Here is a 70495-nt window from a genome sequence, read left to right on the forward strand (position 1 = left end):
TAGGTTTAGCTCGAGAGTGTGTTTTTTTGATGTTTTGTTCGAGTGTTAGGTTTAGCTTGAGAGTTTTCTTCTAAGAGTTAAGCGGTTAAGTGAAATAATTGGGCTCAGGGTTGGCGGACTAAGAGTTTTAACATTCCCGCTTAAGAATTTTATATCATAACGTTTATATTGAACTATTACAAAGTGACCAAAAAAAATAATCATCTTTTATAGCAGTTCATGAAAATGTGCTATCCTCTACTGCTATCAATGTACATATTTGTTGTAGTGGACTATAAGCAAATACAAAACCGCAAAAACTCTCTCTTTTAGAGCTTCTCACAAATGGCGACTACATTATGTTGGATTAAGCTTGAAATAAGCTTAAGGCCCAAGAAAAGTATATTTAGGAGGATAATTTAAATATACATATTTGTTCTAGGATAATCTAAATATGTTATCTTTCCTATTCTAGATTAGGAAATTGGTGTTGAGAGTTTTTATATTTAAGGTGATGCAAGAGAGTTGTAAAACCTTGTGAGAGAGATTTGAGATTTGAGAGCTTTAGGTTTTTGAGTTATTTTTCCTAAAGTAATAAAAGAGAGTTATTCTTATTTTTGATTCAAAGTTCTTAGATCTATACAGTGCTTCACTCAACCTTCGGTCTATGTGCCGTCTCATCTTCATCAAACATACGGCACCGGACCTCAACCGCGAAGCATCGACTCAGTTCGGTCAATTCCGTAACCTACACGACTCCTCCTTGTAGGGGTGTTCGAGGGAGAGGGAAGAATAATGATAAAGACGGAGCCACGGTGGCGAAGGTGGAGGAGAATCCGTATTCCAAACTGGAGGCGGCGCGTCCTGATCTGAGGAAGACCTTGTCTGACTTTTTGGTGGAAGCGAGAGAATTCGGAGGTGGAGGAGGTCCACCTCGTTGGTTCTCTCCGTCGGAGTGTGGCGCTCAAGCTTCAGGCTCTCCTCTTCTCCTTTTTATACCTGGTTTGTCCTCTCTTTCCCCTTCTGATTTATCGAGGTGGACATTTCGGTTTACTTTTGGGTTTGGTTTAGTTCGATTAATCTGGTTTTATGAAAACTTTTGCCAATCTAAAACCAAATTTAATGTGGTCCGGTTTGGTGTAATTGGTTTTTGGGTTTAATTAGGTTTGGGTTGGTTCAGTTTGGTTTCACTTTGGATTGGTTATATTTAATTTCTCTAGAGCTAGAAAGTGTAATTTTGTTATTTAATTTTTATATTAAAGACGTTATATTGATGGCAATAGAAAATTGGTGAAAATGAGATAGTTGTAGAAATTACCTTAGGAAATACTTGAATATATGAAAATAGGGGAAGAGAAATAAGATATGATTTAATTTTTTCTTTGTTTTTTTTAGGATTAGGAATTAATTTTAGGATTGAGACTTGAGCCTACCTTAGTAAAAATTTATATTAGACAATAATTATATTGGAAATAAAATCAAATACAGTATGAGTTTTAGACTTAGAGTTCCATATCATTTATTTAACTAAATTAAGAAATAATTTTTTTTTTAAAAAAAACAGTTTCTTTTCCTTTTCTGTTAAAAACTTTGATATCATTTTCATGAATCTCTGAACGTCACTTTTTTGTTTTTGTGTGTGTGTCAAGCAACGTTAAGCTTATTCAAGTTAACAAAACTGAGGAAACTAAAAACTTGCAGGGTTCGATGGGACTGGACTAGGGCTCATTCGCCATCATAAGAAACTCGGGGAGTGCGTAATTTCAAATTATTTAGCTGTTTGTCCAAGAACTTTGGTTTACGTAGATTTTTTTGAAGTATTGACATGTTTCATTTTCTGATGTTGTTGTCTTTGATTAGGGTTTTTGACATATGGTGCCTTCACATACCAGTCAGCGACCGTACTCCTGCTAAAGGTACGTACCTTTTTGTTTCCCCTTCGAATCACTACACAAATGGTTAACTGACGGAGAAGATATATAGTAACAGCAAATGAAAGCCTTTTATTTGTTTGTGTTCTGTTGTATTCAGAATTGGTGAAGCTTATTGAGAATGATGTTAAGGCGGAGTACTATCGGTTGCCAAACAGACCTATATATCTAGTTGGAGAATCTATTGGAGCATGTCTTGCTTTAGATGTTGCAGCCAGGAATCCCAATATTGATCTTTCTCTGATCTTGGTTAATCCAGGTACAAGTCTCTTGGCCTGTAAGATTCTTAGTCGGTGAAATTACAAATCTTTTCGCATCATAGACATTGTTTGTTGCAGCCACACATATCAACAACGTCATTTCACAACCTCTATCATGAATGCTGAATGTTTTACCATATGGTATTCCAACAGTATTGGAAGATATCTTCGGTGTTAAGCAAGGTACACTTTCGTTACGTTCTCTTCTCATATTATATAACTAAGTTAACAAAACTAATTGAGTTTCAAGTTGGATCTGTAAGACGTTATGTTCAGTTTTAACATCTTGTTGATTCTACTTAGAAAGCAGTGACAGGGGTACGATGTTGTTATGCAACATTAGTTCCTTGTAGATCAAGAACTTATTCAAACATGACACAGATGTGTTTCTTTGTCACGGTAGGAAATCCGCTGACTGGAATGTTACAAGCTATGTCAAATGAATTTTCTTTCCAAGGAATGGGTGGAGGGATGTTAAGAGACCTCCTTGCTATAACAACTAATCTTCCCGTAAGTATTCCTTCTTAAGTTCTTAGAAACTCATGATCTATGGGTTTTCATTATCAACTACCCATTTACAATTTCAGTTCTAGTGTTTATCTAGTAAAATGAATAAAATATAGGGACAAAAACTAGATTGACCCAAGTTAGAAGGTTAATTACTAAAGTAATTCATAAAATGTAAGGGTTAGATAAGTTATTTTTTTGCCTAAAATACACTTTTTTACTTTGTTAGGAAAGAAATAAAGTCAAATTTACCATCTCAGAATATTTTTTTAAAAATCAAAATATTTTCAAATGTTTGCCGGACTAGTTGTGACAGATTAATTTGTGTATGACATATTTGTTTTTGCACAACCGGTTTATTTTTGTATGACAGATTTATTTTGGACGACAGATTTTTTAATTACAGTTATGACAGATTTATAATTGATGACAGGTTTATTTTTTACGACAGACTTATTTATAAAGACACCACAAACTTTCACAATATATGATAGATTTGATATAATGTCTGGCAGATTTATTTTCCACAGTTATTTCAGATTTATTTTCTTGATTAAAAATCTGTCGTAACATGACAGATTTTTTCATAGAGAAATAATTACTAGGTTGACCTCTAGTGATAACAGATTTGTTTTAAGTTATGACAGATTTTTAAATTTAAACAAAAATCTGTTGTTTGATAACACATTTATAATATTTTTAAAAATTTGCTAAAATGACCTATGTGAATACCATATGTTATGGCAGATTTGTTTAAGTTATGACAGTTTTTTTGTTTCCTTCCAAAAATCTAGTGTTTGATAACATATTTATTAGATGTAAAATGTAAATATAGTGACAACAGATTTGTTTTAAGTTATATTTTTTCAGTCATATTTTTATTAATTATATTTTTATAAATCATATTATGAATGATATTTTTAAACTCATATATTAAAGCATATTTTATACATTTTTTATTTTCCTAAATCATATTAAAAAATTAACATCATATTTTAAAATCCTATTTTTATATATTTTGTATTATATTTTCATAATATTATTTTAATATTTTTTATAAAACTTATTTAAACTATATCATCTTAAACTTCATATTTTTAAATCATATCGTTATACATAATATTTTTATAAACAAAATTTTGAATATTGTTTTAAAAATTATATTTTAAATCATATTTTATTTTTATAAATTATATTAAAAATATAAACATCATATTTTTAAATCAAAATATCAAATACTATTATTTTTTTGATTTTTCGTTTTTTCCAAAAAAAAAAATTTAAAAGAAAATTCTGGGTTTTTAGTCTTTTTACCTAAAATTTGTGTCATTCTAGTTATTGGATATGATGAAGTGTTAATCTACCAATTAATTACCAAATTTGTGTCAAACTGGTATATTTTCACTAAAATATATTTGCAGACTCTCAGTAGAATGTTCCCTAAGGACACACTGCTCTGGAAGCTGGAAATGCTTAAGTCTGTTATTACTTCTGTGAATTCTCATATATATTCAATCAGAGCGGAAACATTGATACTTCTGAGGTTCGATGAGTCAATGAATATCTGTTACTTGTAAAGAGGTACTTTACCTCAAACCATACGTGTTATAGTTATTTGGTTATGACTATTGCAGTGGACGCCATCAGTGGCTGCTGAATGAGAAAGACATTGACAGATACTCGCGCACGTTGCCAAAATGTATCGTCCGTAAGCTTGATGACAGTGGACAATTTCCCCTTTTGGTTAGTGATCTCTCTCTCTCTCTTCATCATCCAATAAAGAAGAAATAGGATACTTAGGCCCTGTTCGTTTGTTCACTTAGATGGACCATCTGAATGGTCCATCCAAATGTTGTTCGTTTTTGTCAAGAAAATAACATTATCCAAAATCATTCACATGGATCATCTGAATGAGTTTTAAAATTTTAGGCAAAAATTTAAAACTCATTTGAATGATTCTAGTTGAACCATTTGGATGGAGATGCTTCATCCAAAAATAACAAATTACAAATATATCCTTATTATATAAAAAATCTATTTACCTACAAAATTATAAATAATATTTTTACAATTCTTATAAAATGTCAAAAACAAATGATAAATTTCCCGCCGAAACTAAAATCACGTTTTTCCACCAAAATCATAAAATCAAAAAAAATTGACAACAAAAAAAAATTTCTTTTTTCCGCAAAAAAAACACAAAATCACATTTTCTCGCCAAAAACATAAAATCACATTTTCCCGCCAAAAACATAAAAATCATATTTTCCCGCCAAAAAAACTTAAATCACATTTTCCCGCCAAAAAAGCATAAACTAATTTTTCCACTAAACCTACAATATCACATTTTCCCGCCAAAAACGTAAAATCACATTTTTTGGCCAAAAAACGTAAAATCTCATTTTCCCGCCAAAAACGTAAAATCACATTTTCCGGCCAAAAAATGTAAAATCTCATTTTCCCGCCAAAAACGTAAATTCACAATTTCCCGCCAGAAACGCAAAATTATATTTTCCCGCCAAAAACGTAAATTCACAATTTCTCGCCAAAAACGCAAAATCATATTTTTCCCGCCAAAAACGTAAATTCACTTTTCCCGCCAAAAACGTAAAATCACAATTTCCCGCCAAAAACACAAATCACATTTTTCCGCCAAAAACGTAAATTCACTTTTTCCGCAAAAAAAACAACACACAAAATCACTTTTTCCCGCCAAAAACGTAAAATCACATTTTTGTTTAGTTTTGAATAAAAATATATGAATATATACTTTAGATCAATATTTAAAATTAATATGGTTAAAATTAAGATTAAAAAATTGTTAGATCAAAACATGAGTATTTTAGTCATTATTCTAATCAAATCCATTTAGATGAGAATGTAAATAAAGCAAATAAACACATCTCCATTAAGATGCATCATTCAAATGAACATTTTTTATTTTTGTTTGACATTCAAATGACTCATTTAGATGAAGATTAGATGAAGCTTTTGAATGGATCATTTGAATGAATACACTAATGGTCAAACGAACAGGACCTTATAACCTACACTTCAACTATCTCTTTTACGTGTCTCACGTTAGGAGGACAACGTAGATCTGGCTAAAATCATCAAGTGTACTTGTTTTTATCGCCGTGGGAAGTCTCATGATCACATTACGGATTACATTATGCCTACTACATATGAGTTAAAACAACAAATAGACGATGACCGGTAAAAAATGTCTCAGTAATTGCTCTGAGAGACATATCTTTAGTTTTTTCTCTATGCTTAGCAAAACAAATCAGACTACTACGTAAAAAATTTAAAGTGAATACGGAATGATAAATTCTGTAGTGCAGATTGATAATGGATGGTATTTCCCCTGTAATGCTGTCAACTCTAGAAGACGGAACACTTGTAAGGAGCCTCGAAGGATTACCTTTAGAGGGACCTGTTCTGTACGTTGGCTATCACATGCTAATGGGATTTGACTTGATTCCAATGGTAACTCAAATCATGAAAGAGAGGAACATTCACCTGCGGTGTTTGATACATCCGATGGTTTTCAAGAATCTCCAAGACTCATTAGTCGACACGAAGATGTTTGACAAATATAAGATAATGGGTGGAGTTCCAGTCTCTAGTTTCAGTATCTACAAACTACTGCGTGAAAAGGCTCATGTGCTTTTGTATCCTGGAGGTGCCCGTGAAGCGTTGCATAGAAAGGTTATGTATATAGTTTTCACACGGTTTCTGCTTTCTTGGAAAGTTTGATTTATTTTAGAGGCTTTAATTTATAGAGTGACTTTGCAGGGTGAAGAATACAAGCTATTTTGGCCAGAACGATCCGAGTTTGTGAGAGTTGCATCTAAATTTGGAGCCAGAATCGTTCCTTTTGGTGTTGTTGGAGTAGACGACATTTGCCAAGTAAGCTTTCTCTACTCTCTATTATGCCTCTTATATGTTTACACGTTAGCAAGAGGCAGAAGAATTGTCTCTGTATTCAAAATGACGATAACTCTATAACTTTGAATGACACTCAGCTTGTCCTGGATTCCAATGATCAAAGGAAAATCCCTATCTTGAAGGATTTAGTGGAAAAGGCAACAAAGGACACTGGCAACATAAGGTTTTTCCCTTGGTTCACCCATCCGCCAGAAGCTGCGGTTGCGGCGGAAGTCGGAGGAGGGCAGGAGGGTATTGTTGCATTGTTGCGGTGGTTAACCTAGATGTTTGACATCCTTAGGGGCTATCATGGGATCCGGTTTATGGAAGATGGATTGAGCCATCATCCTCTGTAAATCGCCATGACTTTGTGTCCACCAGATCGGATTGAAGCAAACCTACCTGGAGGTTGCGGTGGTTGCCGGAGCTGGAAGAGGCGTGTTAGATCTGAGTGAGCGGGTTGCTAGGCACGGGACCTGTCTTCGCGGAGCCTGTCATTGGTGGTTTGAACTTGTTGGAGGATCTGTAGCGGGTCAAGCAGTACACCGGAGAAGAACCTGAGACAGAGTTTGGTTGCGGATGTCAAGGGTTTCGATTTGGTGTATCCGCCGCAAAGCCGTGGATCCTGCAACCACCGGCGTTCCTGTTCAAGCTTCTGTTTCAGGTCATTCAGCAGGATCCGATCGTTTTTCCGGCGAAGGCATCGACCGCCGTTTTTCTCCTTTTTGTAACTGCTGGACCTTTGTAATTAGTTCCAAGGCCGAGCCCATTAGTGGTAGGCCCATTATCATTATCATTACTAATATTAATAGAAAAGTTTTTTTAAAAAAAAAAAAAAAAAAAAAAAAAAAAAAAAAAACATAAGGTTTTTCATATTACACGCTATTTTAATATAGATTGTTCTCGTAATCTTTCAAGTTATATGATCACTGATTTTGAATGTCAGGGAAGGAGACGAGAGCGAATTGGGAAACCAAGATCTCTGCATCCCAAGAGTGGTACGGACCTAAGATTCCAGGGAGGTTCTACTATTACTTTGGCAAACCAATAGAAACAGCAGGTATATATGTATGTAATCTAAATGTATCCTCTCTAGTCTCTACAACAAATCACTGACCTCAATGATGGCGGGTTTTCTTATTTCATGGCAGGTAAGGAGAAAGAGTTGAAAGACAAAGACAAGGCACAAGAGCTTTACTTGCAAGTAAAGTATGAGGTTGAACAATGTCTTGCCTATTTAAAAGTAAAAAGAGAGAGTGATCCTTACAGATACTTGTTACCAAGGATGTTGTATCAAGCTTCACATGGTTGGTCTTCTGAAATTCCAACGTTTGATCTCTAAAATCTCTCTTTGAATTATATATATACTGTATTGTGTCTATATATGTTGTACACATCTAATCATATAATATTTAGAGGTTCTAAGTTTCTTTAGAGATGTAAGATCTTTTATTTGGTTAGTGGAAAAATAAGACAATCAACTGAATGTACAAGACATGAATCTATTACTTAGTAAGATGTCAAGTTTTAACTACTCTGTTTAAAACGTGGGTTCTTCATTTACATGTTATCAAGTTATAGATAAATTGATGACGCTTGTTAATACAAGGCTAGCTAGTTGTATTTGTGCTTGCTCTATTGTTGTGATTGTTATCCTTTAATAAATTTCCAGTCTTTTGTGTTACTAGTATAATTTTGTAATTTATGTTAAAAGTTTGAAATTGTATAAAATACTTAACATTAATACCAAAAATTATAGAGATAAATTCTTTAAACAAATTCGTAGCTGATCCAAATGCTCCATCCATATAGATGTTTGCTTTAGTGCAATTAAATAAATCATCCAAATGAATTTCTAGAAGTATCTGTGAAACTCATCTTAATTATAACAATAATAATATAAAAAAAAAATGGGTGAGTTTAAATGGTGCATTTAGATCGGTTTTATTCTTTCAAAAGTTGTAAATATCTAAAATAACCTTATTTACAATCCTTTCCTCTTATCTTTAGGGCTATGATTATCGTTGTATCTTCAATGTGTAACGTGTATATGACATGAGCAGGTAATATGTGTCAGTGTTATCAAAGGTATTTTTAGATGTACATTATCTTCACCATCATCAACGGTATTTCAATTTACTCAAAGTACCTATAGCTTCTTAAGGTATAGAGAGCTTTTTACAGTTTGTGATGTTAACGACGCTCTTCAATGAAACCACTTCAGAGACCCAATACGGTAACTGATAAAAATCATAATAATAGCCTAGTAAAGATGTAAAGATGCTTTAAAGAAATCTCTAACTTGTGTGTGAAGCGGATGTTTTTCATGTGTAAGTGAATATTGTGGAGAGTGGAGACAGTCACCAAGTATTCGCCAGAATGTTAAAACTTTTATTCTTGATCTGACTAACGACATCTGGTGGTAAGAATACTTGGTGACAAGACATGAACATGTTACATGTACTATAGTTTTAGAAGTTTTTAGAAATTAACTATCGATTACAAGTTAAGCAAAACGTAAGAGTATGAGTAAAAAATAACAATTTGATGTAAAAAATATACATGTTCATTTCTATTTTTTTGGTCATTACTATTCTTAGTTATCATCATTTTACTTAATTACTTTTGCTTTTTAATTAACTTTTAAGTTCAATTATTGGTAGGTGCTAATAAAAAACGAAAATACATTAAAACCTCAATCACCCTTGCAAGATCCCTCTAGCAACCTGACGATTCCTCAAGAAATCAAGATTTCTTCTTTCTAGCATCAGCTTTCCAATCTCTATGATGCCTCCTTATCTTCCGTATAACCAACTCACATTGAGCCTTGTTCACAATCAAATGAGCTCTTCTAGCTTCTTTTTTCCAATCTCTATCGCAGTAAACACGCCGCACAAAGTTGTCAACATAACCACCACCACTAAGTCCATTAAACTCTAGCTCTTCCTCCTCTTCTTCTTCTTCTTCTTCTTCTTCTTCTTCTTCCAGTTGTCCCATGGTCTCAAACGAGAGACTCCCATCTATACCCGCTTCTTCCCTCATCCGCTTCCTGGCTCTGTACCTACGTTGTCTTTCTCGGTTCTTCATCCGACGAATCATGACTTCATCTTTGTCTATCAACCCTTCTTTCTCATCAATGCTCAATTACTCATCTCTCCTACAATTCCCATTTTTACTCAAAACCTTGACAAAAAAAAAACTGATTTCTATAAGCAATCTTAAAAGGTAATGCATTTAAAGGAAGAATCTTTAACTCTATAAAACTAACCCTAGGATATTAATTCCAGAAGCTAAAGGCACAAAACACACACAAAAATGTAAACTAAATTCGTTAAAATAGCAATCAACCAAAATTAGCAAATCTATACAGTAAAGAAAAAGAAAAATTGTGTGTTTTTTTTTTTTTTTTTGTCTTTTATTTGCTTTTCAAGTTGAGAAAACAGAGAAGTTCGATACTCAATCAAAGACACTCCTATCGATTGATTAGGGCTAAAACCCATAAATTACCAATCTCAGTGATTGATCTACAATAAGAGAAGAATCATAAAAACGAAAACCAAAATCAATAAAGGCCATACCTTTCAACTGTTATGTGTGCCTCTCGGTGAACAAAAGATACTAAAGTAGCGATTCGGTTCCTCTGCTTTGAAGCTTATGAACGAGAAAATGAGAAAGAGAAAGAGATTGTTGTTTATGAGAGAGAGAGTTCTCTCTGTCTAAAAAAGAGGCATCTTGACGAAGACCTTGTAAGATCATTTTTGTATGAATAGAATAGATTATGTGTGAACTCAACTAACAAAATGGGGTGGTGGCGCAGTTGGCTAGCGCGTAGGTCTCATAGCTACTGAGTGATCCTGAGGTCGAGAGTTCGAGCCTCTCTCACCCCATTTCTTTTACCTTTTTTTAATGAACCAAACTCCATTTGATCAAAAAAAAAAAAAACAAGCTTTTTCTTCTTCAATTCGTTTCTCTCTACACTGAGCGATTTGACCTAAAATCAGATCTTTATCATTCGATTTTTCCTCAGGTGAAAAATAGCGTGAATTTTTTATTGTTAGCGCGTTCGATTATAGATGTTTATGAGTTGGGAACACTTGCTGATTCGGTTTTAGATGCATATTTGGATAAAGGGTGACCGCTAGATTCACTCATTTAGGTTCAAAGCTGTGAAAGAGTGAGTCTTTAGCTGATTTAGGATGATCTTCGGATCCTGTTTGTGTTGCCTAGTCTGTTCCTCAGCTTAAGTTTCAGTCTTTCAGACATTGTGGTTTTAGATCAGAATTTTGTGAGATGGATAGGTCTTGGTATAGTGATCAGTTAGGTGTGAATAAGTTTGGGAAGAACATAAAGAAGAAGAGTCCTTTACACCAACCCGACTTCTCATATGGTATTGGTATCGCTTCGGCAAGGCCTCAACAACCGCAACCACAAGTTTATAACATAGTAGGTGAGAATGACTTCACAAGTTTACCTCAGCCTCCTCAGAATCCACTAAAGCCTCAGCACAAGATTAGACCAGCGGCTCTAACACAGACACATTGGCCCCGTGATCCACCACCTCGTGTTGTGGCACAACCAACTCATGAGTTAGTTGCAGTGAGACCACTACCAATGCAACCTTATATGCATCAGGGTTCACAACCAATGACGGGTCATGGAGAACAATTGTTGTCCAATACAGCTGAGTCCTCTGTCTCAGTGTATATGCGTTGTCTTCAAAGCTCACTAGCAGATTCAGGACCTAATGGAAACCAATTGCAGTCATCTAATGAGTATCAACCGCACGAACCACCACAAACGCATAATCATCATTGGCCACGGTTCAGTGGTGCTGCACGCGACAAGCCCATTTTGCCTACTCCTCCTAGGTTCAACAGTCCGCCACAACAGATTTATAATAATAGTCTTCACACTCCAAGTCCAAGATTCAACGGTCGAGGGATATTACCCACTCCTACTAGAGGCTCAACATTCTCATCCATGGCTCAACCTGGAATTCTTGGTCCGGGCTGTATTTCTCAGCATCCTACATCTTCTGGTCTTGTGTTCCCATCATCACCGTATGGGCTTTTCCCGAACTCTACTCCAAGATATAGGTAACTCTTTTTTCACTCTACTCTTTAGGTTAGTAGTGTCTTTGTACTAGGAAAGGGGTTGAAATGACTAGAAAATGAAACTTCAATCAACTCGTTTTCTTCCTTATTGTACACCAAAAAAAAATTATCATCTTCTGCTTCACTACGACATTGTACCACTACGTAGATTAAAATGCACGAGACCCTAATATCAACAACGGGTTATATTCATAATTCATCCTTTCTTGCTATATTGATCCACGGAGTCCCTATTTCATCTTATGGTCTTCTTGCCTCTTCTAATTTCTCGGGCGACGTACACATAAATCGTCATCTAGACTTCGGTTGTGATTGGAGAGATAACGCATAGTTCTCTCCTAGAAACACCTAAACCAAAAATATAGCATGCCCACACTTTTCATTAACACCGTTAACTACTTTGTCGAAACGTTATAATTCATATCACCTAGCTAAGATACTTCCGATATTAGTATTATTACTATTATTAATACTCATTTATATATAAATTTTCAAAAAAAAAAAAATAAGATTTTCGATGGTTAATATTTTGAGTGTCAAATGGAAACAAATTCTTGTATTAAAAATGATATCATATGCAAAAAAAAAATGTATTAAATGCATAAAATCCTAGAAAATAAGAGTTTAGGGGTTAAATGAATCTACAAATATTTTACATGATATCAATGGAAACAAACTCATACAAAAAAAAAGAATTAAAATATATATTAAAAAAGGAGTTCATGTAAAAATATATAAATACCTTTCACTCAAATTGAAATAAAAATAGAAAAAAGGTAGAGAGATACACACACATTTTGTCCAGAACAAAAAAAAAGAAGGAAAACATCCATGTATTAAATTTGAATGCGTTTTATTATTGAAATAAATCAAGAACTAAAAGTGCAAAAAATCAGGAATTTAAAATCAATCATGATGTATATGACAAGGAAATATTGTATATATATAATGTAAATGTGTGTAAAATTCTTAGTGACAGTTTCTTCTTTGCTAGAAAAAGTTATGTATCAGCAGCGACCACGAAATGATTACTCGAGAGTGAACAACATGCGGAAGAGTAACTTCGACCTACTACACGCTGTTCATCAGCCACCGTTCATCATGCGGAAGAGTAACGCCGTTCATCAGCCACCGCAACCACAACCTCAGACACAAGTGTACATCATAGACAAGAACGACTTCAAGAGCCTTGTTCAGAAACTAACGAGTTCAGAATCATGTGAGCGTTTACCTCAACACCATCAGAAGATTATACCAGAGCCGATAAACCGGACCTCATCGGCTCCTCCAAGTGCAATGTCGGCGGCTCAAGAGGATCCTGATGTCTCATTGTATATGCGTTATCTTCAAAGCTGCTTACTCGAAGAATCATCAGGATCTAATAATATTGGAGACCAATTCCAACAACCATTTGATGATGATAAGTATGAATCTCACATGCTGGTTCAATCTCCTACGCAATCAATGCCACAGTGCAATGGTTTTGAACCGGTCATCATACCTAATAGTAGTAATACTTTCCCCTCTTCCTGGTTCAGTGGCTCGCCCCAACATATGCAGCATGATGCTTCCTTACTACAATCAACAGGAGTTGATTATCCACAACCACTAAACTTCACATTTTCGTCTATGACTCAACCTGGAGGCTTTGGTCCGGACCTAGACTGCATTAGTCTTGATGAGATTTTTGATGTCCCATACGAAATAAATTCATAATTTATTTTCCCAATCGTGAATAATAAATTTAAAATATTACTCTAATGTTTTCCTTATTTTCAATATCATAGAAATGTTAATAAGTGGGGGTTATTGGTTTAAGATTTGAAAAGAGTTTTAAAGACTTTAAATGTTACGTAGAATCTGTTGTTATTAGATCAAGATTTTGTTAAACTCTGTTAAAATTTAGTGTTATTAGTTTGTGATTTGTAAAAAGTCATTTAAAATCTTAACAAATCTGAGTTATTGGATTCAGACTTTTATAAAATCATTAAAAATTTTGTGTTATTCAATTAAAACAAAAGAATCTAGAATTGTTAATGAGTTCAATTATTATGTTATTGGTTCATGATTTTAGACACTTTCTTTACAAAATAAAGTCATGGAAAGTATAATAAAAATATAGGGATTGTTTGGAGGACTTTACAAGATTTTAGAAAACTAATCAACAAAACTCTTTAGCAATCTTTAACAATCTTTCACTTATTCATTTTTAATGATTTTGTTGAACTCTTCAAAAATCTTCATAAATCTCTGAACTCTTCAAAAATCTTCATAAATCTCAAACCAATACCAACCCCTAAGTATTAATTAGAACCGGATCCTTCTCTTTTCATGTATCTCTGTCTGGTTGTAAACAAAACCGGACACAGGTTGGCTTACAAAGAGTTATAAAGACACAAATTCAATCCCAAGATTCTTGGTTTAATGAAATTGAAACACAGTTCGAAACAAATATATCATTAGCTGAGTCTTGCTTGCATACAAACAAACTAGTGGAAACTACCAAACTTGGTATTTATCTAGAATCAGAAGCAAGAGACTGAAGAAACAGAGAGAGGGTAAGAGAAGCTGTTAGCATACTGAAATGAGAGTGTCTGTCCAGGACCAAGAGGTTGACCGTCGTTAACCAGACAATCATCATAGCAGAGTCTCCTGAAAACTCTAGGGTTAACCAGTCTAACCGAGCTGAACCAGCCACAACTGACGTGGATCTCCGCGATATTGCAATCCGAGACACAGGCGTTGAAGATCTCAACTGTGTATGCAGGAACTCCACTTGGAAGTGGGTTTGTTGTGCCTTGAAAGACAACAATATCATCTTTTGAGCAATCTTGTCCGATCCTGTTGGTCCCGTCGCCAATGTCTGAAAATGTATACGAAGATGTGTCTTTTTAGGTTCTTTATACATAAAACAGTAAGATTGATCTTTTAGTTCATATGTGAAGCCAACAAGATGTCTATGAGAACATATTCTCTTTTTTTGGTTCCTAAAACATAAAAACAGAGACTAAACTTAATGGATAGGTGAAGCCAAACAGTGTCTATGTAAGTTACCAGGAGAGAGCAAAAGCTTTCTAGAAAGGGCGGTGCGGTTTCTGGAAATGGAAATGATGCTTTTTGTACTGAGAGCAATGCCTCTTTCATCACTGGAACCTTCCAATTCAGTGGCCTTCACAGCTGCAACATTGACAAAACTCGAAAACAGAATTGGTGTATGGTAAGAAGAAGAAAAGAGAGAAAGATGGATATTATAGATAAGAAAGAACTTACACAGAGCAAGAGACAGAAACATTCCAAGAACTACGAAGAAGAGCCAGTGTTGGAATTGGTAGATGTGTTCCATTCTCTAGCACTGGCCAAAAGATGTGAAGGGCTTCTTCTCTGTTCTAGTTAGATGGAGACGTTTTTTTATACAAGGGTATAATACACATGCATGGTAGAGAGAGTTGAGAGAAAGAAACTTAAGAAATGGAAATTTGTGATTGCATGCATGTCTGCTGCTTCTTCCATAAGGGTATGGACCAATACCCTGTTTCATCTCAAAATCTATCTGCCTCGAGATTCAGAAGAAACATAACTATTACCAAAATTATGTTAAAAGTTTTGAAAAAAGGGCTGACAAAAAGTAGTTGAAGTCATTAATTAAACAGAACCGTAATGAAATACCTATCAGAAAATGAGAGTTATCACAATTTGGAAACCAAACCAACCTTGTTTACAAGAAGTAGAGAATTATAACAAGTCAACCAAGTTTCAACATTTTCCAAAAATCTTTTAATAGTTACAGAGAGCAAAAGCAGGAAAAATATAGCAGGTATAGACTATAGAGAAGTGGTCTTCCCTAGGCCTAGTCCAAAGAAAAGAAATAACTGTAGAGTAAGAACAGAGCTTGTTAGAACAAGAGAGGTTTAAAGAGAGATTACAAGCTTTGGTTTGTTTGAGTTATCATAAAGTTTCTCTTGTTTTCCAAGAGTTATCATCAAATACATTAGAGAATATATAAAATTTCGAACTCAACAACAAGAAGATAAGGTCTCAAACAATGTTTTGACTTTTATGTTTGGAGAAGTTTCAAGATAAGGTCAGATACCCCCAGACTTTAGTCTTTAACAAGGTTGTTCCACATGAAGTGGGAGTAAAGAAGACTCGCTTATAGCATGTGACAAACAGTTACAAGTTCTTTAGAAAAAAAAATAAAGTTGTTGACATAGAAACCGATAGCGAATCATTGTTCTAAAGAATATGTTTCCTACGGAGACCTGGTGTATATTATATTGTAACATTTAGACAACACTATGTAGAAAGGAGTGACTACAAAATAAATCCCAAGCATCTTCCATTTTACTAGTCTTGCGAGGTTACAAGGCTGGTAAGGTGGAAGATGCGTGGGATTTATTTAGTTTGTTACCCCCTTCACTTGAGGAAAGGGTCTCACTTTCTTATAATCCCTTACCCAAGAAAAGACAGTGTACCACCATAAGGTAACACAATAACTAACTGTATACTAAAAGCCAAGAATCAACTTCACTGCTCTTATTTATGCATTGACCACCATTCTCTACTCTCTCTTTAAAGAGTAGCAAAATCAATTCATGAGAATATTATAAGTCACTTCGTCTAGGAAGCAAACTCCATGCTGCTTACCAAAATGCAGTGACTTATAATACTCTCATAAACAAATCTACCCAAGACATTTTAAAAGATTACGCAAGAGAATATTTGAGTTTCTCATCATTTACAGATCCTGCTGATTCGTATGTCCTGAAATCCATATAGATCAAAACACCAAAACTTGTCCATAACTGAAATAAGAGCATCGCAAAACTCAAATACAGTTTAAAATAAACACGATTATCAAAATCTCTTAAGGAGGTAATTTGCTGGCACCAAGAACAGTTACAGGATTTACCTTTTCCGATGAAGAAGGCTCTTCTTCGTCGACGAACTTGTCATCGGCATGGATGAAATCGAAATCCGTATCTCTCTGTTTCGTGAGTAACTCTGTAAACGGCGTACGGCCATCCCTAAAACAGTTTGTTGAGTGGAAGAGAGTTTATAGGATAGAACCGCTAAACCGGTTTAAATGACGGTTTGGACTTCTCAGTCCGGTTTAGTAATAAAACTGAAAAGAACCGGTGTTCCCTAATTACAAAGGAGTTAGGTTAACCATTTTTCATTTTTTTCTCTTTAATTTAGATGTTTCCCTTTCGGTTTCAATTAAGCCAGATCATTTGGGACATTAATTAATGGGTAAGATTACTTAACTAATTATTTTCATGAAACAGAGACATCGTTCATGAGGCAAAAACTATATATAATGTATATGCCAATGAAAGTTCCAATCCAAATTCTAATAAACTCAAAGCTACAAAGATGAGGAAAGCTAGAAAACAGAAACAAGCTCTGTTTGCTTGCAGACACCAACATTGGACAACAAGTTCTACAGTCCGATATCAGATTCAACGCGCATGTTCTCTTGATTCTGACTTCAACGCATGTTCTCTCTCCTTCGGGCGTATCTGGTCCTGTCGTGGTACTTTGGTTTATCAGAGCTTCTCTGGGTCGTTAGCTCTGTGATCTTTCTCTGTCTCTCTGGAGGACGTTGGACTATTTCTCCATTTTCAAACAGCTCAGCTGCAATACATACATGGAGATTTTGGATTACAAAGTGAGCTTAGTACAAGTTAACCTCTGTCAACAACAACAACAACAACAACAACAACATAGAATATAATCAAACAGAGACGGTAGTTTCAAGATTTAACCCTCAAGCTTCACAAACAGCTTCTTCGATCAAACAAACACTTACTCTATCAAACAAACAGACTTAAGCTCGTTGTGCTGGAAATCAAAATGTTTTGGCTTCCCTATTAGAACAGCTCATGGAATGGAACACACAAAGGTGGCTTTTTATATGTTAACATCTAAAGCGAGAGCCTAGTTTAAAGATTCAACCCTCAAGCTTCATAAACAGCTACTCTATCAAACAAACAGACTGAAGCTTAAGGCTGGAACCTGGAATCAAATTGTTTTGGCTACCCTATAAGAACAGCTCATAACACACAAAGGTGGTACAAAAAAAAGATCTGATGTCTTAGTTGAGTGCAGGAATTTTTGACAAAATCAGATTTTCAATGCTTAAACTAAAGAGTAGAAATTTGGAAAATCTCCTAGTTCTAAGCTAAAGTCTTAATGGATTATGAAACAGGACAGAACAAAACAGAGAACTTGGAATTCAAAACATGGTTTTGTATTAAATCAAACACTAACAAAGTAACAACAGAGTTAACATTTCATTTAACTCACCTCCGTAATCTTTGTTTTCTTGATCAACATAAGAGTCTGGTAGAATGAAGAGAACACCAGGAAGTCCTGAATCACACACACACACAAGAATCAAGAACCATTCATTACATCGCTCGTGTCCTCCTCAACACAAAACACAAGATCCAGAGATGAAAATGTGTGTTTTCAAATAACATTACCTTCGAGTTTGTTCGATGTCTCCTCATCGATCTCACAGCCAAATCCAAAATACCTTTCACACGACACATTGTATATCTTCTTCTTAGCTTCTTCCTCACTGATCATCATCAACAACAAAGTTAACTAGTTAAAAAATGCCTTCTTCTTCACTAAATAATAACTAATCATGAAATTTCAAAGAAATTAGAAAAGAAACCCTAACCTTCCGAGAATTTTAGCTAGGGTTTGAACATAGCAATCAATCATTTGCTGCTTCGTGGCGTTTTCGCCTCCAGGTTTGTCCATTACAATCAGCCAATGCTCATAATCGCATCCAGGAAACAACGGCGCCATCTCAGTGGGAGGTCTATCGCTGAAATTGGAGCCGGATTTGAGCGGAGAGTACGATCCACCGGACCTGTCCATGCGAGTTCGAACCGTTGTGAAACGATTCAAGGAAGAGACGAATCCGACGGCATGGGAGATCGCTGCGGTGGAACGACGGGAGAGGAGATAAGAAGGAGAAGGAGCGGTGGCTCCGGAGGTGGTGAAGAAGCGTTTGGCGATGCGTGACGCGGTGGAGCGAGCTAGGGTTTTCGCCATTGAAGAAGCTCTCAGTGTGTGTGGTCAAGGGTCTCAGAAATGAATGGACTAGAATAGGGTTTAAGCGGAAAGCCACCGAATTGTTAAATCAGATGGTTCTTTCATTAATGGGCCAATGGGCCGAACTTTTTACCACACAATGAAATTAACCAAAATAACATTTATCTTCATCTTCTTATCTCTTTTTTTGTTTTTGTTTTCTATGTACAATTGCTTTTACCATAACCACCATACATATGCTGATATGCATCATCAAATCTGTTTGTCCTAAGATGTTTTTTTTTTACATCATTTTCTAGCTTATGATTTGCTATTTCTTAAGTTCACGGTGGATTTATGATTTAAGATTTTACTAATCCATTTATCCGGGAAGAATACCTGGTAGAAGATATCAATGAGATAAAAAAGAAAAAAAAAAAAGAAAAAAGAAAAAAAGCACCAGTTAAAAAATTGATATATTATTTTCTTTTATTTTGAAAAAAAAAGTTAGATTCCGAAAAATAATTGAAGTAACGAAACAAATCAATTAGAAACTAGAAATTGAGAAATTGAAAGAAGAGTATAGAGAATTCAAAAAAAAAAAAAAAAAAAAAATCAAGCATTACAATTTGAAGATAGATGATTAGATAAGAAAACTTACCCAATATCTTTTTAGGTTTAAAAATATAGAAATTTTAGAAAATTTTGAATATGGTTGTGGGATCAACCGGTAAAGACATGATTAAAATCCATTACAGATCCGAGTCTGAGTCTGAGTCTGTTGGACTCGAATCTCACACTAGCCGGTCTGAACTCTCTCGGTCAAAACCAATTATCAAAAGGAAAAGGACACGTGTCACCCAAAATACAAGAAGACGAGAAGAACACAACAATATAAGATTCAATTCAATACAAAGATTTTGGAAAAGCCATGTGAAAGAACCTATTTGGAAGAACAAAAACAGAACACAAACAATATAAGATTGAATTCCAATCCGACCATCCAATTCCATTGTCTATCTACGATTCAATTCAACCCCAACTTGGACCCCCAAGATCAGGCTGCTCGCAGCTTCACCATATATAGCGCGTGACATCCACGCTCCAATATTTTTTTTTATTAAATGCAAAAAAAAAAAAAATCATCTCTACTTCTTTTGGAAGTTTCAAACTAGATGATAGGTTACAACTTACACGTAAAGAAACGAATTGTGCATAACTTTGTTAAAATTTGATATTTGATTCTCTTCTAGAAAGAAGACTAGAACCTACTCATCTTCCGGTGAAGTAATTTGTAGCATTTCTACGTCACCGTTAAATTCAGGAAAAACAAGAAAAGTAAACTCTTATACAATCATGTCACATGTTCCTTTTTTTTTTGTCGGATGTCACATGTTCTACCTCATAAGTAAGTTTTTGCAACTTGTCATGATTTTCACGAAGAAAAAAAAAAAAACATAAAAAACCCATAAAAAAATAAAAAAAAAATAAAGCGCGTGAAATCGAAAGCGTTATCCCTAACGTAGCAACTTGGAAAATTAGAAAAAGTCACACACAAAGTCAAATTCCTCACGCATTCCTTTTCTGTTCAACACGGTCTCGTTTGTAATATATATTATAAACAGAACTCTTTCTTCTCGTCATTGTAAACTTAAAACAAACTCACCACCAAGAGCAAGATCTATTCTAAACTATCTCTACAAATTTCAAAAAAAAGTCTCTTCTCTTATTGTTATAGTTCTGATCATGAATTCGATGTTCAGTGCCTTCGACGCTCTTTTCGCAGAGCTCATGGGTAAGAACCTCATGGGTTCTTCGTTTAATGCTACTACTACTACGGCCACCGCCGCCGCACCACAAACGCAAACGCAAAAGCAAAAGGAGGACAACGCAAGTAGCAAAAACATTGGTTTGGTGAAGAAGACTCCTAGGTACGCTGTGGAGTTCGATGGTCTTCACTGCTTCGAAACAATAGTCCGTTCTTGATTTGATTTGTTTCTTGGTGCGCTAGCTTGGCTTCAAGATCAGAAACTTTGTTCTGATTTTTCTTGTTTTTTTTTTTCTTTAATTTAATTTTATTCTATTAATTCATTATAACATGTTGCTGTCAAAGTGTCAATACGTTTTTGAAATATTCATCGATTTGATCCGGTTACATACTTTCTTGATTCTTCGATTTGTCTTCATATTTCTCCGGTTCCGGCTAGATGATGAAGGGGTGCGAATTCGGTTTGATTAAACTCGAACCAGAAATAACAAAATTCAAGTTTTGGTTCTTTCTTTTTTTGGATTATTCAAACTTCGGATTCTTGGAAATACATCAAATCAGATCACTTCTGTATTATGAAAATCGAATGCAAACTAAAACAATTTAAGAACCCCTGAATAGAATTAAAAGTTAAAACCAAAACAAAAGAGAGATAAGATTAGGTAGGGTACCTTACTAGTTACTTGATGAACTTAGTTCCATGGTTACACACAAGATGTTACATCTATATTTTATTTTATTTATCAATCCCAGAATCAAAGCTAGCAAAGTAGAGAGAACTTGCATCAAGGGTTACAAGATTATATTATCTATTATGCTTATTTATGTAAGCCTGTTGGTAAATTTGCTAAACCGCTAGGTCAGATTATATGGTGTTATTTGTGTCCCTCTTTTTTTAGCTAGACAATGAAATTAATCAACCAAAATAACAATAGTTATTATCTCTTTTCTCTGTGTACAATAGCTTTCATCATAATCACCATACATTCATCATCAAATTTGTTTGTCCTAATTAAAATGATCATTTTATCTTTTTAGATAATCTTTTTGGCTTGTGATTTGCCCATTTCCTGAGTCCATGGTAGATTTATGATTTAAGACTTTACTAATCCATTCATCTGATTTATCATTTCTTTCTTTCTTTAATGACCTTACTCTGTACTTCTTAAGGCTCCAAATAAAATTTGTTAATTTTTTAATTTAATTTTTGTTATTGAATAGTATATAAATATTTATACATATATTATTTTTTTATAACAATATAGAGATATATGGTAGGTTAGTATATTTTTTTTGTTTGGTGCATATACAAATTAAAGTTTTTTTTTTAAGTAAGGTGTTAATAAATATTTATTCTCTATACATATTTATTCTCTCAAGGTAAAATTTTTTTAAAGTTGACCTTGAGAGAATCTTAAAACAAAATAAAAAACACACACACATATAAACTAATTAGTAATTACATTCCTCTTCTATTAAAAGAATAAAAGGTTACCAATTTACCATTAATTAATTGGATTATAAATTAAGTCCAATCTAAAAACATGTAAGGTCGTCTTTGTCAAGTGGCCACATCTCACGCTAAACCAATTGAGAAAATTAGGTCAAACTCGCCGAAAAAAAAAAAGTGGAAAATTTCTAACTTTGAACTAACTAGGATCCAACTAGGATTCTTCTCTTTCCTTATCCAACACAACACGGTCTTGTTTCGTCGCGTCTTTATTAAAAAAAAAAAGACTTTCTATATAAACACTTTATATTGTTTTTGTTCCTTTCACATAAACCCATTCAAAGATCTTTTCCTGTTTTTTAACAACTCGTTGTGATAATGAATTCGATGTTTAGTGCCTTTGACGCCATGTGTGTTGAGATTATGGGGAAGAAAGTCACCGCTGATCCTTGTGTCCACCGCTCTGAACGCAACGCTGCTTCTTCTTGCGGCCGTGGCGGCGGTCAAAACGCGTCTTTGGCAGTCAAGAAAGATGAAAAAGCTTCCAAGAACATGGATTTGGCGACCAAGACACCGAGGTTTGCTGTTGAGCTCGATGGCCTTCATTGCTTCGAGACCATAGTTCGTTCTTGATCACAAAAATCAAGATTTTACGATTTCTTTTCTTTTTTGCTTTGGTTTTGTTTCGATAATTCTCATATGTAAATAACAATTTTGGAATTATTCAATTTCTTGATTAGAATCATCCTTCATAGTGATTGATTCATTGGTTTGATTTCAAGTTTCTCTGGTTTCGTTCTATTAATTCATGAATTTGTTAATATATATTAAAAGAAAAGAATGAGTTTATTTTTCCCTGTTCTTCAAGAATCGAAATCCTCCAAAAGGATCAAACTTTTGCAAGAACTTTTTAGGGTTTAGGAGGCAAAAATTGAGGCTTAGATGATGCATGTGATGTTTGAACATGAACATCAATCATAATCAGAGAACCTCTATATATACCGAATTGATCCATAAGAAGAAGAGGCTGAAACTATACATTGAAGAAAAATTTAGAAACTTGTGTGCCAAATAGCTCCATCGCCTTCTCCACAACGTTGGTGTACTTGAAGCATTCTATCAACAGATTTGCAGATTCCGCTACAGCTCCAGTCGAAGGATGCTGCGCAAGGGTTTCCTGCTTGACCCTTCCATTCACAATCTGCACACACAGTAGTCATTAATAAACCCTTTTTTTTTTTTACTAACTCTTGATTCATTTGCTTGTTACTAGCTAGCCAGATTTTTATCTTTTTACCCAAGGGTGTTCCGCAGCAGAGGCTTCTATCATCGATATGTTCAACATCGAGACCAATGAACCAAGAACCTAAAGAGACATCTTCATTTGCATACTTGTGAAGTAGTCGCCTGAAAACAGACCGTGAGTCAATTTGGGATTCGAGGATGATTGTAAAGAAGAGTCTGTGAGCTGAGAGAGAGAGAGAGCTCACCGGTTCACTGAGATATAAGTTGCTAAATCTTTGGAGATGGCATAGATTTGTCCAGTTGCGTGTCTGAAGTACTTGTTTCCTTCTTCACCAAACTTCCAATTTTCTGGCTCATGGTATTTGACCCCTCTGCAGCACAATAAATATATATCATCCGAAGAAAGAAAGAAAAAGAGTCAACTCCTGATCTGTGTAGAAACATGAGAGCTTGTGACTGCTTACTTTTGAGCAAGGACAGGTCCAGACTTCATGCAACCAATGTACACTCGCGGTTTCCATCTATGGTGAGCCAATGTAGAACCAAGCATTCCTGAATAATTATAACTTTAGTTAAGCTTTTTTCTTGGAACAGTAAGTATTTTAATATGCATTTTATGTAATGTAATGTAACTAACCGAGATTTACGTGAACATCATCATCCACTTTGACGTAGAAGTCTGCATCCCATTTTGCAACAGCAGATGAGAAGTACATTTGGGTTTTAGTTGATAATTCATGATAACCTTCTATGTGGTTCTGCAAGATATTTCACTATTAATTAGATATTATTAACTAACGGAAAAAGGACTTGACAGAGCTAGCGCTACAAATCAAAGCTACCAGGCGAAAGAAGTCCTTATGTTGTTCTTCTTCAGCTTCAATGGTATGGTCCAAGACTCCTCCAGGAGAAGAACTAAATTTAGAGAATAGTTACGTTGTCCATATCAAAATATAACAGCCAATATTATATTTACTATTTAGTAAATGCTTTGGAAACCAAATTAAGAAAACTCTACCTGTGACCTATGACAAATCGCATAATGATTCCCTTCTCTGTCTCTAATCTTTTCAATTCCTCCCCTGCAAAGTAAGTGAAGCAACAATCAATCTTTTTGTCACATCATCTGCTTGCTATATATGGGAGCTTTAGAAGAGCTGGTTCGTTCTAGTTGAACCTTTAGGAAGCCAGGTTCCTCTTATCGAGTCTCTTCGTTTTCTGCTACTGAAAGCAGTCATGATTCCCACCACAAAGAACATCCGAGGCCGAATCTTGTTCGATTTGTCTGCCTCTGATTTTGCAACAGCTGGGGATCCATCTCCACCACCAGATCTTGCTGCTCGAGCTGTAGCTAGCTCTACCTCAAGTGAAGAAATTGTCTTGTCTAATGTCCTGGTACATGAAATAGCAGAATCTATTTAAAAATGTAATACAAAGCCTAATCTCTAATATAATATCATAACATCATGTTTCAGTGAGACAAAAGAAAAAGGCACTTTACTTGATAACATCATGAGTATGTGATACTCGAGATAGAATGTCACCTTCCTGGTAAAAAGAAGAAGAACAATGCCCAAGTCAAGATTTAATTTTGCAGTAAACTGGAACAGATCATCAGGTGATGTAAACACACACAATATGTCATCATCTACTTGCCTTGCTCTCACAATCAATAAGAGGATGAAGTGACCTGGCTTGATCATTTTGCACAGGCGAAGCTCTCTCAATGCCATCTACTACTATCTCAGATGTCGCCAAAAGCCTAAAAGAAAGAAACAGATATGTAAGTAAGATCAGAGGAAGCTAGGACATTAAATTGTTATTATAATCAACCAAAATGGGATTACAAGTTTGATATATAGAACCAGTTGAATCACTAGCTAAATAACAATTGCCTAACTTGACATAAAGCTACTTGCACAAAAGACAGAACCACAACAAAGAAAAAAGAAACAAAAACATAATCTATTCACTAGAGTAAACATAATTCAGCATCAGAATGTTCCAGATTCACCAATGTGAAGACAGGAGATACAGTAGAAAGTGACAAAGTTGCAGACTTTTGAAGCTACATCTACATAAAAAACCCCTTTTGAAGCATTAGCATTAGTTACCCATACAAACAAGACCAAGAATCCGCAGCATTAGCATTGAAAAATCAGAGAGAGGGACAGAGAGAGAGAGAGAGAGAGAGAGAGAGAGAGAGAATGAAAGAACCTGTTAACGACAAGAACACCAAGAACGAAGCTGGAAACGCAGAGAACAAAAACCCATCTCGCTGAAACACCAGAAGAAGAAGAAGAAGAAGTTGTAGATTTCTGATACCTTCCCATTCCCATTTTTATTCTTCTTCTTTATTTCTATAAAAGAAAAAAAAACTCTTAGTGAGAAGAAAAAGAAGAAGGAGAAGAAGAGGAAAGCTTGTTTTCTTTCTTTTTAAGGTTGTCTAGCGAAAACAACATGTGAACAGTGAACTCATCAAAACGACATCATCGTCTTCTCGGATGAGCAAAAAAGGAAAAAAAAACACTCAATAATGTCTGTAATTGATTCCTCCTTTTTCTTTTTAATATTTTTTCACCACTCTCTTTTAATTTTGCAGTGGACTACTAAACTTTTTATTTTAAAAAAAAAACATAAAACCAGAAAATTAGTGTAAAATGATTTGTGTTTTTGTTAAAAATTCAAATGTGTGCTTTTTTGGTTGCTCAATCAGAAAAGGAAAAGGAAAAAAAAAAAACTCATTATTGGTGGCTTAAATGAGTCGCGTGAATCTCTCAGCTTCACTGTTGTTGTGTTATGTTCTGTCCGTCCCAAGACAATATGCTAACTTCCAAATTTGCCCCTTTATTCTGCACACATTTGTTTTCTTTCTGATTTTTAGATACTCTTCAGCGGTTATACTACTCCCTCTGTTTTAAAAGTGTCATTCTAGCCTGATTTTTTTTGTTTCAAAATAAATGTCATTTTATATTTTAATGTAAAATTAAGCACAAATTTCCAACTTTAACTTCATATTCATTGAAGAATATCAAGAGTTAATGTCAATTTTAAGGTTATAAAAGATATTTTAATATATGTGCAAAATGTCAAAATGACACTTATTATAAATCAGAGGAAGTATAACTTATCTTTTCTTTCTCTCTTTTTTTTTTTTATGAAAGACTATAACTTATCTTCACGAAATTACCTTATTTATATTTTTGTAATTTTTTCTTATATATGTATATGATAGAAACTTGGAGTAAATTATATAAATGTATATTACATTTCCCATTTCATGCACTTCTCTATTTAGTTTTATTATAAGTATTCTATAAGTATTCTTTTAACATTTCTCAGTTTTATACAATATGAACTACGTTTTTTTTAACTCGATTATGCAATATTAGTTTGTTTACTAAAATTAAATATATTGGTAATATGATATTTTATTTCATTACTATGTAAAATGTCTCCAATCAAAATATTTTTTAAAGTAATTTCATCCTACAATTTTTTATTCTGCAACTTATGTTATTATGCCACTTATGAATGTAAATTAAATAACAAAAAAGTAAATTAAATATTTAATAAAATGTCTACAAAAAACAAAACCATAATAGAACTCTGATTTTTTTTTTTTAAAGTTGTACAACAGAGAAAAATAAATTAAACCGTAAAAAGAGATTATACTAACTCAGTGTATTTTAAAAAGAGATTATACTAACTCAGTGGCTTTTAAACTCTCCACAACTATCTCAAAGTCTTATAATTAGTTAGTTGCATTGGATTAAGACACATTTTAACCCCATAAACACTAACATAACGTTTTACAGCTTCTAAGCAATGTTTTCTTGGTGTTAGCCTGTTTTGGGACAAAATGGGTATAAGTGGCTTTTAAACTCTCCACATCTATCTCAAAGTCTTATAATTAGTTAGTTGCATTGGCTTAAGACACATTTTAACCCCATAAACACTAACATAGCTGTTTACAGCTTCTAAGCAATGTTTTCTTGGTTTTAGCCTGGTTTGGGACAAATTGGGTATAAGTGGCTTTTAAACTCTCCACATGAAACAAGTATTTATTATGGTGGTGAATGATGGTGGATGTATGCAATGATGATATATGAATGGAATGATGGATGGGTGTTTCAATTCCCCTTATGCTATTGCAGTACAAGAGGTATCAATCCTAAATGAGTGTTTGTGAACAGATAAGATGTGCATATGAATCTAAGTTAAGACAAATGTAATGATTGTTTGTCACTAACAATCCTAAGATGGAAATGTAAAGATGCAAAAAAGTAAACTACAAGAACCAAGAACTAAATGCAAATTAAACTGAATGATTGAAACTGTAATAAAGCAAGAACAGAAATAGAAACTACTACTAATGAACTAATGCAAGACAATTAATGAACTGAAAGCTAAATGTATGCAACTGGAATGAAACATGAATGAAACAAGACAATCACAAATCATAAACACAAGTTCTGGGGATGAACTCGAGCAAGCACTCGACCGAGTGTAGGTCGAGTGGGTGGTCGAGCTGGTTGAATCCGGAAAACAGAGCAACACAACAAAAACAGAGCAATACTAAAACCAATCAAACAACAAGCAAGCTACAAGACTAAGACTTTAAAATCAATAAACAAAGAAGGTTCCTGAGGATGGATTCATGGGAAGAACTAATCATTGTGGTTATCTAACTTGGTCAACAAATCTCAAGCAAACTTTGAGCTAACCTCTAGACATATAAATCTAAGACAAGTTTCTCCCACTCTCATGGTCAAGAAACAATCAAACCTATGCAATTCTAGACTTGTTCTCACACAGTAAAGAATCTACACAAGCAGGCATTAAGCAATACATCTCAAACCAAACAAGACCTCTAATCTCTTAGCAAGCCTAATGGTAAGCTCTAGATCTAGCCTTATCTATGCTTCTTAAACATTGGTGTGATGCTAAGGAGCTTGAAATCAGATCCTAACCTCTCAGTTCAAGATCAGCCTTAAGAACATCTAGCCTAGAAGAGATCTACAACAATCAAGCTTGACCAAATCACATAAACCACAAGATCAATCCTTCCTAACCCATCCTCAAGATCCTAAGAAGACTACTCACAACAAGACATGATGAAACAAATCAAAAACCCAGAAAATATTGAAACTTGCATTATTAGAAAGATAAAACTGAGATCTTCAATATTAATCAAAGGATGAAACTCAAATTCTCAATATTAAGAAAGTTATTGAACCAACAATATTGAAGAATCTAAGAGTTTTCTTAAACAAGTACAAAATCTAATAAAATGCAAAAGGAATAATGCTAAAAAAGGTAAAAACTAGGTTTCTGGAAATATCTAAAAAGCTGGACCCTTTGGTGGCTGCAGGTACAAGGTCTTATATAGTGGGGAAGTGGAAGCCCTAAAAATAGAAAAAGTCAAAGCAGTCAACGGCTCGGTCAACTCGACCTATGCTCGGTCGAGCTAGGGGTCGAGCTGGCTTCTCACGTGCAATCTCCACTCGGTCGAGTACTCCTCAGCACACGGTCGAGTGTCTGGTCGAGTGTGCGGTCGAGTTGGACTCCGGACCTTGTTGTTTCAGCCTTAACTCCCTTCTTTCCTCCTCAAGATTGCTTCACATCTCTTCTCCATTGCTTCCATGCTCCTTGAGCTCCAAAATCACCTGTTTATGCATGAAAAGATGCAAATGCAATGCAACTAAACTCTAATGCATGATTGGATCTAAAGCTACACAATAATGGCCTAAATGGATAGAAAAAGATGCAAAAGATGTGAATAAACTAAGGGAAAACAAGGTAAAATATATGAACATCAACACCCCCAAACTTAGTCTTTGCTTGCCCTCAAGCAAATAATCAAAGACATAAGAAGGTAAGTGAGGTTTGAAAGTGGGATCTCAGCTCCTTAAGCTTGCAAATAGACCATCTAGAATCAATGTCCAAGTTACTAATACTATGATGCAAGTTGAATGAGCTGGAATTTAAAGACTTTAGACAAGCATATCACAACCTTTATTGATTTGAGCCTTAGTTATCCACATGCATTCAAATCAACCATTTCCTTTAACATTCATTAAACAAGAACATGAATCAACTCTATGCAATGCTTAAACTCATTTGGCTTGGCAATAAAGGGTTTTGAGACAATGATGGTCTCTGTTTAGAGTGGGGCTTATCAATATCAAGGTTCTCTCATGAAAATGGATTGAGCTTTAGAAGAATGCTAAAGGTAAGAACACCTAAACTCATACAAGAATAAAACCTTGTCTACCCAAAGGTACCCAAAGTGTTTATCCTAGCAATCTAAACCCAAATGATCCTAGTGCTACCCTTTGCTTCTTCTTTTCTCTTTAACCCTTTTCTCTTTTGGTTTTCAAGTCTTAGGAGATGTTTCTTATTTGATCTTTCTAGTGGAATGGGGGATTCTTTCTTATTGCTATAGTTCTCTTTTCTTCTTATTCTTAAGACATAAAAGCATTTTGCTAAACTTTTCTTTTCTTTCGTTTCTTTTTCTTAACTAGAACCATCTTAATCAACACTTTACTTCCCATCCTTTCACTAGACTTTGCTTAAACACAATCTCCTCTTAAAGACTCTACCCTTTTTCCTTCTCTTTTCTTTCTTTTCTTTTCAAAACAGCCAAGTCCCAAACCCAACAAGTGAACCACCTAGTCCTATCTAGTTTGAAAAATGCAAACTAGAACTACACAAGGTCTTACTCTTGTCAGTTCAAACCTAACACTTTCTACCAAGCTCAATCCCAAAAATAGGCCTCACACACTCAAGAATCAACAAGGCTTGAAAGAAGGTTTGGTTTAGGGGTAGGGGAACTGATCTTAATGATTTAATCAGCTACTTGGATCAACAAGAGTGGTAAAAAGGAGAAAGATGATCCAAATATGTATATGGTATCCATGAGTTTAAAGCAATGCACTTATTGATAATTAAAAGTCAATATTAGGTTCTTATAAAATAGGAAATGGTTTCAAATCACAACATGCTTCAATTTAGACCAAATGCAATGCAAGAATTCAAGCTTGGTTCAATCTTATGCTTCCTACTACTCAACTAGCATCAAAGTACTAATAACTTGGGCATTGATCCTAGTCTAGTGAATAGGCTAGCTAACAAGGAAATACTCAGCATAGATCCCTAATGCAAATATTATACAATTCTACATGAAACATGCTAAACAAGATCCTAATATGCAATGCAAACTACATGAACACTCTTTTTTTTATGAAGATTTTTTTAAAATTTTTCAAATTTTTATGGTTTTTCTATGCCTTAGATGCAATGTAAGTATTAACATGATTATGCTAAAAATTTGAAATAAGAACACAAAACACAACATCAAATGCTATCTCAAACCCTCCCCCAAACTTAAATCACACAGTCCCTTGTGTGAAAAAGTTGTGTGAGGATTCAAGATTTAAACACAACACAAAACACAATATGAAATGCAATGGTATAAACAATGGTAAGGTGATAGTGGTACCTTAGGGATTGTGGAAGAAGTTGTCCACATCCATCTGCATGCTGTCATAGGAGTAGTTGGAGTCAGGCTGGTGGCTTGGAGAAGGACTTTGGGGCAGCTCGATGATGCCAATCGACCTTGACTCGGTCGAGTACGTGTCTGAGTGGGGGGGGGGTCGAGTTCTCCTGCGAGTGTCCAAATGATGGGCTTGCTGCTGGCAGAACTGCTGGTAGAGAGCTGGATCCATGTAGTATTGAGGTGGGATGGGAGGGTATAATGGATAACCTGGATAAGCAGCTGGAGGTGGGAGGCCATAGGGTGATCTGGGAAGGTGCTCGGCCGAGTGCATCGGAGGTGTTCGGTCGAGTGGGTGCTCGAGTGACCCGGTCGAGTGCCTCGAAAATTGATGTTCGCGGGTACTTGAGCTCCTCTTCCTCAGATTTGGCTCATACATTGAAGCCCTAGCTGGTTCCACAGGATTCGCAACCCTTGAAAGTGTTCTAGTTGAGCTACTTATCCTCAAAGGGCTTGAATGTTGGCTAGGAGATGAGTTTCCACTCTTCAGCTCAGCAATCTCCTTCTTCAAGCCTTTGATAGACTTAGCCATGCTGGTCACCTTCTTCTTCAGCTTATCAAATCTCTTTCTATGCCACTTACCCCATTTTTGCAAAAGAGTTAACCTCTTGGCATTCTCCCTCACTCCTCTACTATCTCTTGGGTTGGGCTCATAATCTTCAAAGTAGAACTGCTCCTCTCCATCAGCTACTTGTGCATTCCTAGCTTCCTCAACTCTATGTTGAATCACTCCATCAAACCAATACTCCTCAGCTGGCCAAAAATCAATGTTGGCTCCTTCTTGAATGGTGGTGAGCTCTTGGTTAGGCAATATGAATTGCTTTTTCCCAAGTGTTGGAAGCTCAAAGTTGAATATGTGGTTCCCTTGATGCTTCTCCTTGGCTAGGATGAGTGTAGAAGTGAGGTAGCTTGAGTCAATCCATCTTGGTGAGACACTTTCTCCTCTAAGTTGAACTCTAGCAGCTTGTAGGATTGGAGTGATGATGCCTCCAATGGTAAGTGCTCCTCTTGACCCTTTGGTCTCCAACTTTCCTACCCAACTTCTCAATTGGGTCATGTGGTCAATGAGCACCATTCCTAGGTCAGTCTCCACTGTGCTCCCAAGGATGATGGTACCATTCCTTGCTTGAAAGATCACTCCATTAAGAGCCAAGTCAATCATCTTTAGCTCTCCCTCATTGATGTTCCCAGTTTCCTTCCTTGCAAAGAATGTATTTGCAAGGGCTTTGTGGAAGTACCTTAGGACTGGGCTTCTTATCCTAGAGCTCTTGGAGTTGGAGGATGAGTAGTATTTGTCATCTCCAATGGTTTCCCACACAACATACAACTCATCTCTTGGAACCATCAAACTCCTATTGCTCCCAACCTCAAAACCAAACACATTTGCTACCTCTTTTATTGAAAGCTCATGCTTCTTCCCTTTGATAGTGAAAGAGATGTGACCAGCTCCATGTTCAGCAGTCTTCCTTGCATATGTGTGCAGCTTGACAATAGCTAGGAACTCACAGCTTTCCTCCTTGTAGCCTTCCATGCACAGCCCCATGAACTTGGTGAGATTGCTCTTCTCAAAGAGGTATTCCACATCCTCATCAATGGCAAGCTTCTCCATGGTCTCCTTGTGAGGATACCTAGTTCCCAAGAACTCCATCCTCATGAAAGCATCATAAATCTGCCTCTTTGACAGCCCACAAGACTCAACTTCTCCATCATCCATCAATTCTTCTTCTTCACTCTCCTCCTCACTTTCACTTTCAATCTCTTCTTGCTCAACTTCAACAGCTGGCCTCTTCCCTTTGGCCTTGTGTCTCCTCATAAACTCATTGAGAGTAGGCTCTCTTTCCTCCTCACTCTCAGTCCTTTCAGGATCTTCCTCAACAGAGTCTCTCCTTGGATACGGCATCTGGCTCGACCGACTGCTCGACCCGGCACTCGGTCGAGTGGTCGATCGAGTGGTCCGTCGAGTGACTCTCCCAGCTTCACCTCTTGATTCAAGGTCAGCATCACGACGTTCCATGGAGCTTGCAGCGGTTCGGTGAGACTTCTTGGTGATCTTGGAAGACATTTTCAAAAGAAACTGAAGAGAATAAACTCAAAGCTCAAAGTTAATAGGTTAGTGACCCAAAAACTTGAAAGAACAAAGCTTGAGCAAGAGATGAACTTTGAGAGAGATTTCAAAGCTTGAATTTAAGTCTTTTGAGCAAATGAGAGAATGTGAGAGGTTCAAGATCGTGCAAGGGCTATATAAAGAAGCCAAGGGGACAAGGAGACAAGGGTGGAGCGTCCATACCATTCAAATTTGAATTGGGAATCTTTGACTTGCTTTTGGCTGTAGCTCGACCCCACACTCGACCAGCACGTGGTCGAGCTCCTTGACCAATTTTGAAATTTCAAAATTTTTCTCCTTGTTCTTCCCTCCACTCGATCGTCCTAACGGTTTGAAGATGAAATGGGCTTTAATTCATACCCAGCTCGGCCGAGTACCTCTCGTGGACTGGTCGAGTGGGCCTGCGAGTCTTCTTCTCCAAGTCCACAACTCTCCTTAACCAACTACATTCTTACTAAAAGCCTGTCCAACAAAAACATAAAAGAAAACACATCAAAACTACTAAGAATTTAAACCATATTTACAAGGGATACCTTAGGGACTTCCTCCCTAGTGAGCTTATTTAAAGTCACTAAGCTTGACTTTGGTTTCCTTCTTAACTTTGGTTTAGATACCAAGGAGGTGATGAAATCCTCCCTGGAACCTCTTGGTCACTGTGAAGTTGATCCTTGATCACCTCACCCTTAGCACTCAAACCATATTTCTTCTTAAATTTGAGCCTAGGTCTTGCTTTCCTCAAAGACCTCTTGTTCAGTTTAACTTTGAGATCCTCAACCATACTAGACAGCTCTTGAACTGACCTCTTAAGCTCCTCAACAGAATCCTCTTGAAGTGGGAGCTCAGCCTTAGGATCTCCTTCATCCTTGAAAACCTCATGATCAACTTTCTCCTTGATAGTGAAGGGTTGATCATCAATGGTAGGCAGGTTGGTTGGGTTATAGATGTTGAACTTCATGACTGTATCCTCAGCAATGTTCAAGGTCACAAGACCTTCCCTAACATCTATTATTGCTCCAACAGTGGCTAAAAATGGCCTCCCTAACAAGATTGGATCTTCAGGCTCCTTGTCCATCTCTATGACCACAAAATCAGTGTGAACCCTTGCCTTCCCTATCTTGAGTGGGACATTCTCCAACCTTCCAACTACCTCTCTATTTGTCCCATCAGCTAGGCACACATGGAGTTTAGTGGATTTGAAATCAGTTCTCCCAAGCTTTTGAGCTAAGGAGTATGGCATCACACTTGTTGAAGCTCTCAAATCACAAAGGCATTGATTGTAGTAGAGGTAACTGATTGTGCAAGGCAAGTAGAATGGCCCTGGGTCCTTAAGCTTAAGTGGAATGATCACTCCTCCAAGGTTCTCAAGATCCTTCTCATCTTGAGCTTGAGCTTTCTTTACTGATAAATCAAGCAAAAAATCTCTATAGAGAGGGTATGGTTTATACTGTTCCAAAGCAGGTCCTCTCTCCTCTTCTTGGTAGGCAATGATGATCTCTTGAATAGCCATCACTTCTTCCCTTTTCTCAACCAAAGCTTCTTCCCTCAAAACCCTTTCTTCCTCATGTTGCTTAGCCAACATCTCCTTTTTCTCAATGATTTCCCTTAACTCCTTGATCCTCTGTGCTTTGAAACGCCCAGGGAATAGCAGTGGAGGCTTGTAAGCAGGAGGAATGTACTTAGCAGGCTTGACAGCTTCGGAGTCCCCAGCTCGATCGGCCACTCGAGCATGCACTCGGTCGAGTGACTGCTCGAGCTCCTGGTCGAGTTCTCCTGCGAGTTCCTGTTGCTTTGCACAGATGTCACATGGGGCTTCAGTAACTAATGAATTCCCCCAAACTTGGACTTCACTGTCCTTAGTGACTTCTTCCTCTTGAAATTGAATGGCTTTGGCTGAAAACTCCCTTGGATTTTGAACAGCTTTTCCAGGGAGTTGGTTGGGTTTTGGAGCTGAAGTAGATGCTATGTTACCCTCCATATACTTCACTCTTGAATTAAGACACTCAAACTTCATATTCAGATCATTGTACTGTGATGTTAACCTTTGGTTCAACTCAGCAAACTGCTTGACTTCCTCAATCTTTTCTTGTGTTTGCCCAATCAACAATTGTTGCATCATAGCTCTTAAGTCTTGTTCTTGGCCTTGGTTAGTCTGAAACCCTGGTGGGGGACACAACTGAGGCTGGAACACTTGGTGTTGTTGCTTGGGAATGTAGGTTTGTTGCTGTTGAGGCTGTTGAGGTGGATAGACTTGGTCTTGAGGATTAGCCACATTGGTACTCCTATAAGATAGGTTGTTGTTCTTGAAACCTCCTTGGTTGTAGCCTTTGAATCCTCCTTGATTCTGCATGTAGCACAACTCAGCAAACTCAGTCTCCCCCTCTTGAACTTGTGCTTCTTCTTCACCAATAAAATGAATAGACTTGGACTGGCTAAGAAGGATCTTGTCAAGCTTCTCATTGACCATCTTCAAGTCTTTCTTATACTTGTCCTCTTGATCAGTGGAGGAGCTCCTTATGGTCCTATCATAGTCCTCATTATAGTTGCCATCTGATTGAGCAAGATTCTCAACTAATTCCCAGCCTTCTTCCACATTCTTGTTGAGGAAGTTGCCATTAGAAGCTGTGTCAAGCAACATCCTTATCTTTGGAAGCACTCCTCTATACAAGGTACTCAAGAGTGACTCATTGCTGAAACCATGATGAGGACATTGAGTCTGATATCCTTTGAATCTCTCCCATGCCTCACAAAAGGTCTCATTATTCCTTTGAGCAAATCCAGAGATGTCATTCCTCAGCCTTGCTGTCCTAGCATTGGAGAAGAACTTGGCCAAGAAAGCCTTCTTGCATGCATCCCAAGTAGTGATTGCACCAGTGGGGAGAGTCTTTTCCCATAAATGAGCCTTGTCCCCAAGTGAGAAAGGGAACAACCTCAGCTTAAAACCATCCTCACTTACACCATTGATCCTTGTAAGGCTGCATATTCTATCAAACTCATCAAGGTGATCTAGTGGATCCTCCATTGGCAATACATGAAATTTGTTGGCTTGAATCATGGAGATTAAGCCACTCTTGATCTCAAAGTTGTTGTTGGCAACAGTTGGAGGCACAATTCCAGCCCTTTGGTTGTGAGTGTTGGGTGCATCTCCAGCACCAATGTTCCTTGGTCTCTGAACCTGATCCTGATGATCCATTGCTACTATAACCTCTTGTTGGTCCTGAACAACTCTCCTTTGCTTAGTTCCCAAACCCTTTGTCACCTTGTGGATGTTGTCAATGTGCTTGAGAAGATGGTCTTTTCCTTTAGACCTTGTGTGCATCAACAAACACAAACGATTTTTCCCAGGCACACGACTGAGCACAGGCTCTTGTTGGTGATCAAGTCGACTGGAAACTGATGGTTATAGAGATCCGGCGTCTGGCTCGAGCAGGTGCTCGATCACTACTCGGTCGAGTGGTGGTCGAGTTGATGGTCGAGTGGTACCTGAAATGGAACTTCAACCCAGAAACAGAAGATTCAAGTGTATAAACGAACTTAATCTTAGACTAATATGGATCCTAAATGTCACAAAAACACACTCAAATGGGCAACGGCGCCAAATTGAAACAAGTATTTATTATGGTGGTGAATGATGGTGGATGTATGCAATGATGATATATGAATGGAATGATGGATGGGTGTTTCAATTCCCCTTATGCTATTGTAGTACAAGAGGTATCAATCCTAAATGAGTGTTTGTGAACAGATAAGATGTGTATATGAATCTAAGTTAAGACAAATGTAATGATTGTTTGTCACTAACAATCCTAAGATGGAAATGTAAATATGCAAAAAAGTAAACTACAAGAACCAAGAACTAAATGCAAATTAAACTGAATGATTGAAACTGTAATAAAGCAAGAACAGAAATAGAAACTACTACTAATGAACTAATGCAAGACAATTAATGAACTGAAAGCTAAATGTATGCAACTGGAATGAAACATGAATGAAACAAGACAATCACAAATCATAAACACAAGTTCTGGGGATGAACTCGAGCAAGCACTCGACCGAGTGTAGGTCGAGTGGGTGGTCGAGCTGGTTGAATCCGGAAAAACAGAGCAATACAACAAAAACAGAGCAATACTAAAACCAATCAAACAACAAGCAAGCTACAAGACTAAGACTTTAAAATCAATAAACAAAGAAGGTTCCTGAGGATGGATTCATGGGAAGAACTAATCATTGTGGTTATCTAACTTGGTCAACAAATCTCAAGCAAACTTTGAGCTAACCTCTAGACATATAAATCTAAGACAAGTTTCTCCCACTCTCATGGTCAAGAAACAATCAAACCTATGCAATTCTAGACTTGTTCTCACACAGTAAAGAATCTACACAAGCAGGCATTAAGCAATACATCTCAAACCAAACAAGACCTCTAATCTCTTAGCAAGCCTAATGGTAAGCTCTAGATCTAGCCTTATCTATGCTTCTTAAACATTGGTGTGATGCTAAGGAGCTTGAAATCAGATCCTAACCTCTCAGTTCAAGATCAGCCTTAAGAACATCTAGCCTAGAAGAGATCTACAACAATCAAGCTTGACCAAATCACATAAACCACAAGATCAATCCTTCCTAACCCATCCTCAAGATCCTAAGAAGACTACTCACAACAAGACATGATGAAACAAATCAAAAACCCAGAAAATATTGGAAACTTGCATTATTAGAAAGATAAAACTGAGATCTTCAATATTAATCAAAGGATGAAACTCAAATTCTCAATATTAAGAAAGTTATTGAACCAACAATATTGAAGAATCTAAGAGTTTTCTTAAACAAGTACAAAATCTAATAAAATGCAAAAGGAATAATGCTAAAAAAGGTAAAAACTAGGTTTCTGGAAATATCTAAAAAGCTGGACCCTTTGGTGGCTGCAGGTACAAGGTCTTATATAATGGGGAAGTGGAAGCCCTAAAAATAGAAAAAGTCAAAGCAGTCAACGGCTCGGTCAACTCGACCTGTGCTCGGTCGAGCTAGGGGTCGAGCTGGCTTCTCACGTGCAATCTCCACTCGGTCGAGTCCTCCTCAGCACACGGTCGAGTGTCTGGTCGAGTGTGCGGTCGAGTTGGACTCCGGACCTTTTTGTTTCATCCTTAACTCCCTTGTTTCCTCCTCAAGATTGCTTCACATCTCTTCTCCATTGCTTCCATGCTCCTTGAGCTCCAAAATCACCTGTTTATGCATGAAAAGATGCAAATGCAATGCAACTAAACTCTAATGCATGATTGGATCTAAAGCTACACAATAATGGCCTAAATGGATAGAAAAAGATGTGAATAAACTAAGGGAAAACAAGGTAAAATATATGAACATCACCACATTAATCTCAAACTCTTATAGTTAGTTAGTTGCATTGGATTAAGACACATTTTAACCCTAGAAACACTAACATAACTGTTTACAGCTTCTAAGCAATGTTTTCTTGGTGTTAGCCTGTTTTGGGACAAAATGGGTATAAGTGGCTTTTAAACTCTCCAAATCTATCTCAAAGTCTTATAATTAGTTAGTTGCATTGGCTAACGACACATTTTAACCCCATAAAAACTAACATAGTTGTTTAGTGCTTCTAAGCAAAGTTTTCTTGGTTTTAGCCTGTTTTGGGACAAAATGGGTATAAGTGGCTTTTAAACTCTCCACATCAATCTCAAAGTCTTATAATTAGTTAGTTGCATTGGATTAAGACACATTTTAACCCCATAAACACTAACATAGCTGTTTACAGCTTCTAGGCAATGTTTTCTTGGTTTTAGCCTGTTTTGGGACAAAATGGGTATAAGTGGCTTTTAAACTCTCCACATCTATCTCAAACACTTATAATTAGTTAGTTGCATTGGATTAAGACACATCTTAACCCTAGTAACACTAACAAAGCTGTTTACTGCTTCTAAGCAATGTTTTCTTGGTTTTAGCCTGTTTTGGGACAAATTGAGTATAAGTGGCTTTTAAACTCTCCACATCAATCTCAAACTCTTATAATTAGTTAGTTGCATTGGATTAAGACACATTTTAACCCCATAAACACTAACAAAGCTGTTTAGTGCTTTTAAGCAATGTCTTCTTGGATTTAGCCTGTTTTGGGACAAAATGGGTATAAGTGGCTTTTAAACTCTCCACATCTATCTCAAACTCTTATAATTAGTTAGTTGCATTGCCTTAAGACAAATTTTAACCCCATAAACACTAACATAGCTGTTTACAGCTTCTAAGCAATGTTTTCTTGGTGTTAGCCTGTTTTGGGACAAAATGGGTATAACTGGCTTTTAAACTCTCCACATCTATCTCAAAGTCTTATAACTAGTCAGTTGCATTGGATTAAGACACATTTTAACCCCAGAAACACTAACATAGCTGTTTACAGCTTCTAAGCAATGTTTTCTTGGTTTTAGCCTGTTTTGGGACAAAATGGGTATAAGTGGCTTTTAAACTCTCCACATCTATCTCAAAGTCTTATAATTAGTTAGTTGCATTGTATTAAGACACATTTTAACCCCATAAACACTAACATAGCTGTTTACAGCTACTAAGCAATGTTTTCTTGCTGTGAGCCTGTTTTGGGACAAAATGTGTATGTGGCTTTTAAATTCTCCACATCTATCTCAAACTCTTATAATTAGTTAATTGCATTGGATTAAGACACATTTTAACCCCATAAACACTAACATAGCTGTTTACAGCTTGTAAGCAATATTTTCTTGGTTTTAGCATATTTTGGGACAAAATGGGTATAAGTGGCTTTTAAACTCTCCACATCTATCTCAAACTCTTATAACTAGTCAGTTGCATTGGATTAAGACACATTTTAACCCCATAAACACTAACATAGCTGTTTACAGCTTCTAAGCAATGTTTTCTTGCTGTGAGCCTGTTTTGGGACAAATTGGGTATAAGTGGCTTTTAAACTCTCCACATCTATCTCAAACTCTTATAATTAGTTAGTTGCATTGGATTAAGACAAATTTTAACCCCATAAACACTAACATAGCTGTTTACAGCTTGTAAGCAATATTTTCTTGGTTTTAGCCTATTTTGGGACAAAATGGGTATAAGTGGCTTTTAAACTCTCCACATCTATCTCAAACTCTTATAACTAGTCAGTTGCATTGGATTAAGACACATTTTAACCCTAGAAACACTAACATAACTGTTTACAGCTTCTAAGCAATGTTTTCTTGGTTTTAGCCTGTTTTGGGACAAAATGGGTGTAAGTGGCTTTTAAACTATCCACATCTATCTCAAACTCTTATAATTCGTTAGTTCCATTGGATTAAGACACATTTTAACCCCATAAACACTAACATAGCTGTTTACAGCTTCTAAGCAACGTTTTCTTGGTTTTAGCCTGTTTTGGGACAAAATGAGTATAAGTGGCTTTTAAACTCTCCACATCTATCTCAAACTCTTATACTTAGTTAGTTGCATTGGATTAAGACACATTTTAACCCCATAAACACTAACATAACTGTTTACAACTTCTAAGCAATGTTTTCTTGGTTTTAGCCTGTTTTGGGACAAAATGGGTATAAGTGGCTTTTAAACTCTCCACATCTATCTCAAACACTTATAATTAGTTAGTTGCATTGGATTAAGACACATTTTAACCCTAGTAACACTAACAAAGCTGTTTACTGCTTATAAGCAATGTTTTCTTGGTTTTAGCCTGTTTTGGGACAAATTGGGTATAAGTGGCTTTTAAACTCTCCACATCAATCTCAAACTCTTATAATTAGTTAGTTGCATTGGATTAAGACACATTTTAACCCCATAAACACTAACATAGCTGTTTACAGCTTCTAAGCAATGTTTTCTTGGTTTTAGCCTGTTTTGGGATAAAATGGGTATAAGTGGCTTTTAAACTCTCCACATCTATCTCAAACTCTTATAATTAGTTAGTTCCATTGGATTAAGACACATTTTAACCACATAAACACTAACATAGCTGTTTACAGCTTCTAAGCAATGTTTTTTTGGTTTTAGCCTGTTTTGGGACAAAATGAGTATAAGTGGCTTTTAAACTCTCCACATCTATCACAAACTCTTATACTTAGTTAGTTGCATTGGATTAAGACACATTTTAACCCCAGAAACACTAACAAAGCTGTTTAGTGCTTCTAAGCAATGTTTTCTTGGTTTTAGCCTATTTTGGGACAAAATGGGTATAAGTGGCTTTTAAACTCTCCACATCTATCTCAAAGTCTTATAATTAGTTAGTTGCATTGGATTAAGACACATTTTAACCCCATAAACACTAACATAACATTTTACAGCTTCTAAGCAATGTTTTCTTGGTGTTAGCCTGTTTTGGGACAAAATGGGTATAAGTGGCTTTTAAACACTCCACATCTATCTCAAAGTCATATAATTAGTTAGTTGCATTGGCTTAAGACACATTTTAACCCCATAAACACTAACATCGCTGTTTAGTGCTTCTAAGCAAAGTTTTCCGTGTTTTAGCCTGTTTTGGGACAAAATGGGTATAAGTGGCTTTTAAACTCTCCACATCTATCTCAAAGTCTTATAATTAGTTAGTTGCATTGGGTTAAGAAACATTTTAACCCCTTAAACACTAACATAGCTGTTTACAGCTACTAAGCAATGTTTTCTTGCTGTTAGCCAGTTTTGAGACAAAATGGGTATAAGTGGCTTTTAAATTCTCCACATCTATCTCAAACTCTTATAATTAGTTAGTTGCATTGGATTAAGACACATTTTAACCCCATAAACACTAACATAGCTGTTTACAGCTTCTAAGCAATGTTTTCTTGGTTTTAGCCTGTTTTGGGACAAAATGGGTATACGTGTCTTTTAAACTCTCCACATTTATCTCAAACTCTTATACTTAGTTAGTTGCATTGGATTAAGACACATTTTAACCCCATAAACACTAACATAACTGTTTACAGCTTCTAAACAATGTTTTCTTGGTGTTAGCCTGTTTTGGGATAAAATGGGTATAAGTGGCTTTTAAACTCTCCACAACTATCTCAAAGTCTTATAATTAGTTAGTTGCATTGGATTAAGACACATTTTAACCCCATAAACACTAACATAACGTTTTACAGCTTCTAAGCAATGTTTTCTTGGTGTTAGCATGTTTTGGGACAAAATGGGTATAAGTGGCTTTTAAACTCTCCACATCTATCTCAAAGTCTTATAATTAGTTAGTTGCATTGGCTTAAGACACATTTTAACCCCATAAACACTAACATAGCTGTTTACAGCTTCTAAGCAATGTTTTCTTGGTTTTAGCCTGGTTTGGGACAAATTGGGTATAAGTGGCTTTTAAACTCTCCACATTAATCTCAAACTCTTATAGTTAGTTAGTTGCATTGGATTAAGACACATTTTAACCCTAGAAACACTAACATAACTGTTTACAGCTTCTAAGCAATGTTTTCTTGGTGTTAGCCTATTTTGGGACAAAATGGGTATAAGTGGCTTTTAAACGCTCTACATCTATCTCAAAGTCTTATAATTAGTTAGTTGCATTGGATTAAGACACATTTTAACCCCATAAAAACTAACATAACGTTTTACAGCTTCTAAGCAATGTTTTCTTGGTGTTAGCCTGTTTTGAGACAAATTGGGTATAAGTGGCTTTTAAACTCTCCACATCTATCTCAAAGTCTTATAATTAGTTAGTTGCATTGGATTAAGACACATTTTAACCCTAGTAACACTAACAAAGCTGTTTACTGCTTCTAAGCAATGTTTTCTTGGTTTTAGCCTGTTTTGGGACAAATTGGGTATAAGTGGCTTTTAAACTCTCCACATCAATCTCAAACTCTTATAATTAGTTAGTTGCATTGGATTAAGACACATTTTAACCCCATAAACACTAACATAGCTGTTTACAGCTTCTAAGCAATGTTTTCTTGGTTTTAGCCTGTTTTGGGATAGAATGGGTATAAGTGGCTTTTAAACTCTCCACATCTATCTCAAACTCTTATAATTAGTTAGTTCCATTGGATTAAGACACATTTTAACCACATAAACACTAACATAGCTGTTTACAGCTTCTAAGCAATGTTTTTTTGGTTTTAGCCTGTTTTGGGACAAAATGAGTAGAAGTAGCTTTTAAACTCTCCACATCTATCACAAACTCTTATACTTAGTTAGTTGCATTGGATTAAGACACATTTTAACCCCAGAAACACTAACAAAGCTGTTTAGTGCTTCTAAGCAATGTTTTCTTGGTTTTAGCCTATTTTGGGACAAAATGGGTATAAGTGGCTTTTAAACTCTCCACATCTATCTCAAAGTCTTATAATTAGTTAGTTGCATTGTATTAAGACACATTTTAACCCCATAAACACTAACATAACATTTTACAGCTTCTAAGCAATGTTTTCTTGGTGTTAGCCTGTTTTGGGACAAAATGGGTATAAGTGGCTTTTAAACACTCCACATCTATCTCAAAGTCATATAATTAGTTAGTTGCATTGGCTTAAGACACATTTTAACCCCATAAACACTAACATCGCTGTTTAGTGCTTCTAAGCAAAGTTTTCCGTGTTTTAGCCTGTTTTGGGACAAAATGGGTATAAGTGGCTTTTAAACTCTCCACATCTATCTCAAAGTCTTATAATTAGTTAGTTGCATTGGATTAAGAAACATTTTAACCCCTTAAACACTAACATAGCTGTTTACAGCTACTAAGCAATGTTTTCTTGCTGTTAGCCAGTTTTGAGACAAAATGGGTATAAGTGGCTTTTAAATTCTCCACATCTATCTCAAACTCTTATAATTAGTTAGTTGCATTGGATTAAGACACATTTTAACCCCATAAACACTAACATAGCTGTTTACAGCTTCTAAGCAATGTTTTCTTGGTTTTAGCCTGTTTTGGGACAAAATGGGTATACGTGTCTTTTAAACTCTCCACATTTATCTCAAACTCTTATACTTAGTTAGTTGCATTGGATTAAGACACATTTTAACCCCATAAACACTAACATAACTGTTTACAGCTTCTAAGCAATGTTTTCTTGGTGTTAGCCTGTTTTGGGATAAAATGGGTATAAGTGGCTTTTAAACTCTCCACAACTATCTCAAAGTCTTATAATTAGTTAGTTGCATTGGATTAAGACACATTTTAACCCCATAAACACTAACATAACGTTTTACAGCTTCTAAGCAATGTTTTCTTGGTGTTAGCATGTTTTGGGACAAAATGGGTATAAGTGGCTTTTAAACTCTCCACATCTATCTCAAAGTCTTATAATTAGTTAGCTGCATTGGCTTAAGACACATTTTAACCCCATAAACACTAACATAGCTGTTTACAGCTTCTAAGCAATGTTTTCTTGGTTTTAGCCTGGTTTGGGACAAATTGGGTATAAGTGGCTTTTAAACTCTCCACATTAATCTCAAACTCTTATAGTTAGTTAGTTGCATTGGATTAAGACACATTTTAACCCTAGAAACACTAACATAACTGTTTACAGCTTCTAAGCAATGTTTTCTTGGTGTTAGCCTATTTTGGGACAAAATGGGTATAAGTGGCTTTTAAACTCTCCACATCTATCTCAAAGTCTTATAATTAGTTAGTTGCATTGGCTTAAGACACATTTTAACCCCATAAAAACTAACATAGTTGTTTAGTGCTTCTAAGCAAAGTTTTCTTGGTTTTAGCCTGTTTTGGGACAAAATGGGTATAAGTGGCTTTTAAACTCTCCACATCAATCTCAAAGTCTTATAATTAGTTAGTTGCATTGGATTAAGACACATTTTAACCCCATAAACACTAACATAGCTGTTTACAGCTTGTAAGCATTATTTTCTTGGTTTTAGCCTATTTTGGGACAAAATGGGTATAAGTGGCTTTTAAACTCTCCACATCTATCTCAAACTCTTATAACTAGTCAGTTGCATTGGATTAAGACACTTTTTAACCCTAGTAACACTAACAAAGCTGTTTACTACTTCTAAGCAATGTTTTCTTGGTTTTAGCCTGTTTTGGGACAAATTGGGTATAAGTGGCTTTTAAACTCTCCACCTCTATCTTAAACTCTTATTATTAGTTAGTTGCATTGGATTAAGACACATTTTAACCCCATAAATACTAACATAACTGTTTACAGCTTCTAAGCAATGTTTTCTTGGTTTTAGCCTGTTTTGGGACAAAATGGGTATAAGTGGCTTTTAAACTCTCTACATCTATCTCAAACACTTATAATTAGTTAGTTGCATTGGATTAAGACACATTTTAACCCTAGTAACACTAACAAAGCTGTTTACTGCTTCTAAGCAATGTTTTCTTGGTTTTAGCCTGTTTTGGGACAAATTGGGTATAAATGGCTTTTAAACTCTCCACATCTATCTCAAAGTCTTATAATTAGTTAGTTGCATTGTATTAAGACACATTTTAACCCCATAAACACTAACATAGCTGTTTACAGCTTCTAAGCAATGTTTTCTTGGTGTTAGCCTGTTTTGGGATAAAATGGGTATAAGTGGCTTTTAAACTCTCCACAACTATCTCAAAGTCTTATAATTAGTTAGTTGCATTGGATTAAGACACATTTTAACCCCATAAACACTAACATAACGTTTTACAGCTTCTAAGCAATGTTTTCTTGGTGTTAGCCTGTTTTGGGACAAAATGGGTATAAGTGGGTTTTAAACTCTCCACATCTATCTCAAAGTCTTATAATTAGTTAGCTGCATTGGCTTAAGACACATTTTAACCCCATAAACACTAACATAGCTGTTTACAGCTTCTAAGCAATGTTTTCTTGGTTTTAGCCTGGTTTGGGACAAAATGGGTATAAGTGGCTTTTAAACTCTCCACATTAATCTCAAACTCTTATAGTTAGTTAGTTGCATTGGATTAAGACACATTTTAACCCTAGAAACACTAACATAACTGTTTACAGCTTCTAAGCAATGTTTTCTTGGTGTTAGCCTATTTTGGGACAAAATGGGTATAAGTGGCTTTTAAACTCTCCACATCTATCTCAAAGTCTTATAATTAGTTAGTTGCATTGGCTTAAGACACATTTTAACCCCATAAAAACTAACATAGTTGTTTAGTGCTTCTAAGCAAAGTTTTCTTGGTTTTAGCCTGTTTTGGGACAAAATGGGTATAAGTGGCTTTTAAACTTTCCACATCAATCTCAAAGTCTTATAATTAGTTAGTTGCATTGGATTAAGACACATTTTAACCCCATAAACACTAACATAGCTGTTTACAGCTTCTAAGCAATGTTTTCTTGGTTTTAGCCTGTTTTGGGACAAAATGGGTATAAGTGGCTTTTAAACTCTCTACATCTATCTCAAACACTTATAATTAGTTAGTTGCATTGGATTAAGACACATTTTAACCCTAGTAACACTAACAAAGCTGTTTACTGCTTCTAAGCAATGTTTTCTTGGTTTTAGCCTGTTTTGGGACAAATTGGGTATAAGTGGCTTTTAAACTCTCCACATCAATCTCAAACTCTTATAATTAGTTAGTTGCATTGGATTAAGACACATTTTAACCCTAGTAACACTAACAAAGCTGTTTACTGCTTCTAAGCAATGTTTTCTTGGTTTTAGCCTGTTTTGGGACAAATTGGGTATAAATGGCTTTTAAACTCTCCACATCTATCTCAAAGTCTTATAATTAGTTAGTTGCATTGTATTAAGACACATTTTAACCCCATAAACACTAACATAGCTGTTTACAGCTTCTAAGCAATGTTTTCTTGGTGTTAGCCTGTTTTGGGATAAAATGGGTATAAGTGGCTTTTAAACTCTCCACAACTATCTCAAAGTCTTATAATTAGTTAGTTGCATTGGATTAAGACACATTTTAACCCCATAAACACTAACATAACGTTTTACAGCTTCTAAGCAATGTTTTCTTGGTGTTAGCCTATTTTGGGACAAAATGGGTATAAGTGGCTTTTAAACTCTCCACATCTATCTCAAAGTCTTATAATTAGTTAGCTGCATTGGCTTAAGACACATTTTAACCCCATAAACACTAACATAGCTGTTTACAGCTTCTAAGCAATGTTTTCTTGGTTTTAGCCTGGTTTGGGACAAAATGGGTATAAGTGGCTTTTAAACTCTCCACATTAATCTCAAACTCTTATAGTTAGTTAGTTGCATTGGATTAAGACACATTTTAACCCTAGAAACACTAACATAACTGTTTACAGCTTCTAAGCAATGTTTTCTTGGTGTTAGCCTATTTTGGGACAAAATGGGTATAAGTGGCTTTTAAACTCTCCACATCTATCTCAAAGTCTTATAATTAGTTAGTTGCATTGGCTTAAGACATATTTTAACCCCATAAAAACTAACATAGTTGTTTAGTGCTTCTAAGCAAAGTTTTCTTGGTTTTAGCCTGTTTTGGGACAAAATGGGTATAAGTGGCTTTTAAACTCTCCACATCAATCTCAAAGTCTTATAATTAGTTAGTTGCATTGGATTAAGACACATTTTAACCCCATAAACACTAACATAGCTGTTTACAGCTTCTAAGCAATGTTTTCTTGGTTTTAGCCTGTTTTGGGACAAAATGGGTATAAGTGGCTTTTCAACTCTCTACATCTATCTCAAACACTTATAATTAGTTAGTTGCATTGGATTAAGACACATTTTAACCCCATAAACACTAACAAAGCTGTTTACTGCTTCTAAGCAATGTTTTCTTGGTTTTAGCCTGTTTTGGGACAAATTGGGTATAAGTGGCTTTTAAACTCTCCACATCAATCTCAAACTCTTATAATTAGTTAGTTGCATTGGATTAAGACACATTTTAACCCCATAAACACTAACAAAGCTGCTTAGTGCATTTAAGCAATGTCTTCTTGGATTTAGCCTGTTTTGGGACAAAATGGTTATAAGTGGCTTTTAAACTCTCCACATCTATCTCAAACTCTTATAACTAGTCAGTTGCATTGGATTAAGACACATTTTAACCCCATAAACACTAACATAGCTGTTTACAGCTTCTAAGCAATGTTTTCTTGCTGTGAGCCTGTTTTGGGACAAAATGTGTATAAGTGGCTTTTAAATTCTCCACATCTATCTCAAACTCTTATAATTAGTTAGTTGCATTGGATTAAGACACATTTTAACCCCATAAACACTAACATAGCTGTTTACAGCTTGTAAGCAATATTTTCTTGGTTTTAGCCTATTTTGGGACAAAATGGGTATAAGTGGCTTTTTATTGATCAAAAGAATAAGCCTAAGGCAGCCATGGCCGTCCGTACGAGTATTGAATATGGGCTGTCCGTACAAGTGTGGTGAAATGGCCGAGTCTTCTAGTGATAAGGAATGGAGAGGAGGCCTGCTCATCCTAAGCCCATTAGAAGACTCTAGAATTCCCAAGATAGCCGTTGGAGGGAAAGCGCAAGTGGAGCAAGAAGAGTCACGGGTGATGTTTGGTTTAAGGAGACTAAGACGGGTCGCTATCAACCTTGGGATTAGTCTCTTCTCTCTTCCTGTCCCTATCACTTAGCTGTGCGGTTTGTAAAGGGTGTAGCCCTAGAGTTTCTCATGATATAAATAGGCATTAGCCTACATTGTAACCGATATTCTTATGGAACAATAACCTAATCTTTTCTTCTTCCTCATTCTCTTTGTCTACCGATATCTCTCATCAATCTCTTGCTGTTAGCAAGTTTTGAGACAAAATGGGTATAAGTGGCTTTTAAATTCTCCACATCTATCTCAAACTCTTATAATTAGTTAGTTGCATTGGATTAAGACACATTTTAACCCCATAAACACTAACATAGCTGTTTACAGCTTCTAAGCAATGTTTTCTTGGTTTTAGCCTGTTTTGGGACAAAATGGGTATACGTGTCTTTTAAACTCTCCACATTTATCTCAAACTCTTATACTTAGTTAGTTGCATTGGATTAAGACACATTTTAACCCCATAAACACTAACATAACTGTTTACGGCTAATGCCTATTTATATCATGAGAAACTCTAGGGCTACACCCTTTACAAACCGCACAGCTAAGTGATAGGGACAGGAAGAGAGAAGAGACTAATCCCAAGGTTGATAGCGACCCGTCTTAGTCTCCTTAAACCAAACATCACCCGTGACTCTTCTTGCTCCACTTGCGCTTTCCCTCCAACGGCTATCTTGGGAATTCTAGAGTCTTCTAATGGGCTTAGGATGAGCAGGCCTCCTCTCCATTCCTTATCACTAGAAGACTCGGCCATTTCACCACACTTGTACGGACAGCCCATATTCAATACTCGTACGGACGGCCATGGCTGCCTTAGGCTTATTCTTTTGATCAATACTCCCCCTCAAGCTTAGCCTAATGAAATGGCTAAGCTTGGAACCCGTGAAGCAGCACCTCATTAAAAACCTTGACTTAGAAAACCTCATGGGACAAAACCAAGTCGAGGGAAAAAGAGTGTGCTGTCCACGGATTAGAGAAGCTTGATCATGGCCGTGTAATGTCTACAAGTCCAAGTTTGCTATAGATGTGATCACAAACCTTGGAGCTTGCAGACTTGGTGAAGATGTCAGCTAGCTGATCTTGACTCCTTGTGTGGCATGGTAACACCACTCCTTCTTCAATCTTCTCTCTCACCTTGTGGCAATCGCTTTCTATGTGCTTGGTCCTCTCATGAAAGACCGAGTTTGTGGCAATGTGGATGGCCGCTTCATTGTCGCAATGCATGGTCATGGGCTGCTTTGTTTCGATGCCTAAGTCCTTGAGTAGACCCTTCAGCCATGTCATCTCGTTAGTGAGCTTCCTCATAGCTCTATACTCGGCCTCGGCGCTAGAGCATGAAACCACCTTTTGTTTCTTAGACCTCCATGTAACCAAGTTGCCTCCAACAAACGTGCAGTACCCAGTGGTGGATCTCCTATCCAGCGTGTCGCCATTGTAATCCGCATCACAATAGCCAACGATTTCGGTGTTGTCATTCTTGCCCATCCAAATACCTTGACCCGGACTGCCCTTGAGATAGCTTAGGATCCTTTCGACTTGACTCCATTGGTACTTGCTTGGTGCCTTCATATGTTGGCTAACCTGATTCACAGCATAGGATATGTCAGGTCGTGTGATAGTAAGGTATATCAGCTTACCTACAAGCCGGCGGTAGCGTGTGACGTCTAAGAATGGCTCGTCCATTGGTTCCTTAGGTCGGCCTTCTTTTGCCCGTAAGCTCTCCCCCTTTCGCTTGAGCTGGTAATCTTCATCAAGGGGCGTAGCAACCGGAGACACACCAAGCTTGCCAGTCTCCTCTAACAAGTCAAGAGTAAACTTGCGTTGTGAGAGGAAGAGTCCTTCCGGTGAGCGACAAATCTCAATACCAAGAAAGTATTTGAGTTCCCCAAGGTCCTTGATGTCAAATACCGACTTGAGAGAGTCCTTGGTGTCCTGAATGGCCGCCTTATCATCACCAGTCACGATGATGTCGTCGACGTATATGAGCACCACCACCCAACCAATAGAGGTGCGACGCGTGAAGAGAGTATGATCAGCCTCCGATCGCGTAAAACCATCAGTCTTGAGAGTGGAGCTTAGTTTGTGGTACCACGCTCGTGGGGACTGCTTAAGGCCATAGATGGCCTTACGTAGCCTCAAGACTTTTCCGGGTGTAACCATGTCTTCAAGGCCGGGAGGAGGCGTCATGTACACTTCTTCATCAAGTTCACCTTGAAGGAAGGCGTTCTTCACATCCATCTGCCATAAGTCCCATGAGAGGTTGACAGCAAGAGACAGCACAACCCGAACCGTATGGAGCTTGGCCACGGGTGCAAAGGTGTCCGTGTAGTCCGCGCCATAGGTTTGGGTGAAGCCACGGGCCACTAACCTGGCTTTATGCCGTTCAATGTCACCATTGCTCAAATACTTTATGGTAAACACCCATTTGGAGCTAACTGCCCGCTTGCCTTGAGGAAGATCCGATTCGTCCCACGTATGATTCCGGATCATGGCGCCAGTTTCATTCTTGACCGCATCTAACCAAACTTGATGTTCCTTAGCTTCATCATATGTCTGCGGGATCCAATTGGCGTCCACTTGGCCGAAGAAAGCTTGGTGATCAGCAGGTAACAGCTCAAGGGAACAAACGGACTGAATGGGATGAGCGACAGCTTGGCTGTTGTAATAGACACGCTTGTTCTTCCAAGTGGAGGGATCTGATCGAGGTCTGGTGCTCCGACGCAGGACTGGTGCCGGAAGTGGATCCACGCTAGGCAACACGGTGGGCGTACCGTCCGTAGGAGCCGTCTCCGTGTTTTCCTCGGTAGAGGCCGCCGCCGGAGCATGCGTGTCCGTTGTAGGGCCAGGGACGGGAACACCGGTTATGGGTAGGCCAGACCCGAGAGATTCACCATCTTGGGCTGAACCATTGTCATTTGCATCTCCTTGGTCAGACCCACCATCGGTAGAAATTTGACTTAGTGTTGGCCGCACGGCACCCGTTGGTGGAGATGGGTTGCCAAGGTGATCAAGAAGGAACCGTAGACTCGAAGCTCGGTCATTAGGTGAGTGAGAGAGATCTTTAAGGCTGTTCCAATCCCTCTTGTCATGGTAGCCCATATGTTCTAGAAACCGGACGTCTCGAGAGACATATAGTCGACTTGTGGCCGGATCATAACATTTGTACCCCTTTTGTGTGGTGGAGTAGCCAATGAACATACACTTTGTACTTTTGGCATCCAGCTTACTCCTTTGTTCTCCTGGTACTAACACAAAACAAACACAGCCGAAAACTCGTAAGTGATCAAGAGATGGTTTAAATTTGTTTAGTACTTCAAATGGAGATAAGTCATGAAGAACTCTAGTTGGTGTTCGGTTGATTAGGTAGCATGCAGTCATCACGGCATCACCCCAATATCGTTTAGGAACACTCGAATGGAACATGATTGCCCGCGCCACTTCCATGAGGTGCCGGTTCTTCCTCTCGGCCACACCATTTTGTTGTGGCGTGTAGGGACAACTAGTTTGATGGAGAATGCCATGCTTGGAGAGATGTTCTTTGAACTTGCAACTTGTGTATTCCCCCCCATTATCAGACCTAAGTACCTTAAGTTTAGCATTGAAGTGATTAGTCACATAATTTTGAAAATTGATAAAGGCATCAAATACTCTATCTTTAGATGGCAACAAGGTAATCCAAGTGTATTTTGATTTTTCATCAATAAAAGTCACAAAATACTTGTTATTATCTCTAGATAGGCATGGTGATGTCCAAACATCTGAGTGAACCAAATCAAAACAATTCTCATAAATAGTAGTTGACTTAGGAAAGATAGACTTGCAATGTTTTCCAAGAATACAAGGTTCACAAGTAGAATTATCAAAAGAAATATTAGGAAACATCAACCCTAAAGCACGTGAATGTGGGTGGCCTAGCCTAGCATGCCACACCGTATTCGAATCAACAACAAAACAAGACTTAGTAGAGGATAAATTTGGATCGGTTTTCTCTAGGACATAGAGATCTCCACTCCCTTGCCCTTCTCCAAGAACCTTTCCAGTCTCAATATCCTGAAAATAAACATTGTTAGGACCAAAGATTGCATAACAATTCAAATCATTTGTGGCCCTCTTAACCGATAGTAAATTGGAGGTAAAGGTAGGCATAAAGAAAGCTTTTGAGGTTTTATCAAATAGTTTCAAGTCCCCTATTCCCTTTACTGGTATTTGTTCTCCATTTGCAATAACAACATTTCCTAAGGCCGGTTTTATGTTGTCAATTAAACTAGGGTTACTAATCATATGATGTGAGGCTCCCGAGTCAATAACAAGCGATTTGCTAGGCCTAGAAGTAAAGAAAGAGATACCGGACTCCTTGAGTGAAGCAATGGAGCGGATGAGAGCCTCAAGGTCTGACTTCCTCACCACATCTCCGTAGGCTGCGGTCATGGCCACCTCATCTCCCTGCTTTGATGATCCGGCTCCTTTATCGCTAACCGCTTCCTTTGAGAGGTTGGCTTTGAACTTGGCCGGCTTGAGATGAGGATGGAGAACCCAGCACTTGTCTTTCAGATGACCCCGCTTCTTGCAGTGGTCGCACACCAACAACTTCCTCTCCTCTTGCTTGTACATTCCTTTGTTGGCCGAAGCAAGCTCCCCCTTACCGCTAAACAAGTCAAGGGATCCTTGCTCTTTCTGAATTTGGGAGCAAATATCCTCAAAGGAGGGGAGCTTCTCTGCCCTTAGGATGTGCTTCAAGAGGTCGTTGAAGGACGGGTTCAAGGTAAGTAGGAGTCCGAAGACTTTGTCTTGCTCCTTTCTTTCGTTTAGCACACTTGCCTCAAGTGTACTTGGCCGCAACATGTCAAGCTCGGACCATAGTGCACGGAACTTACCAAGATGCTTAGTGAACTCCACATCATCTTGGTTAAGATCATTTATGGCCTTCTTGACCTCAAAGACTCTAGTCATGTTAGAGACATTACCATACACGCCTTTAAGTGTTTCCCACAGTTCCTTGGCCGTCTCGCAATATGAGTAGGCCTCAAGGATAGGCGTGTCCAGAGAGTTTTGGAGAACAGATAGGACAACTTGGTCTTCCTGGAACCATTTGGCCTTCCTCTCGCTCTCTTCCTCCGCTTCCGCCTCGGAAGCGTCCTCTCCTTTGGGGTTTTTCTTTGGGACATAGTCGGACTCGACATGACTCCAAAGGCCACGACCTCCAAGGGCGGTTCTTGTGGTTCTTGTCCACAGCAAGTAGTTTGTCCCCTTTAGGACAACCGGTGAAACAATGGGCTTGGCGTTTTCCATGGTCGGATTTCTATGGACCGATGGGTAAAGCTTTTACCCGGAGAATAAATGGGATGCGAGTAAGAAGAAACGAAGATAAGGAGACTAGAGTGTAGAAATGAGTAGGAGAATGAGATTAGACTGTAGAGAATCGAAGAACTTGCTCTGATACCATGTAAGACTTTGTAGAATAAAGAAGAGAATCAAGAGATTGATGAGAGATATCGGTAGACAAAGAGAATGAGGAAGAAGAAAAGATTAGGTTATTGTTCCATAAGAATATCGGTTACAATGTAGGCTAATGCCTATTTATATCATGAGAAACTCTAGGGCTACACCCTTTACAAACCGCACAGCTAAGTGATAGGGACAGGAAGAGAGAAGAGACTAATCCCAAGGTTGATAGCGACCCGTCTTAGTCTCCTTAAACCAAACATCACCCGTGACTCTTCTTGCTCCACTTGCGCTTTCCCTCCAACGGCTATCTTGGGAATTCTAGAGTCTTCTAATGGGCTTAGGATGAGCAGGCCTCCTCTCCATTCCTTATCACTAGAAGACTCGGCCATTTCACCACACTTGTACGGACAGCCCATATTCAATACTCGTACGGACGGCCATGGCTGCCTTAGGCTTATTCTTTTGATCAATATTTACAGCTTCTAAGCAATGTTTTCTTGGTTTTAGCCTGGTTTGGGACAAATTGGGTATAAGTGGCTTTTAAACTCTCCACATTAATCTCAAACTCTTATAGTTAGTTAGTTGCATTGGATTAAGACACATTTTAACCCTAGAAACACTAAGATAACTGTTTACAGCTTCTAAGCAATGTTTTCTTGGTGTTAGCCTATTTTGGGACAAAATGGGTATAAGTGGCTTTTAAACTCTCCACATCTATCTCAAAGTCTTATAATTAGTTAGTTGCATTGGCTTAAGACACATTTTAACCCCATAAAAACTAACATAGTTGTTTAGTGCTTCTAAGCAAAGTTTTCTTGGTTTTAGCCTGTTTTGGGACAAAATGGGTATAAGTGGCTTTTAAACTCTCCACATCAATCTCAAAGTCTTATAATTAGTTAGTTGCATTGGATTAAGACACATTTTAACCCCATAAACACTAACATAGCTGTTTACAGCTTGTAAGCATTATTTTCTTGGTTTTAGCCTATTTTGGGACAAAATGGGTATAAGTGGCTTTTAAACTCTCCACATCTATCTCAAACTCTTATAACTAGTCAGTTGCATTGGATTAAGACACTTTTTAACCCTAGTAACACTAACAAAGCTGTTTACTACTTCTAAGCAATGTTTTCTTGGTTTTAGCCTGTTTTGGGACAAATTGGGTATAAGTGGCTTTTAAACTCTCCACATCTATCTTAAACTCTTATAATTAGTTAGTTGCATTGGATTAAGACACATTTTAACCCCATAAATACTAACATAACTGTTTACAGCTTCTAAGCAATGTTTTCTTGGTTTTAGCCTGTTTTGGGACAAAATGGGTATAAGTGGCTTTTAAACTCTCTACATCTATCTCAAATACTTATAATTAGTTAGTTGCATTGGATTAAGACACATTTTAACCCTAGTAACACTAACAAAGCTGTTTACTGCTTCTAAGCAATGTTTTCTTGGTTTTAGCCTGTTTTGGGACAAATTGGGTATAAATGGCTTTTAAACTCTCCACATCTATCTCAAAGTCTTATAATTAGTTAGTTGCATTGTATTAAGACACATTTTAACCCCATAAACACTAACATAGCTGTTTACAGCTTCTAAGCAATGTTTTCTTGGTGTTAGCCTGTTTTGGGATAAAATGGGTATAAGTGGCTTTTAAACTCTCCACAACTATCTCAAAGTCTTATAATTAGTTAGTTGCATTGGATTAAGACACATTTTAACCCCATAAACACTAACATAACGTTTTACAGCTTCTAAGCAATGTTTTCTTGGTGTTAGCCTGTTTTGGGACAAAATGGGTATAAGTGGCTTTTAAACTCTCCACATCTATCTCAAAGTCTTATAATTAGTTAGCTGCATTGGCTTAAGACACATTTTAACCCCATAAACACTAACATAGCTGTTTACAGCTTCTAAGCAATGTTTTCTTGGTTTTAGCCTGGTTTGGGACAAAATGGGTATAAGTGGCTTTTAAACTCTCCACATTAATCTCAAACTCTTATAGTTAGTTAGTTGCATTGGATTAAGACACATTTTAACCCTAGAAACACTAACATAACTGTTTACAGCTTCTAAGCAATGTTTTCTTGGTGTTAGCCTATTTTGGGACAAAATAGGTATAAGTGGCTTTTAAACTCTCCACATCTATCTCAAAGTCTTATAATTAGTTAGTTGCATTGGCTTAAGACACATTTTAACCCCATAAAAACTAACATAGTTGTTTAGTGCTTCTAAGCAAATTTTTCTTGGTTTTAGCCTGTTTTGGGACAAAATGGGTATAAGTGGCTTTTAAACTTTCCACATCAATCTCAAAGTCTTATAATTAGTTAGTTGCATTGGATTAAGACACATTTTAACCCCATAAACACTAACATAGCTGTTTACAGCTTCTAAGCAATGTTTTCTTGGTTTTAGCCTGTTTTGGGACAAAATGGGTATAAGTGGCTTTTAAACTCTCTACATCTATCTCAAACACTTATAATTAGTTAGTTGCATTGGATTAAGACACATTTTAACCCTAGTAACACTAACAAAGCTGTTTACTGCTTCTAAGCAATGTTTTCTTGGTTTTAGCCTGTTTTGGGACAAATTGGGTATAAGTGGCTTTTAAACTCTCCACATCAATCTCAAACTCTTATAATTAGTTAGTTGCATTGGATTAAGACACATTTTAACCCCATAAACACTAACAAAGCTGCTTAGTGCATTTAAGCAATGTCTTCTTGGATTTAGCCTGTTTTGGGACAAAATGGGTATAAGTGGCTTTTAAACTCTCCACATCTATCTCAAACTCTTATAATTAGTTAGTTGCATTGCCTTAAGACAAATTTTAACCCCATAAACACTAACATAGCTATTTACAGCTTCTAAGCAATGTTTTCTTGGTGTTAGCCTGTTTTGGGACAAAATGGGTATAAGTGGCTTTTAAACTCTCCACATCTATCTCAAAGTCTTATAATTAGTTAGTTGCATTGGCTTAAGACACATTTTAACCCCATAAACACTAACATCGCTGTTTAGTGCTTCTAAGCAAAGTTTTCCGTGTTTTAGCCTGTTTTGGGACAAAATGGGTATAAGTGGCTTTTAAACTCTCCACATCTATCTCAAAGTCTTATAATTTGTTAGTTGCATTGGATTAAGACACATTTTAACCCCATAAACACTAACATAGCTGTTTACAGCTACTAAGCAATGTTTTCTTGCTGTTAGCCTATTTTGGGACAAAATGGGTATAAGTGGCTTTTAAATTCTCCACATCTATCTCAAACTCTTATAATTAGTTAGTTGCATTGGATTAAGACACATTTTAACCCCATAAACACTAACATAGCTGTTTACAGCTTCTAAGCAATGTTTTCTTGGTTTTAGCCTGTTTTGGGACAAAATGGGTATAAGTGTCTTTTAAACTCTCCACATTTATCTCAAAGTCTTATAATTAGTTAGTTGCATTGGATTAAGACACATTTTAACCCCATAAACACTAACATAGCTGTTTACAGCTTCTAAGCAATGTTTTCTTGGTTTTAGCCTGTTTTGGGACAAAATGGGTATAAGTGGCTTTTAAACTCTCTACATCTATCTCAAACACTTATAATTAGTTAGTTGCATTGGATTAAGACACATTTTAACCCCATAAACACTAACATAACGTTTTACAGCTTCTAAGCAATGTTTTCTTGGTGTTAGCCTGTTTTGAGACAAATTGGGTATAAGTGGCTTTTAAACTCTCCACATCTATCTCAAAGTCTTATAATTAGTTAGTTGCATTGGCTTAAGACACATTTTAACCCCAGAAACACTAACATAGCTGTTTACAGCTTGTAAGCAATATTTTCTTGGTTTTAGCCTATTTTGGGACAAAATGGGTATAAGTGGCTTTTAAACTCTCCACATCTATCTCAAACTCTTATAACTAGTCAGTTGCATTGGATTAAGACACATTTTAACCCTAGAAACACTAACATAACTGTTTACAGCTTCTAAGCAATGTTTTCTTGGTTTTAGCCTGTTTTGGGACAAAATGGGTGTAAGTGGCTTTTAAACTATCCACATCTATCTCAAACTCTTATAATTAGTTAGTTCCATTGGATTAAGACACATTTTAACCCCATAAACACTAACATAGCTGTTTACAGCTTCTAAGCAACGTTTTCTTGGTTTTAGCCTGTTTTGGGACAAAATGAGTATAAGTGGCTTTTAAACTCTCCACATCTATCTCAAACTCTTATACTTAGTTAGTTGCATTGGATTAAGACACATTTTAACCCCATAAACACTAACATAACTGTTTACAACTTCTAAGCAATGTTTTCTTGGTTTTAGCCTGTTTTGGGACAAAATGGGTATAAGTGGCTTTTAAACTCTCCACATCTATCTCAAACACTTATAATTAGTTAGTTGCATTGGATTAAGACACATTTTAACCCTAGTAACACTAACAAAGCTGTTTACTGCTTCTAAGCAATGTTTTCTTGGTTTTAGCCTGTTTTGGGACAAATTGGGTATAAGTGGCTTTTAAACTCTCCACATCAATCTCAAACTCTTATAATTAGTTAGTTGCATTGGATTAAGACACATTTTAACCCCATAAACACTAACATAGCTGTTTACAGCTTCTAAGCAATGTTTTCTTGGTTTTAGCCTGTTTTGGGATAGAATGGGTATAAGTGGCTTTTAAACTCTCCACATCTATCTCAAACTCTTATAATTAGTTAGTTCCATTGGATTAAGACACATTTTAACCACATAAACACTAACATAGCTGTTTACAGCTTCTAAGCAATGTTTTTTTGGTTTTAGCCTGTTTTGGGACAAAATGAGTATAAGTGGCTTTTAAACTCTCCACATCTATCACAAACTCTTATACTTAGTTAGTTGCATTGGATTAAGACACATTTTAACCCCAGAAACACTAACAAAGCTGTTTAGTGCTTCTAAGCAATGTTTTCTTGGTTTTAGCCTATTTTGGGACAAAATGGGTATAAGTGGCTTTTAAACTCTCCACATCTATCTCAAAGTCTTATAATTAGTTAGTTGCATTGGATTAAGACACATTTTAACCCCATAAACACTAACATAACATTTTACAGCTTCTAAGCAATGTTTTCTTGGTGTTAGCCTGTTTTGGGACAAAATGGGTATAAGTGGCTTTTAAACTCTCCACATCTATCTCAAAGTCTTATAATTAGTTAGTTGTATTGGATTAAGAAACATTTTAACCCCTTAAATACTAACATAGCTGTTTACAGCTACTAAGCAATGTTTTCTTGCTGTTAGCCAGTTTTGAGACAAAATGGGTATAAGTGGCTTTTAAATTCTCCACATCTATCTCAAACTCTTATAATTAGTTAGTTGCATTGGATTAAGACACATTTTAACCCCATAAACACTAACATAGCTGTTTACAGCTTCTAAGCAATGTTTTCTTGGTTTTAGCCTGTTTTGGGACAAAATGGGTATACGTGTCTTTTAAACTCTCCACATTTATCTCAAACTCTTATACTTAGTTAGTTGCATTGGATTAAGACACATTTTAACCCCATAAACACTAACATAACTGTTTACAGCTTCTAAGCAATGTTTTCTTGGTGTTAGCCTGTTTTGGGATAAAATGGGTATAAGTGGCTTTTAAACTCTCCACAACTATCTCAAAGTCTTATAATTAGTTAGTTGCATTGGATTAAGACACATTTTAACCCCATAAACACTAACATAACGTTTTACAGCTTCTAAGCAATGTTTTCTTGGTGTTAGCATGTTTTGGGACAAAATGGGTATAAGAGGCTTTTAAACTCTCCACATCTATCTCAAAGTCTTATAATTAGTTAGCTGCATTGGCTTAAGACACATTTTAACCCCATAAACACTAACATAGCTGTTTACAGCTTCTAAGCAATGTTTTCTTGGTTTTAGCCTGGTTTGGGACAAATTGGGTATAAGTGGCTTTTAAACTCTCCACATTAATCTCAAACTCTTATAGTTAGTTAGTTGCATTGGATTAAGACACATTTTAACCCTAGAAACACTAAGATAACTGTTTACAGCTTCTAAGCAATGTTTTCTTGGTGTTAGCCTATTTTGGGACAAAATGGGTATAAGTGGCTTTTAAACTCTCCACATCTATCTCAAAGTCTTATAATTAGTTAGTTGCATTGGCTTAAGACACATTTTAACCCCATAAAAACTAACATAGTTGTTTAGTGCTTCTAAGCAAAGTTTTCTTGGTTTTAGCCTGTTTTGGGACAAAATGGGTATAAGTGGCTTTTAAACTCTCCACATCAATCTCAAAGTCTTATAATTAGTTAGTTGCATTGGATTAAGACACATTTTAACCCCATAAACACTAACATAGCTGTTTACAGCTTGTAAGCATTATTTTCTTGGTTTTAGCCTATTTTGGGACAAAATGGGTATAAGTGGCTTTTAAACTCTCCACATCTATCTCAAACTCTTATAACTAGTCAGTTGCATTGGATTAAGACACTTTTTAACCCTAGTAACACTAACAAAGCTGTTTACTACTTCTAAGCAATGTTTTCTTGGTTTTAGCCTGTTTTGGGACAAATTGGGTATAAGTGGCTTTTAAACTCTCCACATCTATCTTAAACTCTTATAATTAGTTAGTTGCATTGGATTAAGACACATTTTAACCCCATAAATACTAACATAACTGTTTACAGCTTCTAAGCAATGTTTTCTTGGTTTTAGCCTGTTTTGGGACAAAATGGGTATAAGTGGCTTTTAAACTCTCTACATCTATCTCAAATACTTATAATTAGTTAGTTGCATTGGATTAAGACACATTTTAACCCTAGTAACACTAACAAAGCTGTTTACTGCTTCTAAGCAATGTTTTCTTGGTTTTAGCCTGTTTTGGGACAAATTGGGTATAAATGGCTTTTAAACTCTCCACATCTATCTCAAAGTCTTATAATTAGTTAGTTGCATTGTATTAAGACACATTTTAACCCCATAAACACTAACATAGCTGTTTACAGCTTCTAAGCAATGTTTTCTTGGTGTTAGCCTGTTTTGGGATAAAATGGGTATAAGTGGCTTTTAAACTCTCCACAACTATCTCAAAGTCTTATAATTAGTTAGTTGCATTGGATTAAGACACATTTTAACCCCATAAACACTAACATAACGTTTTACAGCTTCTAAGCAATGTTTTCTTGGTGTTAGCCTGTTTTGGGACAAAATGGGTATAAGTGGCTTTTAAACTCTCCACATCTATCTCAAAGTCTTATAATTAGTTAGCTGCATTGGCTTAAGACACATTTTAACCCCATAAACACTAACATAGCTGTTTACAGCTTCTAAGCAATGTTTTCTTGGTTTTAGCCTGGTTTGGGACAAAATGGGTATAAGTGGCTTTTAAACTCTCCACATTAATCTCAAACTCTTATAGTTAGTTAGTTGCATTGGATTAAGACACATTTTAACCCTAGAAACACTAACATAACTGTTTACAGCTTCTAAGCAATGTTTTCTTGGTGTTAGCCTATTTTGGGACAAAATAGGTATAAGTGGCTTTTAAACTCTCCACATCTATCTCAAAGTCTTATAATTAGTTAGTTGCATTGGCTTAAGACACATTTTAACCCCATAAAAACTAACATAGTTGTTTAGTGCTTCTAAGCAAATTTTTCTTGGTTTTAGCCTGTTTTGGGACAAAATGGGTATAAGTGGCTTTTAAACTTTCCACATCAATCTCAAAGTCTTATAATTAGTTAGTTGCATTGGATTAAGACACATTTTAACCCCATAAACACTAACATAGCTGTTTACAGCTTCTAAGCAATGTTTTCTTGGTTTTAGCCTGTTTTGGGACAAAATGGGTATAAGTGGCTTTTAAACTCTCTACATCTATCTCAAACACTTATAATTAGTTAGTTGCATTGGATTAAGACACATTTTAACCCTAGTAACACTAACAAAGCTGTTTACTGCTTCTAAGCAATGTTTTCTTGGTTTTAGCCTGTTTTGGGACAAATTGGGTATAAGTGGCTTTTAAACTCTCCACATCAATCTCAAACTCTTATAATTAGTTAGTTGCATTGGATTAAGACACATTTTAACCCCATAAACACTAACAAAGCTGCTTAGTGCATTTAAGCAATGTCTTCTTGGATTTAGCCTGTTTTGGGACAAAATGGGTATAAGTGGCTTTTAAACTCTCCACATCTATCTCAAACTCTTATAATTAGTTAGTTGCATTGCCTTAAGACAAATTTTAACCCCATAAACACTAACATAGCTATTTACAGCTTCTAAGCAATGTTTTCTTGGTGTTAGCCTGTTTTGGGACAAAATGGGTATAAGTGGCTTTTAAACTCTCCACATCTATCTCAAAGTCTTATAATTAGTTAGTTGCATTGGCTTAAGACACATTTTAACCCCATAAACACTAACATCGCTGTTTAGTGCTTCTAAGCAAAGTTTTCCGTGTTTTAGCCTGTTTTGGGACAAAATGGGTATAAGTGGCTTTTAAACTCTCCACATCTATCTCAAAGTCTTATAATTTGTTAGTTGCATTGGATTAAGACACATTTTAACCCCATAAACACTAACATAGCTGTTTACAGCTACTAAGCAATGTTTTCTTGCTGTTAGCCTATTTTGGGACAAAATGGGTATAAGTGGCTTTTAAATTCTCCACATCTATCTCAAACTCTTATAATTAGTTAGTTGCATTGGATTAAGACACATTTTAACCCCATAAACACTAACATAGCTGTTTACAGCTTCTAAGCAATGTTTTCTTGGTTTTAGCCTGTTTTGGGACAAAATGGGTATAAGTGTCTTTTAAACTCTCCACATTTATCTCAAAGTCTTATAATTAGTTAGTTGCATTGGATTAAGACACATTTTAACCCCATAAACACTAACATAGCTGTTTACAGCTTCTAAGCAATGTTTTCTTGGTTTTAGCCTGTTTTGGGACAAAATGGGTATAAGTGGCTTTTAAACTCTCTACATCTATCTCAAACACTTATAATTAGTTAGTTGCATTGGATTAAGACACATTTTAACCCCATAAACACTAACATAACGTTTTACAGCTTCTAAGCAATGTTTTCTTGGTGTTAGCCTGTTTTGAGACAAATTGGGTATAAGTGGCTTTTAAACTCTCCACATCTATCTCAAAGTCTTATAATTAGTTAGTTGCATTGGCTTAAGACACATTTTAACCCCATAAACACTAACATAGCTGCTTAGTGCTTCTAAGCAATGTTTTCTTGGTTTTAGCCTAGTTTGGGACAAATTGGGTATAAGTGACTTTTAAACTCTCCACATTAATCTCAAACTCTTATAATTAGTTAGTTGCATTGGATTAAGACACATTTTAACCCTAGAAACACTAACATAACTGTTTACAACTTCTAAGCAATGTTTTCTTGGTGTTAGCCTGTTTTGGGACAAAATGGGTATAAGTGGCTTTTAAACTCTCCACATCTATCTCAAAGTCTTATAATTAGTTAGTTGCATTGGCTTAAGACACATTTTAACAACATAAAAACTAACATAGTTGTTTAGTGCTTCTAAGCAAAGTTTTCTTGGTTTTAGCCTGTTTTGGGACAAAATGGGTATAAGTGGCTTTTAAACTCTCCACATCAATCTCAAAGTCTTATAATTAGTTAGTTGCATTGGATTAAGACACATTTTAACCCCATAAACACTAACATAGCTGTTTATAGCTTCTAAGCAATGTTTTCTTGGTTTTAGCCTGTTTTGGGACAAAATGGGTATAAGTGGCTTTTAAACTCTCTACATCTATCTCAAACACTTATAATTAGTTAGTTGCATTGGATTAAGACACATTTTAACCCTAGTAACACTAACAAAGCTGTTTACTGCTTCTAAGCAATGTTTTCTTGGTTTTAGCCTGTTTTGGGACAAATTGGGTATAAGTGGCTTTTAAACTCTCCACATCAATCTCAAACTCTTATAATTAGTTAGTTGCATTGGATTAAGACACATTTTAACCCCATAAACACTAACAAAGCTGCTTAGTGCATTTAAGCAATGTCTTCTTGGATTTAGCCTGTTTTGGGACAAAATGGGTATAAGTGGCTTTTAAACTCTCCACATCTATCTCAAACTCTTATAATTAGTTAGTTGCATTGCCTTAAGACAAATTTTAACCCCATAAACACTAACATAGCTGTTTACAGCTTCTAAGCAATGTTTTCTTGGTGTTAGCCTGTTTTGGGACAAAATGGGTATAAGTGGCTTTTAAACTCTCCACATCTATCTCAAAGTCTTATAATTAGTTAGTTGCATTGGCTTAAGACACATTTTAACCCCATAAACACTAACATCGCTGTTTAGTGCTTCTAAGCAAAGTTTTCCGTGTTTTAGCCTGTTTTGGGACAAAATGGGTATAAGTGTTGGGATTTATGAGACAAAGCTCACAAGAGAGGGTAGACAAACACTTGGTGAATGAATCCCCCTTTACCCACAACAAACTAACTCATTCTCAAGGGGGAGGAGAGAACATCAACTTGTGATGAACTCCCCATAAACAAGCTAGATAGAACCCAAATACTAGAGAGTAAGCGGATCCTAACTAGGAGAAGCACTAGTTTGAGACTTATCCTCTTCTAGTATCACAACACTTAGAGTTTGTGTACTTAGGAGAAGGAGGATTAAGAATCAGTAATCTAGGCTAAGTAAAGCAGTAAATAAGAAGAGTTTAGGTGGATTTGAGAAGAGAATAGGCTGCCTTAAGGGCAGCCTCTAACCGCTAATCTCCTAAACACTCTACATTGTTGATATGAACAAGAACACAAGTAGAGAGGGAAAACGGTTTCTCTTCTATTAGATAATATTGTAATGTATTACATATGAGAGAAATTACATCTTAATATAGGAATACAAAGCTCCATATAACCGTTAGAGAGGAGATGAGAGTTGAGAGGGACATGAGGAGAGAGAAGTGTGATTTCCTAAGCTAATAGCGACATGCCCACTTGCTTAACCACACTCGTGATTTCTCTCCTTCTTTCCTAACGGTTGGATTAGAAGCTTCTTGATCACATAGTGGGCCGAGTCTTCCTTCTTCTCATCACTCACACTCGGCCTCATTCCTTCCTTCTTTCCTTTGTGAGACTTCCTCATGGGCTTCTTCTTCTTATAAGGCCTTTGTTCTTCTTATAAGGCACTTATGGCCTTGCTGACCACTCTCCTTGCTCTCACGGCCCACATGGCCTTATTGGCCACTCTTATTGTGCTCACGGCCTTACTGGCCGCTCCCACACCACTCATGGCCTTACCGGCCACACTTCTTGTACTAGCAGCCTTACCGGCCACTCTCTTCTTCCTTGTGCAGCTCGGCCTCACCGGCCTCACTCTCTCTTCTCCTTCATATATACTAATAGTACGGACGGGCCTGCTCTTCAATGTGTTCACGGCCTAACTGGCCGCTCTCCGGACATGGGTCCGTTCACGGACACGGTACATGGTACCGGACACGGTACATGGTCGCTCACGGACACGGACATGGCCTTACCGGCCTTTACATGGCCTTTCCGGCCTTTCTTCTCTTCTTCCAAGGTTCGGCCTTACCGGCCTCTCCTCTCTCCTCCTTGGTACATTCTAATACTCCCCCGCACGCTTGATCGGTGGGACACCATGGGGACCAAAGATCAAGGGTGGACTAGTGTCATCTACCTCATTAAAAACCTCAACAAAGAAAACCTCTTGGGATAAAACTTTGTTAAGGGAAAAAGAGTATAGACTCCACTATCCATGATGTCCCTTGACCTTGGTTTGCAAAGAACTAGCTCCCTTCTCTTCATGATTTGAACCGCTACTCTTCCTTAGTCCACCTTGCCTTTAACACACTTCTTATGATCTCTATCTTTGTACCTTTAGAATTTCTTTGAGGCTCTCATAATCTTCTTTACCCTTCAAACAAGTGATAAAGAAGAAACAATAAGTGTATGTTATGAGGAATATCAAAGAAAATTTCTAAAAGTGTGACAATTTAAGAGAACATATTAAAGACTAAAGACTAGTAATGAAACTAAGGTAATGAATTTATGAATTAAAATAGAGAAGAGTTTAGAGCACAGCCTTTATGGTGTTTTGATGGATAGGAGGGAGAGAGTTGATCACTGTTGCGGTTTGGAATTCCTCCTTGAGACCGCTCCTACTCTAACCATGGTTTTTAAACCTGGTCAGTTTTATTTGTCAGACTGACACATGCCCACTGAATCGGACATAACTTTCGAACGGCTGCTCGGATTGGTATGATTCCACTTCCACTGGCAAGATGACTCTGTGGTCTCGAACTTTAATGAAGAACGCGGAAGCCGAATCGCAGTGGAAGGGTTTCGTCCGAGTCGATCTTTGAGACGCTTCGGCTGAGCTTTAAGTAAAGACTTTTGCTTGTGGCCGAGCAGAATCTGTGAGGTACGGTCTGAAGTCACTTGATCTCCCCCGTAACCTTTACTTGATGATGGGCTGAAACCTCATCACCTCAGTTGAAGCCTTGTGCATCACCGTTCTTGTGCACATCCAATCAACAGTTGAAACCTTGTGCATCACCTTTCCTAAAGACCATTGTGCACATCCGATCAACAACTTGGCACTAACACACATGCTCTTGGACTGATTCATCACCTTCCACCAGCTTAACAAAGACTTGGTGGCCCTTGGTTCTAACTCCAGGCATTGTGCTGCGCTCTCCTCATGGCTATCTTGTAGCCTTCAACCTCGCCACTTCTTCTTCTTGAGATAGTAGGCGAGCTCCACACAATCTTCAAGGCTGAAGCTGAAACCAAATTCAATGGAACAGATTCTAAACAAGAGATTGTTAGAGATTAGAGAATAGAGAATATAGAATATTACTGAAAATAAAATAGAATTTAGAGAATAAGTAACCAGAGAATTAGTAACCAAGAGTATAGAGTATAGTAGAGTATATGGGCGGAAGTATAAGGTGAGTGGAGAGTAGAATAGAGAATTTGCTCAAGAGTTCTTATGGACAGAGTTATACTCTGTTTTCTTGAGTTTGCAGAAGCTTTGACAGCCAAGAGCATCCAACATTCAACAAGACTTTGGTGCTTTAATGGCTGAAACACATGGACCGTTTGGAAAATTAATTTCTCCAACGGTTTGAACCTAACTCATGGTAGAATCACTTAAACAAAGTGTTCTCCAAGATCTTAAGGCTTTAGATCCACGAAAATAACATATAGAAGATGTTTTTCGTGGTCCCAAGCAAAGAAGAAACAACAAAAGCCTTTGGAACAGCCTATTGTCCAACGGTTAAAAGAATGCATCTTGGACCAACTTGAATCTATTTGACCAAGCGGGCTCTACATGCTAAAATAAAGTCTCTCTCTTCCTCAAACTCGAACCTGGACACACCATATGACCAGAAACAAAGCTTTCTCAACCTTGAGAAGAAGAAGAAGCGATTTAGTAATTAAGCCTTTAAAGGAAATTTAACAAAAGCAAAATTAAACCTTTAGAGGAAAAATTAACTAAATCCTAAGAGAACTAAATCCTAAGAATTTCGTGGCTCATACAAGCACACAAGAACCGTGAATCCTCACCATGAACAACACAATTTGCTCAATGGTTCATCACTTCCCACACATCCCAAAATAAACAAAGCTATTACCAAATCGGTGAAGCTTAAGGATGGGGCTTGTAAAATCGATTTCTTTCCACACACTTGGTCTACAAATTCTAACAAGACAAGAGACCAAGCTTACTCAACAATGAGCTGCTAGAGAATCGATTTAATCAACAAAAGCAAAATTAAAGCTTTAAAGAAACTAAGCTAAGCGATTTAACACCTAAGCAAAGTCTAAAACTTTAACTAAGCTAACTCCTAAGAAAACGACTTTGAGAATGAGTTTAAATCACCAAGAACAGAACCTGGCTCTGATACCATGTTGGGATTTATGAGACAAAGCTCACAAGAGAGGGTAGACAAACACTTGGTGAATGAATCCCCTTTACCCACAACAAACTAACTCATTCTCAAGGGGGAGGAGAGAACATCAACTTGTGATGAACTCCCCATAAACAAGCTAGATAGAACCCAAATACTAGAGAGTAAGCGGATCCTAACTAGGAGAAGCACTAGTTTGAGACTTATCCTCTTCTAGTATCACAACACTTAGAGTTTGTGTACTTAGGAGAAGGAGGATTAAGAATCAGTAATCTAGGCTAAGTAAAGCAGTAAATAAGAAGAGTTTAGGTGGATTTGAGAAGAGAATAGGCTGCCTTAAGGGCAGCCTCTAACCGCTAATCTCCTAAACACTCTACATTGTTGATATGAACAAGAACACAAGTAGAGAGGGAAAACGGTTTCTCTTCTATTAGATAATATTGTAATGTATTACATATGAGAGAAATTACATCTTAATATAGGAATACAAAGCTCCATATAACCGTTAGAGAGGAGATGAGAGTTGAGAGGGACATGAGGAGAGAGAAGTGTGATTTCCTAAGCTAATAGCGACATGCCCACTTGCTTAACCACACTCGTGATTTCTCTCCTTCTTTCCTAACGGTTGGATTAGAAGCTTCTTGATCACATAGTGGGCCGAGTCTTCCTTCTTCTCATCACTCACACTCGGCCTCATTCCTTCCTTCTTTCCTTTGTGAGACTTCCTCATGGGCTTCTTCTTCTTATAAGGCCTTTGTTCTTCTTATAAGGCACTTATGGCCTTGCTGACCACTCTCCTTGCTCTCACGGCCCACATGGCCTTATTGGCCACTCTTATTGTGCTCACGGCCTTACTGGCCGCTCCCACACCACTCATGGCCTTACCGGCCACACTTCTTGTACTAGCAGCCTTACCGGCCACTCTCTTCTTCCTTGTGCAGCTCGGCCTCACCGGCCTCACTCTCTCTTCTCCTTCATATATACTAATAGTACGGACGGGCCTGCTCTTCAATGTGTTCACGGCCTAACTGGCCGCTCTCCGGACATGGGTCCGTTCACGGACACGGTACATGGTACCGGACACGGTACATGGTCGCTCACGGACACGGACATGGCCTTACCGGCCTTTACATGGCCTTTCCGGCCTTTCTTCTCTTCTTCCAAGGTTCGGCCTTACCGGCCTCTCCTCTCTCCTCCTTGGTACATTCTAATAATAAGTGGCTTTTAAACTCTCCACATCTATCTCAAAGTCTTATAATTTGTTAGTTGCATTGGATTAAGACACATTTTAACCCCATAAACACTAACATAGCTGTTTACAGCTACGAAGCAATGTTTTCTTGCTGTTAGCCTGTTTTGGGACAAAATGGGTATAAGTGGCTTTTAAATTCTCCACATCTATCTCAAACTCTTATAATTAGTTAGTTGCATTGGATTAAGACACATTTTAACCCCATAAACACTAACATAGCTGTTTACAGCTTCTAAGCAATGTTTTCTTGGTTTTAGCCTGTTTTGGGACAAAATGGGTATAAGTGTCTTTTAAACTCTCCACATTTATCTCAAAGTCTTATAATTAGTTAGTTGCATTGGATTAAGACACATTTTAACCCCATAAACACTAACATAGCTGTTTACAGCTTCTAAGCAATGTTTTCTTGGTTTTAGCCTGTTTTGGGACAAAATGGGTATAAGTGGCTTTTAAACTCTCTACATCTATCTCAAACACTTATAATTAGTTAGTTGCATTGGATTAAGACACATTTTAACCCCATAAACACTAACATAACGTTTTACAGCTTCTAAGCAATGTTTTCTTGGTGTTAGCCTGTTTTGAGACAAATTGGGTATAAGTGGCTTTTAAACTCTCCACATCTATCTCAAAGTCTTATAATTAGTTAGTTGCATTGGCTTAAGACACATTTTAACCCCATAAACACTAACATAGCTGCTTAGTGCTTCTAAGCAATGTTTTCTTGGTTTTAGCCTAGTTTGGGACAAATTGGGTATAAGTGACTTTTAAACTCTCCACATTAATCTCAAACTCTTATAATTAGTTAGTTGCATTGGATTAAGACACATTTTAACCCTAGAAACACTAACATAACTGTTTACAACTTCTAAGCAATGTTTTCTTGGTGTTAGCCTGTTTTGGGACAAAATGGGTATAAGTGGCTTTTAAACTCTCCACATCTATCTCAAAGTCTTATAATTAGTTAGTTGCATTGGCTTAAGACACATTTTAACAACATAAAAACTAACATAGTTGTTTAGTGCTTCTAAGCAAAGTTTTCTTGGTTTTAGCCTGTTTTGGGACAAAATGGGTATAAGTGGCTTTTAAACTCTCCACATCAATCTCAAAGTCTTATAATTAGTTAGTTGCATTGGATTAAGACACATTTTAACCCCATAAACACTAACATAGCTGTTTACAGCTTCTAAGCAATGTTTTCTTGGTTTTAGCCTGTTTTGGGACAAAATGGGTATAAGTGGCTTTTAAACTCTCCACATCTATCTCAAACACTTATAATTAGTTAGTTGCATTGGATTAAGACACATTTTAACCCTAGTAACACTAACAAAGCTGTTTACTGCTTCTAAGCAATGTTTTCTTGGTTTTAGCCTGTTTTGGGACAAATTGGGTATAAGTGGCTTTTAAACTCTCCACATCAATCTCAAACTCTTATAATTAGTTAGTTGCATTGGATTAAGACACATTTTAACCCCATAAACACTAACAAAGCTGTTTAGTGCTTTAAACAATGTCTTCTTGGATTTAG

General features: G+C 36.8%; 7 protein-coding genes, 2 non-coding genes and 1 pseudogene across 12 annotated transcripts; 6 read left to right on the top strand and 4 right to left on the bottom strand.

The window, feature by feature from the left end:
• Positions 1–316: 316 nt before the first annotated feature.
• LOC104757633 (phytyl ester synthase 2, chloroplastic-like) lies at positions 317–8141 on the top strand (annotated as a pseudogene). Its single transcript, XR_015586028.1, has 15 exons — positions 317–340; positions 625–981; positions 1681–1732; positions 1840–1895; positions 2011–2169; positions 2249–2353; positions 2574–2680; positions 4099–4220; positions 4312–4420; positions 5763–5893; positions 6022–6388; positions 6476–6589; positions 6706–6791; positions 7554–7667; positions 7759–8141. The product of XR_015586028.1 is annotated as a phytyl ester synthase 2, chloroplastic-like (transcript).
• Positions 8142–9216: 1075 nt separating this feature from the next.
• Positions 9217–9777, bottom strand: LOC104759627 (uncharacterized). The gene is given in 2 exon segments (XM_010482537.2): positions 9217–9750; positions 9753–9777. Coding segments are annotated over 2 exon segments (423 nt in total). The 3' UTR covers positions 9217–9352.
• Positions 9778–10409: 632 nt separating this feature from the next.
• Positions 10410–10494, top strand: TRNAM-CAU (transfer RNA methionine (anticodon CAU)). The gene is given in 2 exon segments: positions 10410–10447; positions 10459–10494. It is a non-coding gene; the product is annotated as a tRNA-Met (tRNA).
• Positions 10495–10555: 61 nt separating this feature from the next.
• LOC104757631 (protein HAIKU1-like) lies at positions 10556–13482 on the top strand. The gene is made up of 2 exons (XM_087496696.1): positions 10556–11703; positions 12687–13482. Exons 1-2 carry the CDS (start codon positions 10898–10900, stop codon positions 13435–13437), a joined length of 1557 nt encoding a protein of 518 aa, XP_087352822.1. The 5' UTR covers positions 10556–10897; the 3' UTR covers positions 13438–13482.
• A 639-nt stretch (positions 13483–14121) lies between these two features.
• Positions 14122–16747, bottom strand: LOC104757629 (TPD1 protein homolog 1-like). Of its 3 annotated transcripts, none has more exons than XM_087496118.1 (4): positions 16631–16747; positions 14992–16482; positions 14776–14898; positions 14122–14584 (listed from the first exon to the last, which is right to left on the bottom strand). In XM_087496118.1, the coding sequence occupies exons 2-4, from the start codon at positions 15062–15064 to the stop codon at positions 14247–14249; spliced, it is 534 nt and encodes a 177-aa protein (XP_087352244.1). In that variant the 5' UTR covers positions 15065–16482; positions 16631–16747; the 3' UTR covers positions 14122–14246. The 3 variants fall into 3 exon arrangements, with proteins under 3 accessions (XP_087352244.1, XP_087352243.1, XP_010478686.1); XM_087496117.1 differs by having other exon boundaries at positions 14992–16523; XM_010480384.2 differs by having other exon boundaries at positions 14992–16747.
• A 217-nt stretch (positions 16748–16964) lies between these two features.
• LOC104757628 (multiple organellar RNA editing factor 5, chloroplastic/mitochondrial) lies at positions 16965–19769 on the bottom strand. Its single transcript, XM_019238677.2, has 4 exons — positions 18410–19769; positions 18207–18304; positions 18028–18093; positions 16965–17355 (listed from the first exon to the last, which is right to left on the bottom strand). Exons 1-4 carry the CDS (start codon positions 18787–18789, stop codon positions 17210–17212), a joined length of 690 nt encoding a protein of 229 aa, XP_019094222.2. The 5' UTR covers positions 18790–19769; the 3' UTR covers positions 16965–17209.
• A 630-nt stretch (positions 19770–20399) lies between these two features.
• LOC109130037 (uncharacterized) lies at positions 20400–20927 on the top strand. The gene has a single exon (XM_019239227.2). The coding sequence runs from the start codon at positions 20515–20517 to the stop codon at positions 20752–20754; it is 240 nt and encodes a 79-aa protein (XP_019094772.1). The 5' UTR covers positions 20400–20514; the 3' UTR covers positions 20755–20927.
• A 1308-nt stretch (positions 20928–22235) lies between these two features.
• Positions 22236–22838, top strand: LOC104757627 (uncharacterized). The gene has a single exon (XM_010480379.3). It carries the CDS (start codon positions 22365–22367, stop codon positions 22617–22619), a length of 255 nt encoding a protein of 84 aa, XP_010478681.1. The 5' UTR covers positions 22236–22364; the 3' UTR covers positions 22620–22838.
• On the bottom strand, positions 22814–26025 carry LOC104757626 (beta-1,6-galactosyltransferase GALT31A-like). The gene is made up of 11 exons (XM_010480377.3): positions 25449–26025; positions 24888–24993; positions 24733–24779; positions 24409–24623; positions 24250–24313; positions 24074–24146; positions 23869–23989; positions 23696–23783; positions 23477–23602; positions 23284–23393; positions 22814–23187 (listed from the first exon to the last, which is right to left on the bottom strand). Exons 1-11 carry the CDS (start codon positions 25568–25570, stop codon positions 23039–23041), a joined length of 1221 nt encoding a protein of 406 aa, XP_010478679.1. The 5' UTR covers positions 25571–26025; the 3' UTR covers positions 22814–23038.
• Positions 26026–35583: 9558 nt separating this feature from the next.
• On the top strand, positions 35584–35690 carry LOC147924279 (small nucleolar RNA R71). The gene has a single exon (XR_015587835.1). It is a non-coding gene; the product is annotated as a small nucleolar RNA R71 (small nucleolar RNA).
• The last annotated feature ends 34805 nt before the right edge of the window (positions 35691–70495 follow it).

Source organism: Camelina sativa, chromosome 17 (genome assembly GCF_030686135.1).
Source record: "Camelina sativa cultivar CO46 ecotype springtype chromosome 17, ASM3068613v1".
In the NCBI taxonomy this organism is placed as follows: domain Eukaryota; kingdom Viridiplantae; phylum Streptophyta; class Magnoliopsida; order Brassicales; family Brassicaceae; genus Camelina; species Camelina sativa.

Excerpts from the sequence above, each read along its gene's own strand:
- LOC104757631 (XM_087496696.1), top strand. The coding sequence starts at position 10,898 with ATGGATAGGTCTTGGTATAGTGATCAGTTAGGTGTGAATAAGTTTGGG. Across the intron at positions 11,704-12,686 it reads AACTCTACTCCAAGATATAG|ATTCTTAGTGACAGTTTCTT; the intron begins GTAACTCTTTTT and ends AATGTGTGTAAA.
- LOC104757629 (XM_087496118.1), bottom strand. The coding sequence starts at position 15,064 with ATGGAACACATCTACCAATTCCAACACTGGCTCTTCTTCGTAGTTCTT. Across the intron at positions 14,899-14,991 it reads GTTTCTGTCTCTTGCTCTGT|CTGTGAAGGCCACTGAATTG; the intron begins GTAAGTTCTTTC and ends TCAATGTTGCAG. Across the intron at positions 14,585-14,775 it reads AAAGCTTTTGCTCTCTCCTG|ACATTGGCGACGGGACCAAC; the intron begins GTAACTTACATA and ends ATACATTTTCAG.
- LOC104757628 (XM_019238677.2), bottom strand. The coding sequence starts at position 18,789 with ATGGCGAAAACCCTAGCTCGCTCCACCGCGTCACGCATCGCCAAACGC. Across the intron at positions 18,094-18,206 it reads GACATCGAACAAACTCGAAG|GACTTCCTGGTGTTCTCTTC; the intron begins GTAATGTTATTT and ends TGTGTGATTCAG. Across the intron at positions 17,356-18,027 it reads AGAAAACAAAGATTACGGAG|CTGAGCTGTTTGAAAATGGA; the intron begins GTGAGTTAAATG and ends TATGTATTGCAG.
- LOC109130037 (XM_019239227.2), top strand. The coding sequence starts at position 20,515 with ATGAATTCGATGTTCAGTGCCTTCGACGCTCTTTTCGCAGAGCTCATG.
- LOC104757627 (XM_010480379.3), top strand. The coding sequence starts at position 22,365 with ATGAATTCGATGTTTAGTGCCTTTGACGCCATGTGTGTTGAGATTATG.
- LOC104757626 (XM_010480377.3), bottom strand. The coding sequence starts at position 25,570 with ATGGGAATGGGAAGGTATCAGAAATCTACAACTTCTTCTTCTTCTTCT. Across the intron at positions 24,147-24,249 it reads CGATTTGTCATAGGTCACAG|TTCTTCTCCTGGAGGAGTCT; the intron begins GTAGAGTTTTCT and ends CTCTAAATTTAG. Across the intron at positions 23,784-23,868 it reads TGATGTTCACGTAAATCTCG|GAATGCTTGGTTCTACATTG; the intron begins GTTAGTTACATT and ends ATAATTATTCAG.